Source organism: Osmerus mordax, chromosome 10 (assembly GCF_038355195.1).
Source record: "Osmerus mordax isolate fOsmMor3 chromosome 10, fOsmMor3.pri, whole genome shotgun sequence".
Classification (NCBI taxonomy): domain Eukaryota; kingdom Metazoa; phylum Chordata; class Actinopteri; order Osmeriformes; family Osmeridae; genus Osmerus; species Osmerus mordax.
In genome coordinates this window covers 10400581-10469717 of record NC_090059.1, presented here as the reverse complement: position 1 = coordinate 10469717, position 69137 = coordinate 10400581, and the positions used below count along the sequence as shown (strand labels likewise).

General features: G+C 52.1%; 4 protein-coding genes across 8 annotated transcripts in view; 2 read left to right on the top strand and 2 right to left on the bottom strand.

Annotated features, from left to right (window-relative positions):
- The window catches only part of tmem130 (transmembrane protein 130), a 5538-nt gene extending 2886 nt beyond the window's left edge, over nucleotides 1-2652 (top strand). Inside the window, exons 5-9 of one of the 3 annotated variants that reach the window (XM_067244520.1) lie at nucleotides 110-194; nucleotides 405-607; nucleotides 1566-1678; nucleotides 1951-2156; nucleotides 2280-2652. In XM_067244520.1, the coding sequence (XP_067100621.1) occupies nucleotides 110-194; nucleotides 405-607; nucleotides 1566-1678; nucleotides 1951-2145 (596 nt within the window). In that variant the 3' untranslated portion in view covers nucleotides 2146-2156; nucleotides 2280-2652. Of the gene's footprint in view, nucleotides 1-109; nucleotides 195-404; nucleotides 608-1565; nucleotides 1793-1950 lie in introns of all 3 variants that reach the window. The other 2 variants (XM_067244519.1, XM_067244521.1) reach the window with 2 other exon arrangements.
- A 565-nt stretch (nucleotides 2653-3217) lies between these two features.
- Nucleotides 3218-3613, bottom strand: LOC136950740 (keratin-associated protein 4-1-like). The gene has a single exon (XM_067245186.1). It carries the CDS (start codon nucleotides 3611-3613, stop codon nucleotides 3218-3220), a length of 396 nt encoding a protein of 131 aa, XP_067101287.1.
- A 1654-nt stretch (nucleotides 3614-5267) lies between these two features.
- Nucleotides 5268-9201, bottom strand: nptx2b (neuronal pentraxin IIb). Its single transcript, XM_067245339.1, has 5 exons — nucleotides 8761-9201; nucleotides 7591-7810; nucleotides 6810-7054; nucleotides 6004-6183; nucleotides 5268-5498 (listed from the first exon to the last, which is right to left on the bottom strand). The coding sequence occupies exons 1-5, from the start codon at nucleotides 9199-9201 to the stop codon at nucleotides 5268-5270; spliced, it is 1317 nt and encodes a 438-aa protein (XP_067101440.1).
- Nucleotides 9202-14720: 5519 nt separating this feature from the next.
- Nucleotides 14721-68470, top strand: trrap (transformation/transcription domain-associated protein). Of its 3 annotated transcripts, none has more exons than XM_067244291.1 (72): nucleotides 14721-14872; nucleotides 15222-15271; nucleotides 15421-15531; nucleotides 15658-15762; nucleotides 15983-16066; nucleotides 16172-16228; nucleotides 16338-16463; nucleotides 16706-16783; nucleotides 16966-17054; nucleotides 17562-17658; nucleotides 17843-17981; nucleotides 18090-18168; nucleotides 18710-18944; nucleotides 19153-19486; nucleotides 19580-19677; nucleotides 19845-20225; nucleotides 20368-20533; nucleotides 21152-21408; nucleotides 21546-21746; nucleotides 22773-22924; nucleotides 25689-25888; nucleotides 26133-26350; nucleotides 26981-27178; nucleotides 27359-27619; nucleotides 27878-28039; nucleotides 28221-28317; nucleotides 28483-28604; nucleotides 29258-29428; nucleotides 29579-29647; nucleotides 30650-30670; nucleotides 31300-31419; nucleotides 31686-31805; nucleotides 31897-32061; nucleotides 32255-32436; nucleotides 32559-32757; nucleotides 34874-35002; nucleotides 36313-36579; nucleotides 36789-36995; nucleotides 37718-37876; nucleotides 38025-38222; nucleotides 38580-38690; nucleotides 39134-39280; nucleotides 40685-40898; nucleotides 41023-41151; nucleotides 42143-42292; nucleotides 43488-43687; nucleotides 44030-44151; nucleotides 44999-45212; nucleotides 45411-45590; nucleotides 45822-45968; nucleotides 46096-46215; nucleotides 47020-47307; nucleotides 47445-47582; nucleotides 47731-47843; nucleotides 48170-48305; nucleotides 49903-50094; nucleotides 51702-51897; nucleotides 52458-52576; nucleotides 52807-52953; nucleotides 53064-53164; nucleotides 54924-54984; nucleotides 55116-55256; nucleotides 56290-56451; nucleotides 58334-58424; nucleotides 58518-58717; nucleotides 60788-61049; nucleotides 62833-63058; nucleotides 63351-63568; nucleotides 63880-64064; nucleotides 64319-64522; nucleotides 66641-66835; nucleotides 67287-68470. In XM_067244291.1, the coding sequence occupies exons 1-72, from the start codon at nucleotides 14752-14754 to the stop codon at nucleotides 67569-67571; spliced, it is 11619 nt and encodes a 3872-aa protein (XP_067100392.1). In that variant the 5' UTR covers nucleotides 14721-14751; the 3' UTR covers nucleotides 67572-68470. The 3 variants fall into 3 exon arrangements, with proteins under 3 accessions (XP_067100392.1, XP_067100391.1, XP_067100393.1); XM_067244290.1 differs by having other exon boundaries at nucleotides 19839-20225; XM_067244292.1 differs by lacking the exon at nucleotides 30650-30670 and having other exon boundaries at nucleotides 19839-20225.
- The last annotated feature ends 667 nt before the right edge of the window (nucleotides 68471-69137 follow it).

Here is a 69137-nt window from a genome sequence, read left to right as displayed (position 1 = left end):
ATCAAAAACGGATAACATTTTGTATGTTGAGGGTACCTGATTAAATGGCACCTTAAGCTTCTGATTGTGTATCCATGTTTAATAAAACATAATTAAACATTTTCTTTAGATGCCATCAAAAACATTAAACTGACAGGGCCTACTACCTACCAGGTCTCTCAAAATACCAGTCTGGCTGTTCATGTGGATGGAAGGTTAGTGTGTGTGTCACAGTATCCAATTCATGGTACATAACCATGGCATGTTAACTCCTTGTTGTGGACCACAGCAAACAGAATATTCTTTGTGTTCTAACCCTGTCTCCTTTATTCATGTGTGTGTGTGTCCTTTCTTCATATATGTGTGTGTGTGTGTGTCCTTTCTTCATATGTGTGTGTGTGTGTGTGTGTGTGTGGACTCCCCAGTCCCCCTATGTGGGTGTGCTGGCGGATCCTGCCCAACTGTGTGACGGACACAACGGTGGGGTGTCAGCTGACCATGCTGTATGAGAACACACTGAAGCTGAACCACACCTTCACTTCCACCGGCGTGCACTGCCTGGACATCAGCGCACGCAACGAAGTCAGCACGCTGCAGACCTCCTACAGCTTCTTCGTCAGGAGGGACCGTAAGCTGCTTCTGTCTCTGCATCATTAGGAAGAAATCATCTACCTTTGCCACAATATGTCACAGAAGACCCCTGGGGTGTTGACGAAGTCATTGCCATAGTTACAGTCTGTGATAGGATTTGATAAGAAAGTAGGTCTGGAAATATGATCATTAAGGACAGCCTAGAAACGGGACTGAACAGGTCCTGCTGATGAATTCTGAAGAAATAATCCCCCCTTGCCATGCTCGCCCACCTGCCGCCCTCCCCTCTTTTCTTTTTACAAGGTCTTAATGGTCCTTTACACTGAGATTTGTGTTCACGTTTTACAACAGTACTTTACTACGTCAGAATGCATTCAGAATCATACTGAGGAATCAGTTCAACCCCAGCTAGACCAGACTAGTTCAGCCCAGCCAGGGCAGCACATGTCCTCTATGGCAGATGCATTGGTCACCCTATATCTGCTGCTGGGAATTCAGTGGGGAGTCTGGAGAACTTGTGACCAGGTTGTAATCAAGAACAATAGGGTCTTTAACACCAAGAGTATCGGTGACATTTTTCGAAGAGGTACCCGAGGTACTGTTTGGGAGGGGGTGCGTGGGGGGGGGGGGGGGAGTAGTAAGGTCAGCAGTTAAGAGCTACCTTCTAAATAGATCCAGCGTGACATACACTCCCGATTTTAAAAACTGTGAATGTCATCATGGCCTCCCTTTCATCCTCAGCGTCAGGGAATCAACTGTATACTTGCAGCATGTTCTCATTAGAAACTGCAAGTGGCAGCTCGGATCTAAGATGGATTCTAGAGACCGCAGATAGAGTGCGGCTAGTTTGGTTTGTTAAACATTTTAGATCAACACTTGTATTATTGTTTTTGTTGATTTTATGTAAGCACTTTGAGCTGCAATTCTTGTATGAAAAGTGCTATATAAATAAAGTCCTACTTACTTACTTACTTACTCTCTGTGTTTCCTTACAGCCTTCAGTAACCTGTTCTTCATCCTGCCCTGCGCAGCCATCCTCGTGGCAACATTCTGCTTCATTGCAGTGGTTGCCTGTCGCCCTTGGCGTGGAAACAAGATGAAGACGAAGGTAGAGAGGACAGACACCAGGACTTACTTGCTGCATTCACTTGTGATCCCTAAGCTGACCTGCCTAGTACTGTTTGTAATATGATATTGCTGTCACCTATCCACGGCTTTTTATGTGAGAAAATGAGGAAGATATCTGTGTATTGTACTAGTTGTCATGTTTGGGAAGATGTTTCACAACATGACCACAAGGGGGCGAACAACACAAATACTGGAACGTGAAACACCAAAACCAATGCTATTAAACATCTCTGTGTGTGTGTGTTTCTACAGATGGCTGCGTACTCCAGCAGGGACACCTTCCCTCAGATGGAACTGCGGGAAGCCCCTGGGCCTTCCCCCCTCTATTCCTCCATCCAGCCCACATCTGCGGGGAAAGCTGAGAGGCAGCCCCTCATCATGCAGCACGGGACACGCCCCACTCTCTACCAGACCTCACCCCTCTCTCCCTCTGCTTTGTCCAAATGAGTGTTAGAAAGGTCACACAACTTCACACTTATCGGTTTCCGTCCCAGAGCTCCCATTATAACTATTTGAAATGTATATACTAAATATTATATTAAAACATATAAGCGTTTTCTTTGAACTATTCTATGTAACAGGTTTTTCCGCTGATGTGAACATCAGGAAGTGTAAACATCAAGAGTCCAAGGGTAATGTTCTGTATTGGGTCTCTACGGTGATGAATGATGACTGTCAGTCGCTTGGTGGGGAGGGATCTTAATGGTGGACACCTGGGGGCTGCGGCATAAACCAATCACAGACCTTGGGGAGAGAAGAACACTGATGTGTGTGCACTGTTTTGTGATTAATGAGAACGACCTTGAGGCCCACAGGCATGAGTTTCCTAGAGCCTGCAACGGCTTTGCATCAGCACAAACTGAACTCGCTCAACATTTTTTAATTTGTACATGTACAATTGAGTGGACTTGGATGTCAATAAATGAATAGGAGAACTTATTACTCCCAAACTGTGTTCAACATCCCTGTCGATTTGTGATTGCCATACCTTCTGTTTCAGATACTTCTGTGTCTTAATCATGGTTTATTGGTTGTGCACAGCTACGTATGTGAGAATGTACAGTACCTACAGTTCCAGTCTGTAGGGTTTGACATTCCACTCCACTGTGTAGTTGAGGAGACATATGTGAAACTATGAGCAGCACAATGTTTACAAGGACAGATAAATACCAAAAAGATGCTGACCATTACCCACATACTGAATCACAACAGACCATTCTGTTCAACAGCCACAAGGCCAAGCCACTGCTCTGTCCGTTTACCTGTATACAGGAAATCGAGAGTGTGTTGCTCGTGAATGTGCATTTATCATTTATCATGCTCTGCCACTTAATTATTGATTATGTCATTTCTGCAAGTATGTTTAGCACAGTTTTAGCACAGGACAAAGCAGGCAGGACTTGAAATCATATTGTCAGTAGCCTTGTCTCAGGCTTCTGAAAAGATGGTTCTGTTTGGATCCCACACAAGAACGTTCTGGAGTCAAAGGGGATTGGGCACCACACAATGCTCTTCTGGACTAAAAGGGACTGGGCATCACACTCAGCTGTTCAGGAGGCTGGACTTCAGACAGGTCTCTGGACTGCAGACAGGTCTCTGGAGTGCAGACAGGTCTCTGGACTGCAGACAGGTCTCTGGAGTGCAGACAGGTCTCTGGACTGCAGACAGGTCTCTGGACTGCAGACAGGTCTCTGGACTGCAGACATGTCTCTGGACTGCAGACAGGTCTCTGGACTGCAGACAGGTCTTTGGAGTGCAGACAGGTCTCTGGACTGCAGACAGGTCTCTGGAGTGCAGACAGGTCTCTGGACTGCAGACAGGTCTCTGGAGTGCAGACAGGTCTCTGGACTGCAGACAGGTCTCTGGACTGCAGACAGGTCTCTGGACTGCAGACAGGTCTCTGGACTGCAGACATGTCTCTGGACTGCAGACAGGTCTCTGGACTGCAGAAAAGTCTCTGGAGTGCAGACAGGTCTCTGGAGTGTATACAAATCTCTTGCGTGCAGACAGTTCTCTCTGCAGTCAAGAGGTATTTGTTAAGGGGGTGTTTGTATACTGGTGTGTAGGAGGGACTGGCTTGAACCCTGAGCTGCTCATCTCATTAGTGTGGCTAATGCACATGAGCAGAGGACACCTGCAGGAGTTCACCTCTTCCTGTCTAAGCTACAGCCTTCATCCTGCTGTCCTAAACACCTCTCCACACGCACTCACATTCACTTTTGACACCCAGCTCATCACAGCATTTCTGGTAGTTTGGTTTTAATTTCTTTAATATGATATATCATTGGCAGATCATTAAGGACTGATTCACAAAGCATCAAATCCTGCAAAGCACATCTGGTACCTTGTCTTCAGAAGGCCACATAAGAAGTTAGCACAGTATCCTGAGCACAACTTTACAACTGGACAAAATACAGAACATGGATGAAAAAAAACTTACAGTTAAATACTTACAGTTATATACTTCTAAACAATAACCATAAACGGCAACATAACAGTAATGACTGTACAAAGCAAAATATGTTGCAATCAATGTTGGGGGTTTAAATCCAGTACACATTCAATATTGACATAAAACCAAGCACATATTGACAAAGGAAAATTACATTTCCAATACACAAGGGTACTATTCACTTCCAACTAGAACAGACAGGCATTGTGGTGGATGTTGGGTATTGAAAACGGTATGGGTAAAAACACATATCTATGACAAAGCCTAATAATAACCAGAGCTGTCTTAACTCAATACTGTTGTAAATAGGTTGTAAACGTAATGATTGCATATGAACTGCATCAATGGGTATCTGGATAGAGGGATTAATTGAGTATTACTCTAATTCTTCTCAGCACTGGTTCCTGTCCTCTCACCTCAGACAGACTCTTAATCTGCCTCCAGCTCACACCCACACAACACGCAAACACAGGTCACATGGCAAAGCCAATGCTGTCTGTCTAGTCTGTATGGAAACTGATGTGTGTTTGTGTGTGTTGGTGTGTGTGTGTTTGTGTGTGTGTGCAATGTGTGAGTATCTCAATGCAGTGTAGTTCAACCATACTGTGTCTCTCTGCCTTCTCCTTATCAATATCAAATGTTTTACTCACGATGGTTACTGTCCAACCACAATTGAAAAGCAAATATTATAGAATGCAAATTTCTGAGTGATCCAACGAGGCTGATCCAACGAGGTGTCACTGCTATCCAAACACATCACATTAGGCAACATCAAAGTCTTTGTTTTTATGACATAAGCCAACATCAAAGCTACTGAAATAAAAGCCATTATTTAGAGTGAAAAGGTTGATGTGAAATCTACTATTGTCAGGTCTACCACCGTTAAGTCTAAAAATACTGCAGACACATCAACAGGATGGTGTTGGTGTGCCTCAAATACACCGACATAACATTTGAAAAGGTAATAAGAAAAAGTTGATTCACCTCTGGGTTTGCAACTTTATGACTTCTCCATTGATATTATTGTCAGGGGTGATGCGCTATATTGTCCTACAGTATTTGTAAGTACAATTTGATCCAGGTCAGTAACAGACAGAGCCCCGTTGAGCACGCCCCCCTAGGACTCAGGCAGCCGGTCCTGACACAACTCCAAGGGGATCTTGGAGGCTCCACGCCCAAACACCTCCACATTGGAGTCCAGCCAGGACACCACGTTCCCAGGGGTGTAGGAGGAGCAGTTGGCCATGTTCTGGATCTCCACAGACTTCAGGACACGGTCCCAGATGTTGACCTGGCTCAGCTCCCCTACGAAGGCCTGCGTGGCGTCGAACCGTCCACCAACTACATCCTGTTGAGGCCATAAACGACAGGCCTCGTTAAGACAACAATAACAATCATCATCCCCTTATTCTCGGTCCGCCTGGAAGCTGCCTGCTACAGGCCAGAACATTGCCCAGCTACGTGCTAGCTACCGGCCAGTTTAGCAGCAGGCAAGCTAAAGGCTAACTAGCTACAGAGAAAGCTACGTATTAGCTAGATACTTGCTAGTAACATACTAGCTATTTACCAGGCTAGACAATAGCGATAGACACAAGTTACAGGTGCTAGAGGGCTGGCAAGCTACTAGCCAAGCTGCCGGACAGTTACATTGCACTACCTCTATCTCAAATACAGAGGCAGAGAAATAGATGAGAAATAGATGTCCATGACAACACCCCTAATCATCTATAAATTGCTTCAAGATTTCAGACTATTTAGCACTCACATTGTAAACATCTATTTTTACTGTACAGTTTCCCTCACATACTGTATCATAGCAACATAAACTGTAAGCCATTAGCCAGTGTCCTCACCTGCTCCTGGCCTAAGATGATGGCCCCCCCAGGCTTGATGGGGTGCCAGGGGGCCAGGTTGTCTCCAGCACCAAGCTTCTGCCCGTCCTGGTAGGCCTCCCACAGGCCGTCCCTAGTGGTCCAGGTGATGCAGATGTGGTGCCACCTCCCGTCCCGCACAGACAGGGGCAGCTGGGCCACCTGGACAGGTCAGAACATGGCCATAAGAGAATGCTTTCTAACAGCATGATTACCATAATGGTTATTGTGACACTATAATAAATAGGAAGGCAACTCCATCTTTTCAACATAGTTACAATGACTGAATAAATACAATGAATGTTTTCTGAGACATGGTTGCAATGCAATACATGTTTGAACACCCCAGGTATGATTTAACTGTGGCTGCAATCAATAATGCTCAGGTTTTTTTAGGATTTAAATGGATGTAGGATTGTAACTGTAACCACTGTACTGCCACACAAAGAGAGACAGGAAGAAAGTGAACAGACTGTTATAGGTCAGGGTCTTCAGCAGTCTCTCAAATTAGAAAGCAGTAGAAAAAGCCCTTGAACTACAGGAGCTGCTTTGGCAGTATGGCTTCAAAGGAATTATCAGTTAAAAATGAAACAAAAAACATATTCTCCAGAAATTGTCTAAAACCCCATCACCATATAAATTGCATGGAGATTGAACTGGTCTGACTTCTAGTGAGGCTGTCCCACGGGTGTTGAAAACACAACTGTGTTGGAGTGCTTCTGTGACCCATGTGTTTGGAACCTTCACACCCTGCATCGTGATGAACCCAGGACCCCTCAAGCCCTCACCTTGTCATTGATGAGCAGCTCAATGGGGTTGTTGCCCCACTCAATGAGCACAATCTCATTCGCCTGTCCTGGTACCCCGTAGGAGAAGGGCGTTCCAATGCCAGGGCTGGCGCTGGACTTGAGCCACATGCAGAGCGTGAAGGCGTACATCTCAGGCATGCTCTTGGTGATGCGTCCGTACAGGTAGTTGGTACGCAGGGGCAGGGACAGCTTGAACTGCTCAGGGGACTTGAAATCCCCAGGTCCTTCAGGGAAACAAGAGAGAATATCAGTGGGTTTGTATACTCGCTTTTAAGCTGTACAGAAGATTATTTTTCTTGTGGGATAACCTTCTCTGTAAACTCCTAAACTGTATTGCTGTATTGTATAGAACCATATGGGTGCACTGGCTACAAATGAAACCCTTGTGTTCTTTCATTAATAACTCCAAGGACAGGAAATAGTCTCTCAGAATGTACATCCGTAGAACCCTCGGAGATGGAAGGCATTCTTTCTACCAAGGGTGATATGTAGGGTCTGGTGTTTGTCAGGCTTTGCGATAGATGTTCTGTAATGGTGAGGACCCACATTCTGAGGGAATGAATAGCTGTGAGTCAGGGGGCCTGAGAGGAGGGGGGTGAGCACGTAACAGGCTAATTACTGAATAGGTCATCCTTCCTGTGTATGTATGTGTGCGCGTGTGGACACCATCATCGTGTGTGGTTACGTGTCTGTGCACGTGTGAAGCGCGTGAATGTGGACAACATCCATTTGGTGTGTAGAGTATCGTGTGTGTGTGTACCTTTCTCCAGCTCATTGATCCTCTCCAGGAGAGAGTTTAGAGTGCTCTCTGTCCGCTGGCGGTGGGCTGTGGTCTCGTTGTAGAGCAGGTACTTCTCCTCCTCCAGACTGCTCACCTTCTGGAGCAGCTGCTTCTCCAGGTCGCCCAGGCGACGCTGCAGCAGGTCACGTAGCTCGCTGGGGAACGTTGCCCCAGAGGAGTTGGCTCTCATCTGCTGTTGCTGGGGGAGACATGCCAGAAACACAGACAATTACAGGGCCTGTTTAATAAAACAGGAAGCATCGGCGACTTCCCCTGAGGAAGGTTGTTGTCTCCAGTCAGAGTGAAGTTGCGGATGTTGACCAGAGAAAGTGATTAGTTTGGTTGACTCAACAGGTAGAAGGTTGTGGTAGATCTCACCAGTGTCCCCAGTGAAGCTGTGTCCAATCAAATGCATTAGTGTTGTTATTGATCCCTGATGAGCTGTTCCCATAGCCACAGTTACAATAAGATATAATAATTGATCATACGCTGTGTGATGTTCTTGGAAATCCTCTAGCACAAGGAAGGTCGTACACTTCACACATTCATTCATTTTCTAAACCTGTTCATCTATTACAATCATATCACCAACTGTTGTTGCTAAGATCATAGAATAGGAGAGTGGATGCACAATTCCTTAGCAGGAATTGTATTAGTTGGGTTTAAATTGAATTTGTCTCTTGGTAGATTTAACCAAGCTGGCTAGGACAAGATGTTGGTTTCTCATCATGTGCCACCCTGGAGCAGAGCTAAAGGTTACCAATCATGTACCTTTCATGAGTGTTAAGATTTTGTACATAAATACAAGGAAATTACCTTCAACATCTACCAGGACATTGGGGATTGGGGTGAATTGGGGTGAATTTGATCACCTATGCGTAACGGGAGTTTTAATGGTAATCGGTTTAGAACACAGACGCCTCCGCATGCTTCTAGAAATAGATAAGTACTCCAAATGGTGTATCTCAACTTGTTCACTGATTAAGACATGTTAAGGCGTTAGAAACAGTTTGGGGAGCATATATACAATACATTTTGATTTATTTGAAAAACATTTTAAAACAGGCTGCACTACACTTTATTTTTATGGTCAACGCATTCCATTTTTAACGCGTTCCGGTGCACCTTATGTCTATGCGAACAACATACCTCCAGGTTCTCCAGCCTATCCTTTAAACTCTGCATGGTTTTCCCCAAGGCGTCGATTGTGTCGTTGGGGTCTCTTGGGACGTCACCCATCGTATTTTGGTTGTCCTTACTCCAGGACCCCGTGTCGAACTTGCCTCCTGCCGAAGCCGATGATTCACAAAGAGAGAGCTTGGTGGTCAACTCATTGATGGTGCCAAGCTGGTTGACTATCGTCTCTTTCTGTTGTAGAATTGTCTCCCGAAGCTGCATGACAGTGTTCCTTAGCTCCTCTTCCTGGCCTGCCGTACTCACTTCGGGCAAAATAGTCAGTGGACAACTGGTGTCGGTGTTGATAGGTATGGCTCGGCACAGATACTGGGTTCCCGTGTCCTCTTGGCCGAGCGCAAAATGCTCACAGTTTAGTGCGTAAAAGCACAAAAAACTACACGCAAGAGAAAACATACCGGTACAAATCATGGTCGGAAGTTAAAGTGAAATTAAGTGCTTCCTATCTTACGAAAACGACTTTCAAATAAGTTGGGTAAGGTTTACAAAGAAAACAATGGACTACACGGAATCCCATTGTGATCGTTTCTGTGATCAATTTAAACGTGGACGTTTCATTAGTTTATTACTTCTGTTGCATTTAACCAGCGTCAAGGATACAACCCTCCGGTAAATCCACGTAATGTGTCGAGACTAACGGGACTATTCCTAGCGGTGGTAAACGTTACGCGCGGTGTGTTGCTGATAGGAGAGCGACTGTTGGTTAATACGATTAGGCTGCTGCCAAGCACTAGGTGTTACCCAGGGAGGCTTTCTTGGTTGGCTATAGTATGTTGACGTCACTAACTCGCAGGTCAGAAAGGACTGGATTGCATTTTGTTTTGACATTATCATTTATAACATGTTTAAAATAGAACCAGACATCACGTCTAAAATGTTCACGTCTCAGTAGACGGGGAAGAAATGACATTTGAAGTCATACAGGTTCAATTGGTAAGAAGACTAAGCATTGAGTATCTATCTATGAGGTGAGCCTCAGTTCTGATCCTTGTGCCTCTTATTAGCACACGCTGTGAGGGTTACAGGTCAATAGATTGGTGCTTTGTTACCATGACAGACTCAGTGGGATGGTTCTAGCTTTCCTGGACCGACATCTGGAGTCTAGAAAGGTGTGATTAAACTAATCAGATTAATAGAAAATACATGTTCTCATGGTAAAAAAAAAAGTGATATTAGAGATCAAAAATGCAAAAAATGTGTCTCACAGAATGGGATTGACTGGGTTCAGAGAATCATTTATGGCTCAAAATAACATTTTATTTACTGTTGACATGGGATTTACCTGGAGTTTATCCTGTACCTAACAAGGAAAAACTGTCCCATTATGGTTTAACTACAGGATAAATATATCAGGATACATTTAGATAAAACACTATATTGGAGTGGCGTCCATTATATATGGAGTCAGGTGGCTGAGCGGTTAGGGAATCTGGCTAGTAATCTGAAGGTTGCCAGTTCGATTCCCGGCCGTGCAAAATGACGTTGTGTCCTTGGGTAAGGCACTTCACCCTACTTGCCTCGGGGGAATTACCCTGTACTGACTGTAAGTCGCTCTGGATAAGAGCGTCCGCTAAATGTAAATATTGCCAAAAGTATTTGCTCGTCTGCATTCACACGCATATGAACGTGAGTGACATCCCATTCTAAACCATAGGATTTAATATGATGTCGGCCCACCCTTTGCAGCTATAACAGCTTCAACTATTCTAGGAAGGATTTCCACAAGGTTTAGGAGTGTGTTTATGGGGATTTTTGACCATTCTTCCAGAAGTGCATTTGTGAGGTCAGACAGATGTTGGACGAGAAGGCCTGGCTCGCAGTCTCCGCTCTATTTCATCAGAGGTGTTCTATCGGGTTGAGGTCAGGATTCTGTGCAGGTCAGTCAAGTTCTACCACACCAAACTCGCTCATCCATGTTTTTATGGCCCTTGCTTTGTGCACCTGAATTCAATGATTTGGATAGCTGAGTGAATACTTTTGGCAATATAGTGTATAAATTGTCTGCACTTCTATTACATCTCCCTGGATAATCTTAGTCACCTGGAAATAAACCAGATGTGATCTATGAGCTACATGTTCACAGCAGTGACGGATGTGAAGGTAAACAATTAGCAGCAACAACTGCCTGCTTGGTCATGCTGTGAAAGGCCAATCGCATTCTACCCAGTGGGGGTTTGGACAGGAAACTGTACCGCAGTAGGGTGACTTTGACGATGGCTTACCAGCCTGCCAGTATGTGGGAAACTAATTAGTGATCTGTGACACACTGGTAGTGTGCCTCAGATGAGAATAAATTATGTCTACCTGCAGTCGGCACAGACACAGCATGAATGGGATGATGGAGATGGGGATCCCGCTTGGCTGAGTACTGAAAGTATGCATCGTATCATACTGTACTGAAAAACGTAAGGACATGGCATGTTCCAGTCATGTAGACATTTTATATACAGTTACATGTCTTGTGTACACTCAGATAAGGTACTGTGAAGTCATTGGCTGCTTGGGAGCTGGGTATAATCCAATGAGAGGATAAACAATAATGATCTGGTAATCCCAACCGTTTCATAATCTACATCACTAATCTCTCCCTCTTTGCCTCATCCAGCCACCAAACCACTAAGGTGTAACAATTAATGAAGAGGACTTACCTAAAGAAAGAAAGAAACAGAGCAAGAGCAAGAGCGAGAGAGAGAGAGCGAAAGAGAGAGAGAGAGAGAGAGAGATAGAGAAAGAAAGAAAGAAAGAAAGAAAGAGAGAAAGAGAGGAAACAGAATATAGGTCATTGACGTGTGAGATCATAGACTCTTGTTACAGTGGACTCTCATCAACACCTTGGGTCCGCTGCTGCATGCAGACAGAGAAAGGTCTGGTATAGAGACTCAGAAGCCATGGACCAATTATCATGGCTCCAGTCAGTCCTTCAAGTCTCCTTCACACTCCGTCACTTCCTCTGACACCATCCTATGTTCCCCTGACGCATGATGGAAGGACCATATCTCAGACCTGTCAATCACCCTCGGATGAAACCCACTTCTTTGGATATTCGTCTTTGTTGGAAAATAACACCCATTCATAATCTCTGTGCTGTGAGTGTGGGGCAGGGGACAGGAGACTATGGGTTCATCTACAAAGACATAGTATTGCAATAACAAGCTGATGTTACCAGAATGTGACAAACTTTGGAGTATAGTGGGGGAGAAAAAGAAAGAGAGAGAGAGAGAAATGGATAACTATGGTGATAGTGACAGGAAGAACCTTTCTCAGAATGTGCTAGGACGCCATGACAAGGTTGCACTGTACTCACGCACAGAGTGCCACTAATGTAATGGACTGACGAGTGCTTTTGGAGAGAGGGGATCTGTTGAAGCTCCCACTCTAAGGATACAAACTCGCAGCCAAAAACAATTTTAATGAGGTGAGCCTAAAGCCACAATGAGCCTGAGTCAAATATCTTTTCAGGCACTATTATATGGAACCTTTCTGTTGACGTTACTAATGCAAGCGCTCTGTTAGGAGTTTCTCTCCCCCTTCATTATGCTGTGCTTTGACTGTCTATTCTGGACTAGTTGGTGAAGGGCTGAATGGACCACAAATAAAGGACCATTATGCTGGCCTGCCTGAATGCATCTCAGCCTGTCTGAATCCCTTGCGGAGAACAGAGACACGTGTTTGGAACAACGATACGTTTCCTTAAGCACAGCTGCTCACAAAAGCAACATGCCCTAATGTCTTGACCTCCTCCAAGTTTGTAGAGACAGAAACGAGATGCCCTGTTGAAGTTATAGTTGGAAAAATAATCAGCCGGGCCCAGTTGTTCCGAAGTAACCTGATCGGATCGGAAAATGGTTGTTCTAAAGAAAAAAAAGGATTATGAAATTGAATTTAGACAGCATTCAGAAGAGAGGATCTTCCTACTGAGTATCCTATGTTATCTGGTGTGAAGGGAAAAAGCACTGACACATCAAGATCTAGCCTACTATTACAGACAACATGGAGGAGAGGAACAGTCCAATCTCTGTCATAGTTGTACCTGAATGTGTATGCTTGTAGGCCTATGTGTGTGTGCTGTTTATTGCCTTTGTTTCACCATCTCAGTTTGATTGTAAAGCCATTGGTATGCTAATGAACCTTTTTACTGCATCACTGAAGCACTAACAGTGTTCTCCATCTGCCCATCAGCACACCAGGCTGCTCATGCCACATCTAGCCAGCATATTGGATTTATTGCATAATGTGTGTAAAAGTTGTATTTTGATCGATATTATGAGACTGCATTGGCAGTGTATTCCCATTCACGTTAGTTACTGAGTGCACTCACGCAAACAAAGTTTCCAAAAATGAAAGTGCCTGCGGCTCAGTTTGCTAGAGAGCATCTGGAATCTAAAGGATAGTGGATGGGAATCCGGATGCATGCTGAGATTTAGAATTCAGATAGGTGTTATTGCTTTTATGGTTTCTTTGTTTGCAGTTAAGCCTAACCCTCTAATATGTCAATTTTACAGTATTTTGCATTTTTAAGAAGGAATCAGCCATTACTGCTTGCAGCTATATTAGGTTTATATTATTTACAAAGGGTAACGATTTTAAAGGAGCTCACTGGAAGTGTTCATTGATGTTGGGCAATTTGCACTAGGCATTCAGTGGATGAACTAATTGCCATCTTGTGGTACAGTACCACACTGTACAAGGGAGGTTCTGCACATCATACCACCTGGTGGTGACTCAGAGTCAGTGCAGTCCACATCAGCAGGTGTCAGCCGTGTGCTGAGAAAACCTTGCCCGTGCATGGTGAAGTAACGGTTTGTGGTGGTTTTGTCGAACTTGCTTTTACTTCGAAAGCATTTTCATGTAACACGTTGGGTTTTATTTTCTGCGACGTGTCGGCTGTGCATTTACTCGCATAAACTGACCGACTTGTCTGACTAAAGAAAAAGACCATCGTTTTCGATGGTCTTACAACACCCACATATTTTCTGTATATCCTTCCACTATGTATAAGTTTAATACTGATTATCACATTTCTATAACTTAATATGTATTTGTAATTTGGACCTAATGGAAACTTAAACAGAATAAAGAATTACTATACATAGAGAACACACTGCTGCAGTAGTATTAACCCAACAGACTAGTGCAGGCGGCTTGATACGTCGTTTGATCTGAGAAGCAGACCAGCTCAAGCGGAAGCCACCAAGTGTAGTGTTTCCGGTCAATCGTTGGGAGTTGGTAAGTTGAAATGGGATGCGTTCCTTTTTATTCCTCAATTGCAATAATCTGTTTTTATGACTGTTTTTGTTTAGTATTGGCGGTAGGAAGTGTCTACGTGCACACACCCATCCAAAACTTGGATTTTGTTTCGTTTTTGTTCACATTTTAGACAAGTGAGATGCATGGGACTAGCGCGAGCGGTTTCTTTCTTCATGGAAGGCTAGCTAGCTAGCCTAGCTGAAATCTGCCAAACAATCTTATGTTTCATTTTATATTCTTTGGCATAATATGCAGAAATAATGCCCGTTTCACATTTACACTTAAACCAGCTGTGAAAAGGGAAAACATTATTGCATGCATCTTTACGGTACTGTGAGTTTTATATTGCGAGGCATGCTCTGCTATCTAAATTACTCTGTCTTGTGATGTCATCAGTGTGCGCCTCAAAAAACAGCCGAATGTAAAATCACTTCTGTTCCAGAATCAGTGTAGGTGGAATGCCAAATCTTCTAGTACCCACAATAAACTCGACTAAAGTTAATTCTTGAACTTTTAATCATCTTATTTTTATCTATTAATCACCAAATTCAACAATTCGAAACCCAGAAGAACACACACACTCATGTCACCTGTTATAAGTATTCAATGTTTCTCATCTGGTCTCTCCTTTCTCCAGCTCACATGAGTTCTCAGTGATCCTAGAGCAGACGTTTGTCTGCCCCCCAGCCCAAGCTCCACATGGCTCTCCCCGCCGGCACCATGGCCTTCGTGCCAGCCCCCAGCCCCACAGTGGTGGACCAGACCACCCTCATGAAGAAGTACTTGCAGTTTGTAGCTGCCCTCACGGACAACAACACCCGTGAGTAAAGTACATAAATTGAACATAAAGATGTGTTAAATAGTGGTACACCTGCACAGCGAAAAAATATTCAGTTCATATGAGGGACTGCTATAGATGGCTATTATCAGCAGGGGCGATGTGATGAGAGCGATTTACTTTAGTCCAGCAGCAGGTACGTGTGTGTGAGTGAGTGCAAGGCTGAGTGAGTGAGTGAGTGTCTGTTATGTACCTCTAACAATCTGGGCGCTGAAAGTCAAACTGATAAGATCTGAGTGCCCCTGCTGAGATTAGTTCGATGTTGTGTGTAATGAGGCTGCGGTCTGTATCCATATCTAATGTTTGTGCTCTTTCCCATAACTTCCTCCAGCTGATGAGACCAAGCTCAAAATGATGCAGGAGGTCAGCGAGAACTTTGAGGTGAGTTTGAATTGCATGTTTCAAATGTGAAAACACGCCGTATCAGCTTTAATCTGAAGATTGGTCATTTCCTTGCAGTCATTACCGTAAGGAGCTACGCATGTTCCAAGGTTGTGTAGTGATTGTTTGTGTGGGTTTGTGTCTTCTAGAATGTGACATCATCTCCTCAGTACTCCACCTTCCTAGAACACATCATTCCTCGCTTCTTGACATTTCTCCAGGATGGAGAGGTTCAGTTCCTGCAGGAGAAACCCACACAGGTACCTCAGCCCAGCTCTAACTCACACAAGCAATCCGCTCCAAACCTAACCCACACACCAGACGCTCAGATGAGCCCTTGATCCTAGCATTGCTGCTCTTGAGTGTCTGAACTGTTGTTGTTGCAGCAACTGAGGAAGTTGGTCCTGGAGATCATACACCGTATCCCCACCAACGAACACCTGCGGCCGCACACCAAGAACATCCTGTCTGTCATGTTCCGCTTCCTGGAGGTACGGGGCAGCTTGCCAAGCAGCAACCTCCAATCACACTCTGCACAGAAAACCCCACACCCCTCCTGTTATATATGCATGATGTATTCTAAATTGAACTGCTGCTGGCAAAGGCCTATCATGGTTTCAGAGATGCATCAGTACGACTGATGCAGGATTTGTAACAGGCCTGGACTGGAACTGTTGCGTTAATCGATTCTGTCTCCTCTCCGTGTCCCAGATCGAGAGCGAGGAGAACGTGCTGATCTGCCTGCGCATCATCATCGAGCTGCACAAGCAGTTCAGGCCCCAGATCTCCCAGGAGGTGAGAACTTGTGTGGCCTGCTCTCTCGTATGCTTCCATATTGTCCATCATCCTCCTTTAAATGTCCCCATGCAGAGTCGATGATTCGTTCCTCTTTTGCCCTAGATTCACCACTTCCTGGACTTTGTGAAGCAGATCTACAAAGAGCTGCCCAAAGTGGTGGTAAGGTGGCGTTCATGGTAGAGCTCAACTTGGTGGGAAGTCTACGGATGTGTTCTTCTGCACTTTAGTTTTTTCCCCCATTCGGTTTCCTTCTCGTCCCTCCGCCCAGGCACGTTACTTTGAGAACCCGCAGGTGATAGCGGAGAACACGGTTCCCTCCCCAGAGATGGTGGGCATGATCACCTCTGTCCTGGTCAAGACGGCCCCCGAGAGAGAGGACAGCGAGACACGCACGGTAGGACCCCACGTCTGCATACCAACCCATTGTAATGCTGTCTACAACCACTGAAGGGCACTGGTGTACTATTCCAGCACTGACACATGTTTCTTTGGATGGGGAGGGACAGTTAATTCAAGTATATGCTGCACAATATAATACGTAGATCTGTCTGGCCATGAAAGACATGGATAACATTTTGCTGTGTTATGCTGTTGTAAGTGACAGTTTATGAACACTGTAATGACTGTCTTCTCCAGCACACCATCATTCCCAGGGGTTCTCTGTCGCTCAAGGTGCTAGCGGAGCTTCCCATCATAGTGGTGCTCATGTACCAGGTGATACAAACACACTCACACGCGGCCTGCAACTGTTATGTACTCATTCATAAAACCCTTCCAATGAATGGACCTACTTTGTGACGTAGGGGTCACTGTGCTGCTAACTCAAGTTCTCAACTTTGATGAATTCAGACATGCTTGCAGGGTTTGAAATGTTTTTTTTTTTCTGTTATTGCCAGCTCTACAAGCTGAACATCCACAATGTGGTGTCAGAGTTTGTCCCTCTCATCATGAACACCATAATGCTGCAGGTGTCCCCACAAGCAAGGTTAGACCTGTGTGTGTGTGTGTTGGCCCCAGGGTGTGCTTGTTTTTATTTTAGATTCCCTTCCAGTCAGTTTCGTTTAAGTCTTAACAAACTTGGATTTTTACTTGTGAGAGCATGGATTTGCAGCAATGTTAGTCGATAATGTCTGTCAGACTTTTCTCTTTCCCAAACCAGTGTTAAATGCACTTTTGAAACTTTTAATTCCGACAGTGTACACACCTAACTAAAACTAGCCTTTAAACCTACAGCATACAAAACCAAATGTATTGTGGAGCTCAAGCAATTTAGCTCTGTGTTTTAGCAGTCTAGCTGAAATTGAGGACTAACAAAAAGAAACAACCAAATGTCTGTGTAGAATTACAATTCTGTCCCTGATTGTAGACACTAATGATCACTGCCAGGTTTCTATAATTACTTGATTATCACGAAAACATGAGAAATTGGCTGGAGACAATTTAGGGAAAAAAATACACTGTATTTTAATATTATCTGGGGTTTCTTCCACAGGCAACACAAGCTGTACAACAAGGAGCTCTATGCCGACTTCATCGCTGCTCAGATTAAGACCCTGTCCTTTCTGGCCTACATCATCCGCATTTACCAGGTACACACAGACGAGACAGAATATTCTGCTCTTCTATTCACTCTTAAGATGTGTAGTTCTTCATACGTGTTTCACTAGCAATGATGAATAATCCTAACTGGGTAGCTGCTGTGGTATGAACGTAAGATGCTATGTGCAACTACATTGGGGTGTGTGTGTGTGTGTGTGTGTGTGTGTCTTCCAGGACCTGGTAGGGAAGTATTCCCAGCAGATGGTGAAGGGCATGCTGCAGTTGCTGTCTAACTGCCCGTCCGAGACGGCTCACCTGCGCAAAGAACTCCTCATCGCCGCCAAACACATCCTCACCACTGACCTGCGCAGCCGTACGTGCACACGCACGCGCACACGCACGCACTCAGACGCCACGTCTTAAACTAGTGCTGACAATCTGGTCATTTTTGTTTTATGGATGAAATGTTTTTGGTTTACAGAGTTCATCCCGTGCATGGATAAACTTTTTGACGAGTCTATACTAATCGGCTCTGGCTACACTGCCCGGGAGACACTGAGGTGAGTGTGTGTGTGTGTGTTTTTGTGTGTGTGTGGTTGTTTGCGTCTGCAAGTGAAGGGCTAAGTGATTGTATCTGTATGTAGAATACTAATGCAGCCTTAAATCTCTAAAGTGTTCAGGGAGACTAGGGCACGGCGGAACTCTGACTGCCTGTCACCCAACCCCCTCCACCCCCTCACCCAGGAGCTTTGTGTGTGTCACCCTGTCGACTCTCTTCAACACATGCTGTCATATCTCATTAGCCCACCTGTGAAACGAGACAGGCCAATAGGACCTGGCAGCGTTATTAGTGTCAGTGTCAGTTAGTGGTCTCCCCCTTCAATTAGTTTTATTCCCTCTCTTCTGTGGGTCACAGCCCACTGAGCCTACATCAGCGACGTCACAGTCGTCTGAGTTGGGACGTTGTGGGTGTGTCGTTTGGAATGTTTCCATGCATGTGGCACTTACGCCAAGCCCATGAGAACTCCCATCTTCCCTTTACCCCTCCCCCTTATTCACCTGACCCCCCTGTCCCCCTGTCCTAACCTCTCCCCCCCACAGACCTCTGGCCTACAGCACCCTGGCTGACCTGGTGCACCATGTGCGTCAGAACCTGCCCCTGACGGACCTGTCCCTGGCCGTGCAGCTGTTTGCCAAGAACATCGACGACGAGTCGCTGCCCAGCAGCATCCAGACCATGTCCTGCAAGCTGCTGCTCAACCTGGTGGACTGCATCCGCTCCAAGAGCGAGCAGGAGAACGGCAACGGGCGGGACATCCTGATGAGGATGCTGGAGGTAGACAAGTAGGAGAGGAGGGAGGGAGAGAAGAGGGAGGGAGAGAAGAGGGAGGGAGGGAAGGAAGGAAGTAGGGAGGGAGATAAGAGGGAGGGAGAGAAGAGGGAGGGAGAGAAGAGGGAGGGATGGAGGGTTAAGGTCACATTTTGTGGCACGTTGTATGTGTCAGTGTGTCGGACCATATCCATGTCGTGCTTCGCTCCCCCAGGTGTTTGTCCTGAAGTTCCACACCATCGCCCGCTACCAGCTCGTCACCATCTTCAAGAAGTGCAAGCCCCAGTCAGAGATGGGCGTGGTGGACCCGGTGGCATTGCCTGGCGTCCCGGCCACGCCCACCCCGACCCCCGTCCCCGCCCTGCCCCCCCCGGTCCCCCCCACGCCCGTCACCCCTGCTCCTCCCCCCACCGCTGCCCTCGACCGGGCCGGGGAGAAGGAGGACAAGCAGACCTTCCTGGTGTCTGACTGCCGCAGCCTGGTCAAGACCCTGGTCTGTGGGGTGAAGACCATCACCTGGGGGATCACCTCCTGCAAGGCTCCTGGAGGTGAGAGCATCCAGTACTTGTGCAAAAAAATCTTAAATTACTTGGACGATAGGACCAAGCTGTAACTGGTGCCTGTGTGTTCCTGTGTTCCAGAGGCCCAGTTCATTCCCAACAAGCAGCTGCAACCTAAAGAGACTCAGATCTACATCAAGCTGGTGAAGTATGCCATGCAAGCCCTGGACATCTACCAGGTATGGTCAGACAGTTGCTAACAAGTTTAAAACTGAATATGATATTGTATAAAGGGGATGTATTTTATACAGGACAGACTAGCTGTCCAGGCTTTAACTGGTTACTGGGGGGGAGTAACAGGTTACCAGGGTATAACAGTGCCCGCCCCCCTCCTGGTCAGGTACAGGTTGCCAACAACCAGCAGACGTACATCAGAGTGGCCAACTGTCAGACTGTGAGGATGAAGGAGGAGAAGGAGGTGCTGGAGCACTTTGCTGGAGTCTTCACCATGATGAACCCCCTCACCTTCAAGGAGATCTTCCAGACCACTGTCCCCTACATGGTGGAGAGGATCTCCAAGAACTATGCTTTGCAGATTGTAGCCAACTCGTTCCTGGCCAACTTGTCGACGTCGGCCCTGTTTGCCACCATCCTGGTGGAGTATCTCCTGGAGAGGCTTCCGGAGATGGGCTCCAACGTGGAGCTCTCCAACCTCTACCTCAAACTCTTCAAGCTCGTCTTCGGCTCCGTCTCCCTGTTTGCGGCCGAAAACGAACAGATGCTCAAGGTGTGAGGGTGGAATCCATTCCTCTGGTGTTCAAGCGTCTTGTGTGGGATTCTTAACAATTTCTCCCGCTAAATGATCTTAAGCTGGTAGGTTTTCTGTTGTTGGCAAGTTTCGCTGACCTTGTGTCTTCTTCTCACCTCAGCCCCACCTCCACAAGATAGTCAACAGCTCGATGGAACTGGCTCAATCAGCCAAGGAGCCTTACAACTACTTCCTGCTTCTCCGGGCTCTCTTCCGTTCGATTGGTGGTGGCAGCCACGACCTGCTGTACCAGGAGTTCCTGCCCCTCCTGCCCAACCTGCTGCAAGGTAGGTTACAGCGCACGGCCATTTTTTAGATGCCTCAACCGTCTGTTAACTCATCCAATCTTCCCTGTTGTCTCATCACGCAACCTTCCACCGCGTTCTACCGCATCCCCTTCTCTCCCCCACCCTCCTTCTCTCTCCCACCCCCCTTTCCTCCTTCTCTCCCACCCCCCTTTCCTCCTTCTCTCCCACCCCCCTTTCCTCCTTCTCTCCCACCCCCCTTTCCTCCTTCTCTCCCACCCCCCTGCTCCCCTTCTCTCCCACCCCCCTGCTCCCCTTCTCTCCCACCCCCCTGCTCCCCTTCTCTCCCACCCCCCTTTCCTCCTTCTCTCCCACCCCCCTTTCCTCCTTCTCTCCCACCCCCCTGCTCCCCTTCTCTCCCACCCCCCTTTCCTCCTTCTCTCCCACCCCCCTGCTCCCCTTCTCTCCCACCCCCCTGCTCCCCTTCTCTCCCACCCCCCTTTCCTCCTTCTCTCCCACCCCCCTGCTCCCCTTCTCTCCCACCCCCCTGCTCCCCTTCTCTCCCACCCCCCTTTCCTCCTTCTCTCCCACCCCCCTTTCCTCCTTCTCTCCCACCCCCCTTTCCCCCTTCTCTCCCACCCCCCTGCTCCCCTTCCCCAGGCCTGAACATGCTCCAGAGCGGCCTTCACAAGCAGCACATGAAGGACCTGTTTGTGGAGCTGTGTCTGACGGTGCCCGTGCGCCTCAGCTCCCTGCTGCCCTACCTGCCCATGCTGATGGACCCGCTGGTGTCCGCCCTGAACGGCTCCCAGACCCTGGTCAGCCAGGGCCTCCGGACGCTGGAGCTGTGTGTGGATAACCTGCAGCCCGACTTCCTCTATGACCACATTCAGCCAGTCAGGGCCGAGCTCATGCAGGTGAGAGCAGCCCCGATGCCGCACACAAATAACTCGCACACAGGCTGTGGAAGCTGAGCAGGCTCAGATAGGTGACACCTGAATACTCATGACACACACCTGCTTACCCGTCCCTTCAAAACCCCTCCTCGCCCCAGGCCCTGTGGCGGACCCTGCGTAACCCGGCGGAGACCATCTCCCACGTGGCGTACCGCGTCCTGGGGAAGTTCGGGGGCAGTAACAGGAAGATGCTGAAGGAGTCCCAGCGGCTGCAGTACGTGGTGACAGAGGTGCAGGGCCCCAGCATCAAGGCGGAGTTCACAGACTGCAAGGCCTCCATCCAGCTACCCATGGAGAAGGTACAAGTCTGTGTGTGTGTGTGTGTTTGTGGTTCGCACAGAGAGATAGGGAGGGGTGATAAATGATGCGAAGAGGAGGCTGGTATTTTCTTCAGCTAATTAAATGAAACATCAGGTGATAATGTAGAATATCCTAAGCCCTCCCTCCATTCCCATCTCCCCCCCATTCCTCCTCTCCATCCATCCTTTATTATCACCGCTAGGCTCTCCACGATGGCAGTATTCTCCTGCTAATGGCTAATCCCTCTCTTTCCAGTAGCGTTAATACAGGCACCATATACACACAAACACACACAAACACACACACACCACTACCACCCCTTTAATTATGTTGGAGTTCCAAGATGGACTAGACTGACTCTCCTCTCAGACTCTTCTGTCTGTTTGCTGTTTCGGGCTCTTTTTTGGCTCTATGGCTGAATGAGACTTCATGGTGTTAAAATGTATTCCAAAGGATTATGCATTTTTTTTCTTCATTTTCTCTGTCCCTTTTGTATATTGCTTTCCAGGCTATCTCTGTACCCGCCCTCTGTTCCACGTTTCCCGGAACCCAGGGTTCTTTTCAAAGGGCAAAAGCAAATCCCCATTTTTCTTTTCATCCCCCTATAACAAATCCTTTTATTAGTGCCAAATGGCTCGTTGATCTGTTAGGTTTGTGTCGGCAGCGTGGTCTGTGGGGCTGACGGGTCTACGATTCAATTATGTAATCTCCTCGCTTCTCCTCTCCTCCTCATCCCTGTCTCACCCTTTCCTGTGCGCGCTCTCCTCCTCCCTCTCTCTCTCTTCTCTGAGTGGCATTAATGAGTTCATTTTCTGCCTCTTAAGCGCCTGGCCGCTTCGACGTGTCAGCTCATAATCTGGCAGTTATAATGGCCTCCTCTACTCCCTCCCCCCTTCCCTCCTGGGGTCGCATTTGCCACAAAACTGTTAACTTTCCCGCAGCAGAAGAACATGCCTATAGAACTGTATGGAATGTAGCCTTGCAGCTGTGTAGTGTTGACCCCCGTGCCCTGGTGTAATCCCCAGGCCATAGAGACGGCTCTGGACTGTCTGAAGAGCGCCAACACGGAGCCCTACTACAGACGGCAGGCCTGGGAGGTCATCAAGTGCTTCCTGGTGGCCATGACCAGCCTGGATGACAACAAGCACGCCCTCTACCAGCTCCTGGCCCACCCCAAGTAAGGCACACACACACACACAGTCCTTTACTTGACCCGACCAGACCGTAGACCTTTCCGTCTGCCCCCAACCCCACCCTTCACTCTCTCCCTCTCTCCACTCACTCTGTCTCCTCTCCCTCCGCCTGGCTGCCACATGCTGCTTCATCAGCTTTGTCTGGTGTGTCAGATCAGCTAATTACTCACACATGCAGGCCTGTCTGCAGGGGAGAGAGAGAGAGAGAGAGATAGATAGAGAGAGTGTGGGGGTGGGGGGTGAAGGCAGGGTGGCTTGCATTACCATCATTGATCCTCAGGCAGGGGCTAATTGACTTTATGCTGTCTGTTTACACTTCGCTTTGCCCCCCCGCTCCACACACACACACACACACACACAAACTCACACTCAAGCTCAGATAATGAAGTGTGTCAGTTATGATCGCAGAGGCTGTGCCTCCTGCCCGATCCTGTCAGACATCTTGATTCATGAAGACCTCTCTGGTTTCAGTGTTTTTCCACCCTCTCTGTCAGCTTCAACTCTTTTCCCTCCCCTTTCTCTCGCTCTCTCTCGCTCTCTCTCTTCTTTTATTGTCTTGTTCTCTGTCATTCTTCATCGTAATCTCTACTTTTTGTCTTTTGTTCTCTTTCACACCCGCTCTCTTGCGTTCTCCTTGTCTGGAGGGTCACACAGGGATAGGGCTTGTCTGGAGGGTCACACAGGGATAGGGCTTGTCTGGAGGGTCACACAGGGATAGGGCTTGTCTGGAGGGTCACACAGGGATAGGGCTTGTCTGGAGGGTCACACAGGGATAGGGCTTGTCTGGAGGGTCACACAGGGATAGGGCTTGTCTGGAGGGTCACACAGGGATAGGGCTTGTCTGGAGGGTCACACAGGGATAGGGCTTGTCTGGAGGGTCACACAGGGATAGGGCTTGTCTGGAGGGTCACACAGGGATAGGGCTTGTCTGGAGGGTCACACAGGGATAGGGCTTGTCTGGAGGGTCACACAGGGATAGGGCTTGTCTGGAGGGTCACACAGGGATAGGGCTTGTCTGGAGGGTCACACAGGGATAGGGCTTGTCTGGAGGGTCACACAGGGATAGGGCTTGTCTGGAGGGTCACACAGGGATAGGGCTTGTCTGGAGGGTCACACAGGGATAGGGCTTGTCTGGAGGGTCACACAGGGATAGGGCTTGTCTGGAGGGTCACACAGGGATAGGGCTTGTCTGGAGGGTCACACAGGGATAGGGCTTGGCAGGGAAGGTGAACGTTGCTTGATGTTGCCAAATGCCAGGAGAATAGAGTACCAAGAAAGTGTCCGCCTGCCTGGGTCGTCCAGACACGCACCCCTCCTCTGTGTGAACCCCACATCTACCCAACTCCATAGCACCCTTCTCTCCCACCCCTCCTCTGTGTGAACCCCACATCTACCCAACTCCATAGCACCCTTCTCTCCCACCCCTCCTCTGTGTGAACCCCACATCTACCCAACTCCATAGCACCCTTCTCTCCCACCCCTCCTCTGTGTGAACCCCACATCTACCCAACTCCATAGCACCCTTCTCTCCCACCCCTCCTCTGTGTGAACCCCACATCTACCCAACTCCATAGCACCCTTCTCTCCCACCCCTCCTCTGTGTGAACCCCACATCTACCCAACTCCATAGCACCCTTCTCTCCCACCCCTCCTCTGTGTGAACCCCACATCTACCCAACTCCATAGCACCCTTCTCTCCCACCCCTCCTCTGTGTGAACCCCACATCTACCCAACTCCATAGCACCCTTCTCTCCCACCCCTCCTCTGTGTGAACCCCACATCTACCCAACTCCATAGCACCCTTCTCTCCCACCCCTCCTCTGTGTGAACCCCACATCTACCCAACTCCATAGCACCCTTCTCTCCCACCCCTCCTCTGTGTGAACCCCACATCTACCCAACTCCATAGCACCCTTCTCTCCCACCCCTCCTCTGTGTGAACCCCACATCTACCCAACTCCATAGCACCCTTCTCTCCCACCCCTCCTCTGTGTGAACCCCACATCTACCCAACTCCATAGCACCCTTCTCTCCCACCCCTCCTCTGTGTGAACCCCACATCTACCCAACTCCATAGCACCCTTCTCTCCCACCCCTCCTCTGTGTGAACCCCACATCTACCCAACTCCATAGCACCCTTCTCTCCCACCTCTCCTCTGTGTGAACCCCACATCTACCCAACTCCATAGCACCCTTCTCTCCCACCTCTCCTCTCATCCACACAGCCTTCCTCTCTAGCCCTCATCACCCCCCCCCCCCTCCCCTCCCCCTCTTTCGTTCTATACCTAATTGCCCTCCTTTTCTCCACAACAACCCTGCCCCCTCCTCTCTTGCGATAATGGCATGGTGTGATCCATCAGGGCTGGGCCTGTCAGGTGGCATTCTAAAACCCAAGCTGAAGCATGGAGCTCTCCCACACCACACGCTGATCAGCCCTCTGTGAGCCTCCCGTGAGCCATGCATGGAGGAGGGGGAGATGGAGACAGACAGGCAGGGTGGCAGGCAGATACAAGGCAGTAGGCAGGCCACCACAAAGGCTAGGTGTCTCTCTCCACTCTACCCTTCCAAAGCGGCGCCACAGGAAACAAGATATTTCCAACTGTCAGTTACCACTTCAGACCCCAACCAAAGACAACACCAGGCTCATCTGTCCCAGGCATGATTAATGACTGTTTTAATGTCACAGAATGCTAATTTTCTCGTTTGTCTGCCTGTTCTTCTCTGTGTGTGTGTGTGTGGTGACGCAGTTTCACTGACAAGTGGATCCCCAGTGTGATCATCTCGCACCGCTACAAGGCCCAGGACACGCCGGCCAGGAGGACGTTTGAGCAGGCGCTGACTGGGGCCTTCATGTCGGCCGTCATCAAGGACCTGCGGCCCAGCGCGCTGCCCTTCGTGGCCAGCCTCATCCGCCACTACACCATGGTGGCCGTGGCCCAGCAGTGTGGTAAGGCACACCACACATCTGCTACTCTTTTCTTCAGCTCTCTTCTCTTTGGATCGCCAACCCCCTTTTCTTTTCTTTTTTTTGCACACTCCTGATATTGCCTTCAAGTTTGTCACATGCACACAAGTTCTTGGTAATTAAGTGATTTTTCCAGGCTTTCCCCAACAATGTGCAGTGAAATAAAATACACAAAATGTAGCATTTTCTCTTTCTCTGTCCCTCCCTCCTTCCGCTCCACCCCCAGGTCCGTTCCTGTTGCCGTGCTACCAGCTGGGCAGCCAACCAAGCACTGCCATGTTCCACAGCGAGGAAAACGGCTCCAAGGGCATGGACCCACTGGTCCTGATCGACGCCATCGCTATCTGCATGGCCTACGAGGAGAAGGAGCTGTGCAAGATCGGAGAGGTGGCCCTGGCGGTCATCTTCGACGTGGCCAGCATCATCCTGGGCTCCAAGGAGAGGGTGAGAGAGAGACTGGGGGAGAGAGAGACTGGGGGAGAGAGACAGGGTGGAGGGGAGAGAGACAGGGTGGAGGGGAGAGAGACTGGGTGGAGAGAGACTGGGGGAAGGGGGAGAGACTGGGTGGTGGGGGGAGAGAGACTGGGGGAGGGGGGGAGAGAGACTGGGTGGAGGGGGGAGAGACTGGGGGAGGGGGGAGAGAGACTGGGTGGAGGGGGGAGAGACTGGGTGGTGGGGGGAGAGAGACTGGGGGAGGGGGGAGAGAGACTGGGGGGAGGGGGGAGAGAGACTGGGTGGAGGGGGGAGATATTGGGGAAGGATATGAGGGATGGGTGCAGCCACTGTATTCAATAGGACATGGCATCGCTACAAGACTGCAGTGTTTATGCTACCAAGACACAATAAAATAAAGGTGAAATAAAGACACAGTTTACAGACTATCTATGCGCAAATTTTCCATATTGATCGATTACCTTCCTGGCCTTCTATAGCTCAGCAATTTAGGAAAGTTTCGAAAGGTTTGTAAGACCTTCAATGTCCTGTTGAAGTAAATGGAGGACATTCATTGAAGTTGGGGCATTGTCTGTGAAAGTTTTCTGATGACACTTTCTCATTGTCCCTCCCCCCCCCCAGGCCTGCCAGCTCCCTCTCTTCTCCTACATCGTGGAGCGCCTGTGCGCGTGCTGCTACGAGCAGGCGTGGTACGCCAAGCTGGGGGGCGTGGTCTCCATCAAGTTCCTCATGGAGCGCCTGCCGCTCATCTGGGTGCTGCAGAACCAGCTGACCTTCCTCAAGGCCCTCCTCTTCGTCATGATGGACCTCACAGGAGAGGTAGTGGACCTTCTCTCCACGGTCCTGCTCCTGGATCCGATGGTGGAGCAATAGATTCTAAAGAACAACCAACATTCTCATATTTGTTTTCTCGTTTGTCTTGTGTGTGTGTGCGTGCGCATTTCTCATACCATGGCATGTTCTCCACCCACCGAAACTGTCCCCCCCCCCCCCCTCCAGGTGTCCAACGGAGCGGTCGCCATGGCGAAAACCACGCTGGAGCAGCTGCTGGTGCGCTGCGCCACGCCCCTGAAGGAGGAGGAGCGCAGCGAGGAGCTGCTGGCCGCCCAGGACAAGTCCTTCCACATGGTGACCCACGACCTGGTGCGCGAGGTCACCTCCCCCAACTCCACCGTCCGCAAGCAGGCCATGCACTCCCTGCAGGTGCTGGCCCAGGTCACCGGGAAGAGCGTCACCATCATCATGGAGCCCCACAAGGAGGTGGGCGTGGGGGGACAGGACTGCGGGAGGGGGGTCGTCAGGGGCAATAGTGGGGGTCGTCAGGGGTTACCAGCTGGCTTGATCAGGGGCACTAGCAAGGATCTTCAGGGGGCCCTCATGGGACACCGTAGCGTAGAGTCTTGAACAGACTCTACTTCTCTGTACGTTCTGAAGGATGTCTGAGTTGTCAGGAGGTGGTGGTCTTCTGGAGCAGGCTGAGGGTCATGCCGTGTCCCTCACAGCCGCTGTCCTCCTCAGGTGTTACAAGACATGGTGCCCCCCAAGAAGCACCTGCTGCGCCACCAGCCGGCCAACGCCCAGATCGGCCTGATGGAGGGCAACACCTTCTGCACCACGCTGCAGCCTCGCCTCTTCACCATGGACCTCAGCGTCATGGAGCACAAGGTCTTCTACACGGAGGTGAGAGGGCAGGGAGATGGTGTGCTGTCGTATCTCTGTAGCATACTGAAGATGCTATAGGGAGATGGGAAAATATATCAAGCGTTTTGGAAGCAGCTTTAGGTGGTTGTCCATGTGGATGGTTGGTCTTGCTGCAGTGTGTAGAAGGTGTGTGCTGTTCTCTGACCATGCTTGTGCTCAGCTGCTGAACCTGTGTGAGGCGGAGGACGCTGCTCTGATGAAGCTGCCCTGCTACAAGAGCCTGCCCTCCCTGGTGCCCCTGCGCATCGCTGCCCTCAGTGAGTACATGGGACATGTAGTTCCCACCCCTATTCACTAGACTACAACCAAGCCCACTCATGGGACTGCAAATCATGGGACCTCCTCCAAACTCATTTGGAGCAGACACTGAAGTGTCCCGTGTGTTCGTGTGCGTGTGTGTGTGTGTGTGTGTGTGTGTGAAGATGCCCTGGCAGCCTGTAACTACCTTCCCCAGTCGAGGGAGAAGATCATTGCTGCTCTGTTCAAAGCCCTCAACTCCACCAACAGTGAACTGCAGGAGGCCGGGGAGGCATGCATGAGGAAGGTCTGTATACACACACACACACACACACACACCAACATACACGCCCTCCCTCTCGTCGTGTCTCCTTTAGGGCTTTGTCCTCTTCACATCCCTGTTTTATTTCCCTTTTCCTCTCATCCCTCAGTTCTTATAACAACTTTCTCCTATTTCGGTAGACTCCCCTCCATCCATTTTCTCCACAGTGACCTCTCCCTCTCCGCCGGGGCTTCATTCCTCCGTGTCCTTCTTCTCCTCCCATCTGCCCCTCTGCGCCGCTGTCTCCCGCTCCATTTCTCCACCTCTCCTCCCCCCCCTCATCTTTTCTTCTCGGCCGGGCTAACACTAATGAGCGTTGCCAGCCGGAGATCGATACAGGATGGAGTGTTTGTTCGCTGAGCTGAGAGGAAAATGAATGTGGCGGCCATGCATCATCCCTTCTTGTACGTGCGCGTGTCCTAATTGCAGAGGCCCCTCGGCCGAGCCCTTCAGGCTCGCCGCCCCGGAGCCCTGAAGACGTGCAGATGTAGAATCCTCCACCCCTGATGTCATCATTGTAGAATAAGTGGGGGACGCACACTTTCTGCACATTTGGTTGGTATGGAGGAACTAATGTGTGTGTCTGTGTCTGTGTGTGTGTGTGTGTGTGTGTGTGTGTGTGTGTGTGTGTGTCTCAGTTCCTGGAAGGGGCCACCATCGAGGTGGACCAGATCCACACCCACATGCGCCCCCTGCTGATGATGCTGGGCGACTACCGCAGCCTGACGCTCAACGTGGTCAACAGGCTCACCTCTGTCACGCGCCTCTTCCCCAACTCCTTCAACGACAAGTTCTGTGACCAGATGATGGTGAGGTTGACCGGGGGGACAGACGCACAGGGCTGTCTGTGGTCCTTATCTGATGTTGACCGCTGGCGCTGGGAAGGTGGCTCTGAAAGAAGCGACTCACTCAGTCTTTCTTTCTCTGTATCTCTCTGTGTGTCTCTCTCTCTTTCTCAGCAACACCTGAGGAAGTGGATGGAGGTTGTAGTGATAACCCACAAAGGAGGCCAGCGTAGCGATGGCAGTGTGAGTATACACACACACACACACACACACACGCAGAGAGAGCTCGGTCAATAGAACTGTCTGCTGGCACTAGGGTGTAAAGTGCTCTGTGCACATCTACACTATCACACTGTACCCACTGACACCTCAGGAGCCCTGAAGAGGGGGCAGAGTATCCCCTGTACACACACACCTTCCCCCAACACACACACAACACCTACCCACAACACAAAGTCTCCAGCCCCCCCCCCCACACAGCGTTGTGGCCTCTCCCAGATGAGAAGAGTGGCCATATTACAATCAATGATTAATTAGGCGCCTGGTTGTCGCGGCGCTGCCTCCCCTGTTATCTCCCGGACAGATAACCTTGGTAGACGGGAGGGAAAAGGTGAGGCCGCCTGCCTGCCCGGCCCGGCCCTCCTTCCCTCCCACTGAAATAGCCTCCATTCTTTTCCTCCCCCAACCTTTCTTCTCTGCTCAGACGCAGGGAGCTAATGAGATGTAAATTGGCCCCCTCTGTTCCTGCCCCCCCCCCCCCCCCCCCCCCCCCCCCCCCCCCGCCAGAGCACAGTGACAGCCGGGTCCCGGGACGACAATGAGAGCAGGGTCACCGGGTCATTGGCTGAGGGGGGAGGGAGGGGGAGGTAGAAGGGTGGATGGAAAGAAGGGATGGGGGTAGGGTCACGGGGGAGAAGAGATGGGGTTGGAGGAGGAGTGACTGACTTGGGGGGGGTGGGCGGAGATGGAGATGGAGGGAAGTTATAGGGCAGGCAGACGCCCGGCTCGGTTTTGATCCTGAGGAAACAGAGGCAGTTTTCCTTTCCCCAAACCCGAGCCCCCCCCCTCTCACTGAAGCAAATGTCAAACCCATGAGTCTTTATTTTTAACTGTGCCATTTGAAACGTCACAGTAACCTTCGCACCCACCTGTTCATCTCACACACACCTGACACACACACACACCTGACTCACACACGCGCTGCTTTGCTGACTCTGTCCCCGTTGTTTCCCGTTTCCGGCACAGCCTGCATTGGAGGGCGTGGAGGTGAGACTGGGCCTGGGGTGGCGCCCCCTAGCGGTGACGCTACATCACTGCTGTTGTGGTTGAACCGTAGTTGAACCGTTGTGGTGGTGGTGGTAGCAGTAGTGGTGGTTGGTGGTGGAGTCACCCTGTCATTCTTCTGTGTCTTGTGTGTTCCGTGTTTGTATTCCGTGTGTCGCTCCAGTGGCCTTAGAGCCACTCTAACCCAGTCTAACCCGGTGGTTCCTTCTCACCATAATCACACGCCTTCTGCCATCTAACTCCATCACATAGATGTGTGTAGATAATGTTACTATGTTAGTTTCCTACTGTACTGAGGAAGCAGGCTTCAACACTGTTTAGAAGCAGGATTGCTGGATGAGGGAGCAGTCAACTGTACGGTTCTGCTAGAAAAAAGTTCTTTCAGTGAAAGGACAACTGCCCTGTAACTAGATGATAGCCTAGATGTGACTCCCTTCATCCTGGCTCCCCTATACATCCCAGGAATAGCCCAGATGTGACCTCTGAATCCAGCAGGGACCTACTCCTGTCTCCTCATAGTGCCTGTCTGTTTATGTAGGTCCTGGTCCAGGAGGCTCAAGTGAGGTTAACATGCTCTTTTTATCTCTCGCTCTCGCTTTCACCCTGTCCAGGAGATGAAGATATGTTCAGCCATCATCAACCTGTTCCACCTGATCCCGGCCGCCCCTCAGACCCTGGTCAAACCCCTGCTGGAAGTGGTTATGAAGACTGAGAGGGCCATGCTCATAGAGGTACAGTCTGCTTGGTGTGTGTGTGTGTGTACACGTCTTTCTTTTGCCCGTGTGTATACACAGACGTGCATGTGCGTTAGGGACGGATGATTGAATGACGTTTTATGTTCAGTTATAATTTTGGCTTCCTATGTCAATGCCAAAGTCGATGGGTAGTCGTGTAACATAACGGTGATCTCAATGTTAGGATTTGGGCCTTCACCGAGCAGCCCCAGTGTGTGTCTGCGTGTCTTAACGGGGTCGATCCTCTCCCCCCTCCCCCCCAGGCCGGCAGTCCGTTCCGGGAGCCCCTGATCAAGTTCCTGACCCGCCACCCCTCCCAGACCGTGGAGCTGTTCATGATGGAGGCCACGCTCAACGATCCCCAGTGGAGCCGCATGTTCATGGTGACAACATCTCTAAGATGACATTTGGATTCGGATGTCGTTCTCCATGCACGCGCAGCAGAGTGATATCCCCCCCCCCTCCTCCCTGCAGAGCTTCCTGAAGCACAAGGACGCCAAGCCCCTGAGGGACGTGCTGGCCTCCAACCCCAGCCGCTTCGTCCCCCTGCTGGTGCCCACCAGTACTGCAGCCACCGTGCGGCCCGGCTCCCCCTCCACCTCCACCGCCAGGCTGGACCTGCAGTTCCAGGCCATCAAGGTGAACACACACACACACACACACACACACACACAGAGACCAGACACACACACTTAACGCCGCTGCTAGCTCACGGTGTCACTGTCTTGTCTCTGAGTCTGAGTGGAGCGCAAAATGAAAGTTGTTGACGAGCTCCGGCCCCAGCCGTGGCCTTCAGATGACCAGTGTCTGAGTAACCCGTGTCTGGTCTCAGATCATCAGTATCATCGTGAAGAACGAGGAGGGCTGGCTGGCCGGGCAGCACTCTCTGGTCAGCCAGCTGAGGAGGGTGTGGGTGAGCGAGGCCTTCCAAGAACGCCACCGCAAGGACAACATGGCCGCCACCAACTGGAAGGAGCCCAAGCTGCTGGCTTTCTGCCTGCTCAGCTACTGCAAGTAAGTGGAGGAGGACACACACACACTCTCTCTTTCCTTGTTTCTCTCTCTCCCTCCCTTTCGGCCCCTGTCTCTCTCGCTCTCCCTCCCTCCTGCGTTGCTGACCTCCTCCTCTCCTCCAGGCGTAACTACTCTGAGATCGAGCTGCTGTTCCAGCTCCTGAGGGCGTTCACCGGCCGCTTCCTCTGCAACATGACCTTCCTGAAGGACTACATGGAGGAGGAGATCCCCAAGAACTACAGCATCGCCCACAAACGAGCCCTCTTCTTCCGCTTTGTGGAGTTCAACGATCCGCACTTCAACGACGAGCTCAAGGCCAAGGTGAGGCGAGAGGATCAGGCTGTGTGTTTGTTTGTGTGTTTGTTTGTGTGTGTGTGTCCTATGTTGGCTGATTTGTCCTGCTTTTTAGTTGGAAGTGGCTTTGACTTTGTTTCAACCTTTTTCCTTCTGTTGGAGGTCTGTAAGAAAGTTTGTGTGTGTGTGTGTGAGAGACCAGGTGTTTGTGTTTAGTGTGTATGTGCTTAAAAAATATATTGTGTTGGGGCCTGTATGATGCATGCCGGCGCCCTACACACACACACACACACGTACACACACACACACGTACACACACACACATGGACAGCAACTCCACTGAGTATGTACGGGTCAACAGAAGAGGTTTGCTCTCACACACCCCAGTGGGCCGTCTGGCCAGAACCAAGTTTCAGATTCAGGAACACACACACACACTTGTTTATCGCTGGTGTCGCCTTTCCTCGGTCGAGGAGAGGGGCTGTTGGAAAGAGGCTGCTAGAAGATGAAAAGGTTGGGGAGTGTGAAGTCATATTTCACTCATGTCATCCTTTTGTCTGTGTTCTCTGCTGAAACACCGGAACGTTCCGGGTTCCTCTCAAATGCAGCTCGTGTGCTCCGGTGTATTCTGCTCACATAGTTATTCTCCCCTTAATTGTCTTCCTCTGGCGAGGAACAGATGCCAGGTGTGTGTGTGTGTGAGAGAGACATGCAGAGAGTGGGAGGTAGAGAGTGTGTTTTACCTCCACCGACATTTAAATAATTGACTTAAGCTTTCTCCTGGAATCATGGCACCGTTGGGAGGCGTGTGTAGCTAGCCTGGCATGCCGATGAAGAGAGGGAAGGGGGGAGAGAGGGAGAGATGGAGAGACACAGACACATATTGAAATGGAGGGAGGGACACTGGGTATTGTGCTGTTGGATCTGTCATGGCTGTCTGCCATAGCAGCTGTCCAGACCTCTTCCCTGGACTGAGGTCCACATGACCGAGGAGGAGGAAACACTCAACTGGCTGCTGTTGCATCCCTGTAAACAGTATAGATGATATCGTTTTTTATAGAGATAAGTCAAATCAATGTTTTCTGTTCAACTGCTTTCATAGATGTTGTTTGTGTTGCAAACTACTGAGCTCTCCTCATTCTCCTTTCATCTCTTTGTCGCCCGCCCCCCTCCTTTCCTGCCCCCTTCCACCTCCTTCTGCTTTCCTCCCACTATTTCCGCCCCTCCTCCCTTTCCTTCATCCCTCCTCCCTATGTCCCTCATGGCTGAGACAATAGTTGATAAAAAATGATCTAATAGAGCCATACTCCTCCACACCCGCCCCATCTTCCTCCCTCTAACGAGCTGTGTGTGTGTTACGCACTGTGTGTGCAGCATACGTCTGGCCTCTCCTGAGGAGTTGTGTGGAACAGCCTCACACTGCTTTAACGACACCCATACACACGCACGCACACACACACAGACAGACACTAGCTGCAGGGGGACACTCATCATCCAACGGCACTAGAGTAATGTGTGGCAACGTCTCCCTGATTGATATCACAAAGCTTTGGAAATAATGGGCTCAGACGACTGATTGAGCTTGTGTGTGTGTGTGTTTTACTGGTTAATGTTAAGGGCTGGAGTATGTGCGGCAGAATCGGTGTCTCTCTAACGAGGCCCAACATTTGAGAGTTCATTAAGAGATTTGAAGCAACTGCAGTCGTTTACTGAGAGCGAGGCTTTCTCTGCTCATACATCTGCCCACCTGTCAGCCGCCACGCGCCTCTTCCCCCTCCTGCAGAGGGGCGTTCACAGCGAGGGACGGGGCGAGGGGCGGGGCGAGGGACGGGCGAGGGATGGGCGAGGGGCAGGGCGAGGGGCAGGGCGAGGGACGGGCGAGGGGCAGGGCGAGGGGCAGGGCGAGGCACATTGCTCTTTGTTTCTTTTGACTGCCTTGTCACCTGCAGCTGCTTCTTCATTCGCTGAGAGAGGACAGGAGGAATGTTGATAGACCCTAGGTTTGCTGTTTCCTGGGCATATCTGTTAAAGTACCTGTGTCCAGGATGTCTGAGTGTGTGTGTGTTTATCTGTGAGTGTCTCTTGTGTCTGTGTGTGTGCCCTCGGCTGACCCCCTGTGTTGCTCCTGCTTCCTGTCCTCCAGGTGTTGCAGCACATCCTGAACCCAGCCTTCCTCTACAGCTTTGAGAAGGGGGAGGGGGAGCAGCTCCTGGGCCCCCCCAACCCTGAGGGAGACAACCCCGAGAGCATCACCAGCGTCTTCATCACCAAGGTAACCACCTACCCACACTTTCACACGTACAGACACACATACACACACACATGCACGCTCTCTGACAGGCTCACACACACAAACATCCATCTCTCCCCCCCCCCCCCTTATCATTCCACCAGGACTCTGTCCCTGGTCATCCCTTTATTCTCCTTCAACCTTTCCTCCATGCTCATTCTCTCTCTCACTCATCCTCCTGTCCCTCGTCCATCCTGCGGCTCTTCTGTCCTCTTGTCGTCACCTCCCTCGTCCCTCTCTCCTCCCATTATGGGTTCCATCCATCAGGCCAGACCATAATGTCTTGCTCTGGGTGAGGTAAATGTCAGCGTTGCCATAGTGAAAGGTCAGTGTTTGTTTGCGTAAGTGTAAATGAGACCACAGGCTAGGCGCACCCAGCAGTGTTGAATGTTCCGGTATGGTTTGAGCTCACACACACCGCCCACACACACACAACACAAAGAAGAAAAATAAAAATAACGGAACGTTTTTAGTCAGGATCATGTTCCACGGAATAGTGTCTAGGCAAATAGACCGTCCCCCCTCTCATCATAGTAGACCTGGGAAGACGACAAGGACACGCATCAACTGGTAACCCGCACATATCAGATCACAGGATCAAGCTGACCTCAGATTCCCCCCCCCTCCCCGACTGTCTGTGATGTGTAACCCCCCCCCCCCCCCCCCCCCCCCCCCGACCGTCTGATGTGTAACCCCCCCCCCATGACCGTCTGATGTGTAACCCCCCCCCCCATGACCGTCTGATGTGTAACCCCCCCCCGACCGTCTGATGTGTAACCCCCCCCCCCCCCCCCGACCGTCTGATGTGTAACCCGTCGTCCCCCCCATGACCGTCTGATGTGTAACCCGTCGTCCCCCCCATGACCGTCTGATGTGTAACCCGTCCCCCCCATGACCGTCTGATGTGTAACCCGTCCCCCCCCATGACCGTCTGATGTGTAACACCCCCCCCCCCCCCCATGACCGTCTGATGTGTAACCCCCCCCCCCCCATGACCGTCTGATGTGTAACACCCCCCCCCCCCCCATGACCGTCTGATGTGTAACCCCCCCCCCCCCCCATGACCGTCTGATGTGTAACCCCCCCCCCCCCCCATGACCATCTGATGTGTAACCCCCCCCCATGACCGTCTGATGTGTAACCCGTCCCCCCCCATGACCGTCTGATGTGTAACCCCCCCCCCCCCCCCCATGACCATCTGATGTGTAACCCCCCCCCCCCCCCATGACCGTCTGATGTGTAACCCCCCCCCCCATGACCGTCTGTGATGTGTAACCCCTCCCCCTCCCCAGGTGCTGGACCCGGAGAAGCAGGCTGACCTGCTGGACTCCCTGCGCATCTACCTGCTCCAGTTCTCCACCCTGCTGGTGGAGCACGCTCCACACCACATCCACGACAACAACAAGTCCCGCAACAGCAAGCTGCGGCGCCTCATGACCTTCGCCTGGCCCTGCTTGCTGCCCAAGGCCTGCGTGGACCCCGCCTGCAAGTACAGCGGGCACCTCCTCCTCGCGCACATCATCGCAAAGTTCGCCATCCACAAGAAGATCGTCCTGCAGGTGAGGAGGAGGAGGAGGAAGAGGGGTGGTGGGGTGGTGGAGAAGCTGAGGTGAAGTTCACACACGGGGTCGAGGAAGGAAGGATCTTCTGACGAGAGCTCTGTGTGTGTGTGTGTGTGTGTGTGTGTGTGTGTGTGTGTGTCTGTGTGTGTGTCTCTCTGTGTGTGTGTGTGTGTGTGTGTGTGTGCGCTCCCTCCCGTGGCCCCCAGGTCTTCCACAGCCTGCTGAAGGCCCACACCATGGAGGCGCGGGCCATCGTGCGGCAGGCCATGGCCATCCTGACGCCGGCCGTTCCCGCCCGCATGGAGGACGGCCACCAGATGCTGACCCACTGGACCCGCAAGATCATCGTGGAGGAGGGCCACACCGTGCCCCAGCTGGTGCACATACTGCACCTCATAGTGCAGCACTTCAGGGTGGGCACGCACACAACCTTCACAGGCACACACACACTTTCACAGGCACACACACACTTTCACAGGCACACACACACTTTCACAGGCACACGCATACGTTCTGAGTATATATTTAGAGGCAGCCGCATATCCGCTACGGAAACCTCCAAACCCATATGTGTACGCACGTCATTCATCACTGGTCCTCGGATAGGCGCACACACACACACACACACACACACGCCCACAGACACACAACCTGTCTCATCGTAATCATCCTGGCTGGCCTTGGTAAGTGACATTTAGTGAGAGTGGATTGGTGTGTATGAGCTCCCCTCCATCCATTCTCTGACACGCCGCTCTCTCTGCCTCCATGACTAATCCATACTAATCACATCAGCATAATCACACCAGGGACTCTCACTGGAAAATGATAGGCAGCTGTGTGTGTGTGTGATGGACAGGCCCTAGCCCCTCTGCTGGGCCCAGTCAGCCATCAGCAGTAATTACCCTCCATTTTGAAGATGTGAACGGCTTTCATATCATCTAGCCTATACTGACAGCCTTCAGATTGGAGTCTGATCTCTCTCTCTCTGTGTGTGACAATTTGTGTGGACCTAAACGTCAAGCATAAGAGTCAGACTGGGTACATCGTGAGGCTAACGGTCGCCGGTTCAGAATTGAGCGTCCTAGTAATGCTGCTGTTCTTCTGTAACCTGCCCCCCCCCCCCCCACACACACAGGTGTACTACCCAGTCAGGCACCACCTGGTGCAGCACATGATCAGCGCCATGCAGCGCCTGGGCTTCACGCCCAGCGTGACCATCGAGCAGAGGAAGCTGGCCGTGGACCTGGCCGAGGTCGTCATCAAGTGGGAGCTGCAGAGGATCAAGGACCAGCAGGTGAGAGAGTCGAGACGGGCCCGCACACACACACACACACACACACACGTGCACTCTACACTCCCATCACTACCCCCTCCCCTCACTGCTTCCCAGTAGAACTGTAAGGTATCATGACATGATGGGTAACTCTCTCCCCCCCCCTCAGCCTGAGTCGGAGGCTGACCCCGCCCCCTCTGGAGAGGGCTCCTGCCCTGCGACAGGAGCCGGGGTGAAGAGGGGCCTCTCCATGGACGCTGCCTCCTCCTCCTCTTCCTCCTCCTCGTCCGCCTCCTCCTCCTCCGCCGCCGCCACTCCCGGGCCGGACGCCAAGAGGTTCCGCACCGCCGCCGGCGCCGTGTCCACGGTAACAGCACCCAAACCACCGGTAAAGGAGGCAGAGCAGACCTGGGGCTGAACCCGCTGATACACCTCTCAATGGAGATTCTGTCCTTCTCCACCTCCCTCTGACCCCCCTCCCTTTCCCTGTTTCTATCTCTCTCTCTCTTGCCCTCTCTCTGGCTCTTTGTTGTTCTCCCGCTCGCTCTCCCCCCCCAATGGAGGTTTGTTATAGTAACTTGATATGGGTCTGTGAAGCCAGCATGTACAACATCTTCCATCTCTTTTCTCACACTTGTCATCCCTCTTTCTGGTTTGTATTGGTATATAAAATGTGTTTGTGCATGCTCTAAGATGGTACCAACGTTCGTGTGTGTGTGTCTAGGTGTTTGGCCGTAGTCAGTCCATGCCAGGCACGGAGACCCTGCTCACCAAGCCGGTAGAGAAACAACACACTGACACCGTGGTCAACTTCCTCATCAGGATCGCCTGCCAGGTAACACACACACACACACACACGACTCCCTCAGACCACCTGGTCTCAGTGGTCTAGATAGGACACCATTGACAGTCATGCGCACACACACGCACACACACACACAGAGATTTGAGCAGGGCAGGCGCCCTCTGGTTGTTACAAACACAGCTGTCCCCTGCACGCAGTGACAGAGCTGTCCTTGGTTGTGTTGGGGCTGTCACCTTGACTAGACTGTAGGGGTCACCAGACTGTACCTACACACTGGGACGTCTGCCACACACACACACACACACACACACACACACACACACACACACACACAGGACCGAGACCCCTGGACATGCATGGGATACCTAATACCACCGTGATGGGACCGGAGTTCTGGTGGTTACAATCAGGCTGATGAGGATGTTGCTGTGGAAATGGTGACCGTGATGATGATGAGGCCCCTCCCCCCCCAGGTGAATGACAGCACCAGCGTGGCCGGCTCCCCAGGAGAGCTGTTGTCACGGCGCTGCGTGAGCCTGATGAAGACTGCTCTCAGACCCGACATGTGGCCCAGGGCGGAGCTCAAACTGCAGTGGTTCGACAAGCTGCTCATGACCGTGGTAAGTCCCTCCTCTGCTCCGCTGTGCTCTGCTGTCCTGGTCCTGTATCTCCCTGGGCCTCGTCTCTCCAGGAGCACTGAACACACGCCAGGTGTGTTCCCCCTGGTGCGTGTGTGCTGTCCTGGGGGAGGCCCTCCTCTTCCAAGCTGTCCGCGGCTCCAATCCAGTCGTGTGTCTGTGTCGTCGCCGTGGCCCCCAGAGCTCCGCGTGGCGGTCGACTCGCCCTCTCTCAGCCCAGCATCCTGGCCATGGCGTCTGGCTGTGTTTTGGGCTCCAGCACTTTTGTCTCTTATCTGTAATACGGTGACTGGAGGCGGCGCGGCAGTTAATGACTAAATAATGACAGCAGGGAGATAACCGGAGTCCACCAGGACTGCACTGCCCTCCTCTCCCACCTGTTATCCTCCTGTTCAAATCCCCACTCTCTCTCTCTCTCTCTCTCTCATTTTCACCCACTCTCCATCCCATTCTCCAGAGGTTATCTCAGCTGAGCTTCGTGTCTTGTCTGTCTGACTGCAGCTTAAATGTTTTGCAACCCCCCCACCCTCTTCTCTCCTCTTCCCCCCACCCCGCCTCTTCTCCTCCCACTCTCCTCCTCCTCTCCTACGCCCTCTAATGTCGTCTGATCCACTACACCCCCCCCCCCCCCCCCCCGACCTATTGTCTTCCCAAATCTCTGAGCCCCGCTCCCCAGGGACAGAGCAGGACTGGCCAACAGCCTTATCCAGTCTAATGAACAAGTCTCTAAATTAGATTTGCTTTGTATGATCTCATTCTTCAGCCTTGTCACAGATTAAGGAGCTGGTACAGACACACACACACACACACACACACACAAAGGGGCATGGAGTAACAATGAATACACACACACACAACCCACCCTTCTCCCAGCCCCCCTGAGACCAGGCTCCATTTTGTTTCAGGAAACTCAGATCGATTGTCCCCAGGTTAGGTCAGAGCCTTATCACATGAGTCACCTTGTTTATTAGGCTGGATTAGCCCTGGGATCTGTCTAGATTAGCTCTAATCTTTATCAGATGAACCTCCCCCTGCTGCTCTGGGGGGGTCGATGACTGTTTAGACGACATTTAACAACAGCTTCTGGTCATTGTTCTGTAATTGCTGGTAATCTCTCGGGTTTTGTTGAAGCGTTGTGTATGCTGATTTGGTTTGTATTTTCTAATGTGACAAAGCTCTCTCTTTCTCCTTTCTTCCCATCTTCTGTTTTTCACCATTGCCACACCTCGATCATTTCCTAACCCTCCTTCCCCTCTGTCGTTGGCTCCCCTCCCTCCCTCCCTCCCTCCCTCCCTCCCTCCCTCCCTCCCTCCCTCCCTCCCTCCCTCCCTCCCTCCCTCCCTCCCTCCCTCCCTCCCTCCCTCCCTCCCTCCCTTCCCCCTCCAGGAGCAGCCAGCCCAGGCCAACTTCTCCAACATCTGCACAGGCCTGGAGATCCTGTGCTTCCTGCTGACGGTGCTCCAGTCCCCGGCCATCCTGGCCCACTTCAAGCCCCTGCAGAGGGGCATCGCCGCCTGCATGACCTGCAGCAACACCAAGGTCCTCCGGGCCGTCCACTCCCTGCTGTCCAGGCTCATGAGCATCTTCCCCACTGAGCCCAGTGAGTTTGGACGACACACACACACGTGGAGTCACTCACACACACATCTGGACTGACACACTCAGAGGCTTCCATTCTATGTCGGCGGCATTTCTGTCCTCTGAAGCGTTTCTCTCTCTCTCAGGTACTTCCACCGTGGCGTCTAAGTACGAGGAGCTGGAGTGCCTGTATGCTGCCGTGGGAAAGGTCATCTACGAGGGCCTCACCAACTACGAGAAGACCACCAGTAGTGCTAACCCTACCCAGCTGTTTGGTGAGACCCTTTTCCATCTCTCTCACTTTCCCCCCTCACGCTTAATAACTTTCACTAACACACATGGGGCTCCCTGAGTCCAGCCGGCAAGGCTGTGAGTGTCTCCAGCCTGGAGCACAGGGCTAGCATCTGGCCTCTCAGAGAGAGGCTGGGCGTCTAGGGACCAGATCTGTTACACACACACACACACACATACACGCAATCTCCCTTTTCGCCCCTTCTCCAAATATGCAGCCAGATGCCAGTCCCAGCAAAAAAATCCAAATATCCGCTTATTTTTAATACATGAAGCTAAAACTCTCCACTTACACGGCGATGGCAGTTTTTCCATGTTTCTGTCTAAGTAAGTGCAGCATCTCTGGGCCCACGGTGACAAATGGAGGGCCATCGAAGAGCTCACGCTATTGGATACGGGCTGCCCAGGACGTCAGCCCTAGTCAATAGGGCTGACTTCCTGTCCTGTGTCCTGGGGGGTAGAGTTCTGTAAGGTGTGTGTGTGTGTGTGTGTGTGTGTGTGTGTGTGTGTGTGTGTGTGTGTGTGTGTGTGTGTGTGTGTGTGTGTGTGTGTGTGTGTGTGTGTGTGTGTGTGTGTGTGTGTGTGTGTGTGTGTGTGTGTGTGTGTGTGTGGTAGGGTACAGTTCCTATCCAGGCTGTATTGATACATGTGTCTGGCCCTGGGTGACACCTCCCACATTTGTCTCCCCCCCTGTCTCTGGGGAGATGAACTGAGGAAGCCATTACTCATGCTTCTCTCTCTCCCCCTTCTCTCTCCTATCATCCCTCTCTCCTCCTCTCAGTATACCAGGAACTCTTGTTATTTAGAGACTCTCTCCTGTGTCCTTGCGGCTCAACTGCACCTCACAAACCAGATGGCCACACCCACAGATAGAAACTTGCTGTGTGTGTGTGCGTGTGTCCTCGACTAAAAGAGTGAGGATGACGACTAAAGTGATACTCAACCCCCCCACCCCCTCCCCTCTGTGTTTTGCAGGAACTCTGATGATCCTGAAATCTGCCTGCAGCTATAACTCCAGCTACATCGACCGGCTCATATCCGTGTTCATGCGTTCGCTCCAGAAGATGGTCCGGGAACATCTGAGCCCTCAGCAGGCCAACCCTGGAGCCACAGAGACCAGCACAGGTACACACACACACACACACACACACACACACCTGCGCTCCCCTCCTACAGATTCAGCCTCACCAGCTCTCCCAGTAGATACCTTACCAGTTCCCAGTAAGGCTGGGCTCAGGTAACCTGCTTTCTCTTTGTGTGTGTGTGTGCGCGCGCGTGCGTGTGTGTGTGTGAGAGAGAGAGAGACTGAGGTCACTGCATTGGTCTCCACATACTCCAGTTACCGGCCCTCCCAGTTCTGTCTGCCCACACTACACACACTGTCCTGTGTGAGTACCTGAACTTGCCTGGTGACATTTCGGCTGGAGGGGGAGGGTTTACACCCCCACCACACACTCAGTAGCTCAGATATCCCCCTATCTCAGCTCCGCTACAAAGCCCTCTACAGCCCTGTGAATGTCTTTGAGGGTCAGGCAGATCCACAAGCCAGATACCACGACTCACTAGGGGTTCCAAACACACACACACACGCGCGTGCGCGCTCACACACAAACACACACACATTATCTTTCTCACACACAAACACACACACATTATCTTTCTCACACACAAACACACACACACTATCTTTCTCACACACTCTCACTCAGGCCAGGTACACCAGTCCCAGGGGGAGTGTTTCTTAGTTCCGGTGTCCTCCCAGCATTGTCCCAGCCAGTGCCTCGGGCTGAAGCTCGCACACTGGCATCTTGTGTCTGCTTAGAAGAGAGACCGCAAACCAGGTCAGCCACTGTTGGAGCTTGAAAGCAGAGACTGTGCTGTCGGGCAGGACCGTGTGTTTCCTCTCGTCGTCTGGCCATGCTTCCAGTAAGATTAGCCGTCCCATGTGTGAAGGACCGGGAAAGACGGCTTTCAGTGCATGCCAGACCCTGGACCTTCTGTGCTTGTTCGTCCACACCCGACACACACACACACAAACCCACACACAAACAAACTCGCTCAAACACCCCAGTGTGAGGCGTTATGGGGTGTTTAGACTGATTCCTCATGACACCGTGTTCTCTGTGGAGGGGAAAACCCAAATCCATAGGGATTGAAAAAACCATGGCAGAGCGTCATCGTAACGAGAGTGCAGAATGAGGTCACATCCGGCAGGGTGTGTGTGTGTGTGTGTGGGGGGGGGGGTGGTTCCATGACGTCGCAATCGACTCCCAGTGATGTGGTTCCAAGCCCCTTGACCCCTGAGCTCTCCCGCCCTCAGTGACCAGCGAGCTGGTGATGCTGAGCCTGGACCTGGTGAAGACCCGCCTGTCCGTCATGAGCATGGAGATGAGGAAGAACTTCATCCAGGTCATCCTCACCTCGCTCATCGAGAAGTCGCCCGATGCCAAGATCCTGCGCGCCGTGGTCAAGATCGTGGAGGAGTGGGTGAAGAACAACTCCCCCATGGCAGCCAATCAGGTGAGAGGATGCAGGCGGATTCCTCCCCCGGCAGGAGGGGGGGAGAAGAGGGGAGGGGGAGGGGGGTGGAAGAGTTAGGGAGGAGAGGATGGGTTGATGGGAGCAGATGAGGGGAGGAGGGGTGGATGAGCAGGGGAGGGAGGCTGGCTGGAGGGGTGGAGGAAAGGAGCAAAGGTGCTTCCACTCTCTTCCTGATGCATTAAAGATAAATGGACTAAATCAATCTGCTTCCTCTCTCATCTTCACGTCCTCTGTGTCTCTATCTATCTCTCTCAATCTATCTCTCTCTATCTATCCATCTCTCTCTCTACCCCCCCCCCCCTCCCTCTCTTCCTCCACCAGATGCCTAACCTGAGAGAGAAGTCCATCCTGTTGGTGAAGATGATGACCTACATCGAGAAGCGTTTCCCTGACGACCTTGAGCTAAACGCCCAGTTCCTGGACCTCGTTAATTACGTCTACAGGTAATCGCCCTCATCAATCACCCGGCCAGCTGTGTGGACACACACACACACTATCCATCTATATGAGGGGAGAAGAGATAGGGAATGAGTGAGTGCAGACACACGCACACACACACACACACAGTTACAGAGCTAGAGAGAAATTGAATATTTAGTGAAAGAGTGAAGGAGGTGTAGACAGAAATAAAGTGTAAAAGGAATGGCTTTTTGGCTGGAGGCCTTGACAAGAGGAGACCTAAGCGTACCACTTACCAAACAGAAAGGGAGGGGGGGAGGAGGGGGAGGCAGGTGGGACCAGGAGAGGGCAGGGAGGTGAGGGCGAGAACAAGAAGAGAGTTTGCCCTTGGAATGGAGCCCAACTCTATAGTCCACTGCCAGACATGATGCTGTGCTCACTGAGACACACACACACACCCACAGGTTTGAGGTGGCCTCCTGCATTCTTACACAGCCACACCTCCCCCCCTTCTCTATTCTCTTGAAGAGGACCCGCGAGGCCCATTCCCAAGTAGTAGAATGATGTAGAAATGATGGCACTGGTTATGACTGCTGTTTAAGGTGAGGAGAAACGGTTTGATGTTTCCAGCTGCTCCCCTCCCTCAGAGAGACAGCTTTACAACATCTGTTTTCTTCCTCATCTCTCTCTGCCCCGGTGTGACCCTCCTAGCCACGTGTCTTCAACGCATCAATCTTTTTACATGTATATTATTATTATTATGTTCTTCGAAATATCTGTCGCTTTGACCATGCTTTCGTTTATTGTGAGAGCTGCGAGGTGAAGATTTCCACCGTCCTGATTTGCCCGTTCCCCCCCCCCCCCCCCCCCCCCCCCCGCCTGTCCAATCAGGGACGAGAGCCTGTCGGGCAGCGACATCACGTCCAAGCTGGAGCCCGCCTTCCTGTCTGGCCTGCGCTGTGCCCAGCCCCTCATCAGGGCCAAGTTCTTCGAGGTGTTCGACACGTCCATGAAGCGCCGCGTGTACGAGAGGCTGCTGTACATGTGCTGCTCCCAGAACTGGGAGGCCATGGGCAGCCACTTCTGGATCAAGCAGTGTATAGAGGTGAGGGGGGCGGGCGGGGCGGCCTGGGATGGGATCACGGAGGTGAGTGGGTGACTAATTGGTTGACACCCTGTCAATCATTCAGGACCTATCTAGGAATGGTGGGCGGAGCGGGTTGATTTGACGGAAGTTTATTTGAATTTGTTTATGATTGGATGGTTCCCTTTCCTTCATCTGATCTCTCTCTGTGTCCTCCAGCTCCTGCTGGCTGTGTGTGAGCGGAACAGCATCATCGGCACCAGCTGCCAGGGCTCCATGCTGCCGTCCATCACGCACGTCATCAACCTGGCCGACAGCCACGACCGCGCCGCCTTCGCCATGGCGACGCACATCAAGCAGGAGCCGCGCGAGCGCGAGAACAGCGAGACCAAGGAGGAGGTGAGGCGTGCGCGCACACACACACAGACACACACAGACACACGCACAGGCACACACACACAGACAGACACACACACACACTCACAGATGAAGGAGACATTTGAGGACGCACACTCAGGCCTACCCATTATCCCATCAGCAGCCTTCCACGGCATGCTGTTCACACTTCCGGACTCTTTCCACCGACCTTCAGCCCCTCCAGCACGTGTAATGACTGGAGTGTTTGTGCAGGATGTGGAGATAGACATCGAGCTGGCGCCGGGAGACCAGACGGCACTGCCCAAGACCAAGGAGCAGGCGGAGAGAGACGCAGGGAACCAGCTGCACATGCTCACCAACCGCCACGACAAGTTCCTGGACTCTCTCCGAGAGGTCAAGGTGAGCTCCTCCTCCCATCCTCCCAACCTGTCTCGATTGCAGGCTGCAGTCAGGATGACTTCCTATGAATATGTGCACCTCTGTAGTCATTGTGATTAAAGATGGTGTGTGTGTGTGTGTGTGTCAGACGGGGGCTCTTCTGAACGCCCTGGTGCAGCTGTGTCACATCTCCACCCCCCTGGCTGAGAGGACCTGGGTCCAGCTCTTCCCCCGCCTCTGGAAGATCCTGTCCGACCGACAGCAACACGTAAGCACACACACACACACACTCCCAGACTCCAGCTGACCCTGCCCGTGTCCTCTTGGCGTCATACAGTGGGTGCGACCTTGGCCATCTCCTTCCCTGCCAGAAACATGCGGTGGCGCTTAACGACGGCCAATTCATTAATGCCAAATAAAAAGGAAAAACTTAACGAGCTTAACGAGGCAGATGCCTGCCGTGTTTATGGGCTCGTTGAGGAGCCCTGATCTCAAGTGATTGAGCCGTTAAGGCCGAGAAAGACTGGAACGAAAAACAGACGTGTTGATAAGCGCGTTTTCACACCACGACAAGGACACGGCCATGAATAGGTTGGGCTTTCACACCCGGCGCTCATTGGGCGTACGCTCTCTTAGGTCACGGCACGAGGAAATCAATTCCAAAGAGAAAATAGAGGATAAAACGGTGTTTAAATAGCGGGATTATGTTCTTTCCCCCCCAGAGCTCACGTTGCCGTGGTGACGGATGGCTGCTTTGTAATTAAGATGTAGCTCGGTCAACAAATAGCGGTTGGATTGAAAGTGACATGTCATGAGTCAATGGGGGGGACATTGAGCAGACAGTATAATCACTGCATCCACTGACACATCACTTATTTCTGTGTAAGGAAGAGCATTAGGGGTCTGGATAAGATGCTGTATGGCATGCTGTGTCAACTGGGACTGTCCTTAAGAGCAGCCGTCTTACCCCTTGCCCTGTCTCCACCCCCCCTTTCCTCATCCCCCTCTCTGCCCCTCTCAACCCTCTCCCTGCCCCCCTTTCCCTCCCTGCCTGCCTCCCCCACCCCCCCAGGCCCTGTCGGGGGAGATGAGCCCCTTCCTGTGCAGTGGGAGCCACCAGTCTCAGAGGGACTGCCAGCCCAGCGCCCTCAACTGCTTCGTGGAGTCCATGTCCCAGTGCGTGCCCCCCATCCCCATCCGGCCGTGCGTGCTCAAGTACCTGGGCAAGACCCACAACCTGTGGCTGCGCTCCACCCTCATGCTGGAGCAGCAGGCCTTCGAGAAGGGCCTCAGCCTGCACAGCAAGCCCAAGCAGAGCACCGACTTCTACGAGCAGGAGAGCATCACGCCCCCCCAGCAGGTAGGTACACCGGGGGGGGGGGGTGCACAGCAGGGCGGTGTGTCCTTCCAGGCAGCCGGGTCTCTCTCTTAGTGGAGGGGGTGTACATGTGGTGGGAAGGCTGGTACGATTCTTCCTTTCCTCTCCCAACCTCCCAGGAGATCCTGGACTCCCTGGCGGAGCTGTACTCCCTCCTGCAGGAGGAGGACATGTGGGCGGGGCTCTGGCAGAAGCGCTGCAAGTTCCCGGAGACCGCCACCGCCATCGCGTACGAGCAGCACGGCTTCTTCGAGCAGGTTAGGCTCCCGCCCCGGCCCGGCGCTCCTCACATGACCCAGAACGGAGGGTTGGGGGTCAATACCTGGCAGAGGTTGTGTGTGTTATAGTCATGCTGTGTTATGCAGACTAGATAACACCGTGGTGTGTGTGTGTGTGTGTGTTCAGGCCCAGGAGAGCTATGAAAAGGCCATGGAGAAGGCCCGGAAGGAGCATGAGAGGAGCAACACCTCCCCGGCCATCTTCCCTGAGTACCAGCTCTGGGAGGACCACTGGATACGGTGAGGACAGGCCCTGGGTCTACAGGCCTGTCTGTCTGTCTGTCTGTATATCTGGATACAGTGAGGACAGGCCCTGGGTCTACAGGCCTGTCTGTCTGTATATCTGGATACAGTGAGGACAGGCCCTGGGTTTGTCTGTCTCTTTTTCATCGGAATGCCTGTGCTTTACTTTCTCCAAAACGCCACACTCTTTTTTTCAATCTTAAAGAATATTAATGATCTATGAGGCTAGCGGTGCTATGAACCTGTTCTCTAGGGGGAGCTGTGGGACTCCAGCCATGTTGCCCCCCCCCCCCCTGACCCATGTCTCTCTGCTGGGTCTGCAGGTGCTCCAAGGAGCTGAACCAGTGGGAACCCCTGACGGAGTACGGCCAGTCCAAAGGCCACAGCAACCCCTACCTGGTGCTGGAGTGTGCCTGGAGGGTCTCCAACTGGGCAGCCATGAAGGAGGCGCTGGTACAGGTGAGGGAAACACACACACACACACTCACCATACACACACACACACACACACACACACACACTCACCATACACACACACACACACCATACACACACACACACACACCATACACACACACACACTCACACACACACACTCACCATACACACACACACACACACACACACACACACTCACTCACCATACACACATGCACACACACACATGCACACACACACACACTCACCATACACAGAAGAACCAGCGGCCCAGTATCACTAGAAACATGTACGCAGAAACGCGCATCCAGAGAAACACACTTGGACACCCCGACTTGCAGCTAGTCTATAACAATTTGTCTCCCTATATATGCCTGGTTGAGTTAACTCCCCTTGTTTATTGAACTGTACAGTCCACTCCAGTGTGTCTGAACCCTCCTGTTGTCTGGGTGAGCTACGGCAGGCTGTGTCTAGGCCCAGGTCCCCCAACACCACTTCCAGAGAGCAGCTCGTTAAGATGAGAAAATGTACTCAGGGCCCGGTGGCAGCCAAATGTATTGGGCCGGTGTGGAGAAAGAAAAAGGGGAAAAAAGCAAGCTAAACAAAGTAGTGTTGGAGGATGGTGATGGTACCTGACACATAACTGATACGGCGGGCACTCATCTCAAGGAGACCTGCTGCACTGCCCTCAGCTCTCTGTCCTGAGGTGACAGCTAATTAAATTTGTCTGGGGCAACGGCGCTCTCCACTTCCTCCCCTTCTCCCCCTCCTCTCTCACTCGCTCTCACTCCTTTCTTTCGCTCTTTTGTTTGTTTTCCTTTCTCCGTTTTTTCTTCTTTTCAATCACTTGTCTTTGATTTCTGTTTATCCATTTCTCTCTCTTTCTCAGTTTTTCTCCCCCTCCCTCCCTGCGACTTGATTTCTTGCATCTAATATTCGTTTAATATATTCTCTACTGTGGAGAGAGTGACTAATTGCTCTGGGTTCTGGCGGCGAGTGATTGGTCCCTTTGTGTGGGAGGGCCAGGCTTCAGGGCCGGCCCACAGGAAGTCGCACGTCCCGGCTTTCAATTACGCCGCTGATAAGGGCAGCCCTGCTCCCAGACAGATATATCACCGGCCGCCTGTGATAAGTGCATGTTGACCGATTGCTGTAATTTTCCTCCTCCTACGCATTGTCACACGCGCACACACACACTCAGGAAAAACAGTCGTAAGACACACGCAGCACTTTGCAGGCACACACACTCTTAGTAATCACAAACACTCATGCATGAAGCCCCACACACTGGCTTGGGCCTGGTGTGGCTGGCAGGCTCCCTGGGGCTGTTGTTTATGTTGTGGTTGAAGCACTCAGGCTCGAATCAATATCTGGCATTGTGCTTTCTTCCCCTCCGCGTCAGGGCAGACAGGCTGATTAGTCATTAGCCTCCTCTGAAACCGTCCAGCGTACATAGTTTACCATGCTGCCGCATGATCACCTGACGGCAACGCCGACATCATGGAAACGAACGGGCTTCCTGTCGGGACGCACGGATCGATCCGAGTGCAATCTTCATCTCGGGAGATATTCCTGGAATCCCAGTGTGTGACTTGTGTGTGTGGTCTCTTCAACCCAGGTGGAGCTGAGCTGTCCTAAGGAGATGGCGTGGAAGGTGAACATGCACCGGGGCTACCTGGCCATCTGCCACCCGGAGGAGCAGCAGCTGAACTTCATCGAGAGGCTGGTGGAGATGGCCTCCAGCCTGGCCATCCGGGAGTGGAGGAGGCTGCCCCACATCGTCTCCCACGTACACACACCTCTGCTGCAGGTGAGACACACACGGCACCATGGGCTCTGTTGATGGAAACAGCATACACACACACACTCACACACACATCTGGGGCGCTCACTTTCTCTGCTGTTCCAGAGATCAGGAGGAAAGGCGGCAGTCTATTAGTGGCGGAGAGACCATTGTTGATAACGCTCAGCCTCTCATCCTCACCCCGCTAAACACGGAGGTATACAATGGAGAGAGATCAGAACAGGAGAGAAGGACTGAGCGAAAACGAGTGACAGAAATGGAGAGAGGGGGCTGAGAGAACGAAGGAGAGAATAGGGAGGAGAGAGAGAGAGAGATAGGCTGTAATTACTCTCCTGACATCAGATAAGGTTTGATGAAGCACCTGCAGAAGAATTACATTTCCATGACTGATGGGCCGTCCCACTGAAGGTTCTAGATGTGGCATCGGCCCATCTTAACAGATCACTGAGAAGAATATTGGATTGCCTCATTTATTTGGTTTCGCGCCGGCCGACTTGTGGAAGCTCTGCTAATTGAAGGTGTTGGGCTATCTTCTCACAGCAGGGATTGGAACCGAGCAGCTACTTTGCCATCTGTGTCTTCGAGTGTGAGTGTGTGCATGTGCGCGTGGTCCAATTCATTACATTTGCAGGGAGCAAAACAATCCAGCTCCCCAGAAGAGTGTTGTGAGGGGCTGTAAATATCCTCCAGTCAAGCCCCCCTCTCCTCCACACAGCCAAGCCTGGAACAGAGACGGTGTCAGCCAGACCGAATCAAGTCATTCCCCTCAATGACTAGGGGATTAATCAACAATACCTGGGTTCAGTATTGATATTGACTGACAGGTAGATATTATATGATTGATCATACACCCCACCTTGCGGAATTGAAACCAATCAATAGTGCCCCACTGCAGCCCACTGGAGCCTCTTATCACCTCATCATTCTCACACTTTCCCATCTTATCTGGCTTTCGTTTATTTTTTTCCGATCCGATGAGCAATTAGGCTTGCATCATTTCTACTCCCTGCCACCCCCCCCCCCCCCTCCCCATCCCAGTAAAGTAGCCGTCCCTACAGGTAAATAGGGTCTAAGTCACTTTGATCTGTCCATCTCTCTTCAGAGATGGCTTGTCCGGGGTTTTAGGGCCCTAAAGCCAGTAATGCAGCCCCTGCTAATGAGCCTGGAATAGACTGGTGCTCAGCAGTCATGCTGCTGCGGTCGTGTTAGAGGACCAGGCACTCCCTAAAATCTCCTGGCCTCTTCCATATCTGTTCATCTTTGACTTCTTCACTAAAAAACCCGCCCTCGCCCCTCCTCCCCGCCTCTCGCGTATTACTTTCCGTCTCTGTCTTTCTGCAGTGTCGTCTTTCTTCTCTGTAACCCGCTCCGCTCTCTCCCTCCCTCCCTGTCTCCCTTTATTCAGCCGAACCGCCTTTCTCCAACTTTCCTTTTCAACCATCCTACTCTCTTAGCCTGCAACCTCTCTAACACCCCCCCCCCCCTCTCTCTCTCTCTCTCTCTCTCTCTGTCTCTCTCTCTCTCTCTCTCTCTGTCTCTCTCTCTCTGTCTCTCTGTCTCTCTGTCTGTCTCTCTCTGTCTCTCTCTCTCTGTCTCTCTCTCCCCTCCCCCAGGCTGCCCAGCAGATCATTGAGCTCCAGGAGGCGGCCCAGATCAATGCAGGGCTGCAGCCGGCAAACCTGGGCCGCAACACCAGCCTCCACGACATGAAGACGGTGGTGAAGACCTGGAGGAACCGCCTGCCCATCGTGTCTGACGACCTGTCTCACTGGAGCTCCATCTTCATGTGGAGGCAGCACCACTATCAGGGTACGGCCACGCCCCAGCTCTGCACGGAAAACGGACACACACACACACCTGGCACACATTCTTAACATCCAGGTGTGTCCTTACATGTTACGCACACACACACACACACACTCAGTAGACAGTGGTCACAGGATGGCGCTTTGTTTGAAAGGCTCCAGTGAGCGGATCCCCTCAGGCTCTCTGTAGCACGCCGACTTCCTCCAAATGTCAGCTCTCCGAAGCACTCTTCTTCTCTGCAGGATTTAACCATCGCACACACACACACGCGCGCGGGCGTGCTTTTGCTCGCCTCTGGTCCTGCTGTGACTTTGAAAGCATTTAGAGAAGCAGCCACCAAAGAATATGTGTGTGATGATGCGTGGAGAGGCCGGGACTCAGCCGTGCTCATGGCCCCTCCCCTGACCTGGGTGCCTGACCTGGGCCCGCACACGCCACACAGCTGCCTTGCTTAACACCACACCACACTCTCTGGACGCGCTGTCCACTCATGTCTGGATGTCCTCCCCTCCCTCTCTCTCTGTCTCTCTCTCTTTGTTCTCCTACTCCTCCTCCCCCCCCAGCCATCGTGACGGCGTATGAGAACAACACGCAGCACGACCCCAACACCAACAACGCCATGCTGGGCGTCCACGCCTCCGCCTCTGCCATCATCCAGTACGGCAAGATCGGCCGCAAGCAGGTAACAAGGCCGTGTTCTGTCTGTGGTGGTTTGGGTTCCACTGTTGGGGTGAAATTCTCATGATGTGCCCCTTGGATTGATGATGCGGATATAACAATCTATAACCTTTGGCCCAAAGACCGGTTCTGTATTTGGAACAGATTTCGCACCGATTGCATGAATAAAAAAACTTTTAGTCAGATGAAATGTCTGTAAGGTGTTTAAACTGTGTGTGTGTGTGTGTGTGTCAGGGCCTGGTGAACGTAGCCCTGGACATCCTGAGTCGCATCCACACCATCCCCACCGTGCCCATCGTCGACTGCTTCCAGAAGATCCGGCAGCAGGTCAAGTGTTACCTGCAGCTGGCCGGAGTCATGGGCAAGAACGAGTGCATGCAGGTAGGAGGGAGATGTGTGTGTGTGTGTGTACGATATGCTAGAAGTTCACTTGAACAAGCGCTTATTCCAGATGTTTTTTGGTTTCTTCTTGTGTTCCGTGCCGGGACCAGGGTCTGGAGGTGATCGAGTCCACCAACCTTAAGTACTTCACCAAGGAGATGACTGCAGAGTTCTACGCCCTGAAGGGCATGTTCCTGGCCCAGATCAACAAGTATGTCCCCTCTTCCTCTCTCTGGACTTGGAGCCCAACACCTGTGGTGGGACTTTTTGGTACACGATGACATCATCAATCATTGTGTCATCAAAACGCGCCCATGACAGGTTCACACTGCAGGGTGTTCCTGTGAAGCATGATCCCCCTCTACACACACACACCTCCCAGCACCCCCCTCTCCTCATCATCTTTGACACAAGCCTGCCCCCGCAGAGGTGAAAGACAAATTAGGGGCATCTTATTAAATATATACGCAACCGAATAATTAACTCACTGGCAATTTGCAGGAATCTCTGGGATCAGCAGAACCGTGTCTGCTCCTCAGCAGGGTCTAATGGAATCATTAAGTTCCTCCTTCGACGGGGAAGGGGGGGTCTGGGGGGAGCATGCCATGGGGGGGTTGTGATTGAAAGTGTGTGTGTGTGTGTGTGTTTGTGAGGGTAAGTGTGGGGCTTGGCAGCGGGAGGAGGGAGGGGTGTTGGAACAGTTAAGCGAGCGAGAAACCTGACGCCCCTCGTCGGTTGTCTTGCTTCCCGCCGAGTCCCAAACGGGGCCCGTTAAGCGACTCCGACACAGGCAACGTGAAGACGACTAGGAGCCCGTAACCAATTACTGTAGGACCCCTGCCACCGGCTCCCCCAAGCAATCAAGACCCTGTTTCTCCATCACTCGCCCGTCTTTCTTTTCTTTTTTTCTTCGATAAGGCCTTATAATTGGGAGCCATTTTAAAAATACATTCACCCTTGTTTTGGAACCGTTCCCAAAATGGAAGCCATTACCCTGAGCCCTGTTGACATTTCTAACAGGAGGCAGGGGAGGGGGGGGGTCCGTCCTGTGGCGCAGCCTAACCTTAATTTATTAATCATTGCCTAAACGGAGGGGGAAGGGGTCTGTTCACACCATGTGCCCGGAGGGAACCAAAGCCGATTGAGAGCATTGAAACAGCTGATGATTCAGAATGCATCTCAATGTCAGCAAAAAAAAAAAAGAAGGATAACGTTCCAGTCAAACGGAGGCCCCCCTCCCCTCCTCCATCTGCCTCGCGTTCCCCGCTATTTAAATGATTCCAAGTTCCAGATTTTGGAACCTGGATAAAGAACCCCTGAAGGAGCCTCAAGTTTATCGTTGCAGTGTTGTGTTTAAGCCCCGGGCTCTTCGGAGTGGAGGTGTTTACAGATCCATAGAGCCATTACCCGGCCCTGCGACAGCCCTGATGGAAGGCTTGAGACGCTACATCTAAGCCCGAGTGTCACCCTGTATTAAACAGCGATCAGCCCACATTGATATCACACCCGCCGGCTTAGCGCCTCGTAAACGCCACAAAGTCCCCGTGACTGATAAGTCCCGCCATCTTAAATGCTTACGCTGTAATACTGGGTCGAGTCCAGGGAGAGGGGGCGGGGAGGGGGGTGAAATATGATGGCTATTCACGTGGAACGCATATTCAGATGGCGATCATCGTCCTAATCTATCTCGCACTTCTTTTCCCCCTCCCCCTCTTTCATTCCTCTCTCTGACTCGTTCTCTCTCTCCCATCTCTCTCTCTCTTCCCTCTCTCTCTCCTGTCACACACCCACCCGTTTATCCTTCCCTGCTTCTTCTCACCCTCTCTCTCCCCTCTTCCCTCCTCATCGCCTACGACCCTCTCATACCTCTTCACTCCCACCTTCTCCTCAACACATCCCCTTTCCCTTATCCTCCCCTGTTCCAAATGCCCCCCCCCCCCTCCTGTTTCCCTCCTTCCTCTCCTCTTCAGGTCTGAGGAGGCCAACAAGGCTTTCTCGGCAGCAGTGCAAATGCACGACGTGCTTGTTAAGGTGAGGTTTGTGTTTGTGTGTGTGTGTGTGTCCGGACTTAATAGATAGGTTGTTTTGTATGGGTAGTTCTAGTGTGTGCTGAAAGCCTGACCTGTGTGTGTGTGTGTGTGTGTGTGTGGTTCTGCTGCCAGGCCTGGGCCATGTGGGGGGACTACCTGGAGAACATCTTTGTCAAGGACCGCCAGCTGCACCTGGGCGTGTCGGCCATCACCTGCTACCTGCACGCCTGCCGGCACCAGAACGAGAGCAAGTCACGCAAGTACCTGGCCAAGGTGAGGCCCATAGCTGACAATCATCACCACTCACCTACCCCACAACACACACACACACACTGACCAGCCCCATCCCTGATCCGGGGCTAATTCACTCAGAGTAAAGGGAGTGGGATCACTCTGAAGTCCTCATCACCAGCCCTCCTGACAACCCAGTATTCAGCTGCCTCCGTTATAATGCCTTAGAATTAAGACTCACCACAGATCCTGACCACAGCCCAGCTATCAAGGCATTTGAAGGTCATGTCGACCTTGTTATTATGAACCTGGGCAAGGGTTCCCATCCAGCTTCAGCACTCGGACAAACCTGGAGTGTGAGATCATGTCGGCACCGAGATATTTCAACTTGACATTTGTGGAATGAGGTCCTCATTGGGTAGTTATAAGTCTGACCTTTGAACAAGCGCCGCTGGGATTCTAAACCCTGGAGACACCTGGACTCCTGAGAGGAAGAGAGGGAGGGAGGGAGATGGGTAAAACAAAGGAGAACTAGATAGGACTAGAGAGAGGGAGATGAAGGGGATGGACAACAGACATTTAGAGAATGAAAGAACATGACATAACTGATCTCAGTCATTATTCTACCTATGCGTCCGTTTTGTGCTAAACATGGGGTACTATCTGGGTTACCATGGCTATCTCCAGAGCTCACACTGTAGACTGCTACAACACCAACTCTTCCCATTGGCTATGTCACCCTCTCCTAATGAATTCCATTATGAGAGAGAAACAGAGTGTAGCATTTTGTGGAATTATATAGTGTGGGGCTGGGGCTGGCAGGTCTAGCTGACTGTGTTTAGTCTGATAGATGAGAGGAGATGGAGGGTGATTATCTGTAATTATACACAATCTGTGTGGCCTGGCCGTCTCACTCAGGGGGGGTTAATGTCTCCTTCAGAGGCCCCTCTAAAACCTCCCACGTGGGGGCGAGTGTGTGTGTGTGAGTGTAGCCTCTATGACGCTGCTATAGCCTGCTAAAAGCACACGCTCCTTAACTTCTGCCCCCCCCCCCCCCCCCCCCCTCCCCCCCCAGGTCCTGTGGCTCCTGAGCTTCGACGACAAGAACACGCTGGCCGACGCCGTGGACAAGTACTGCATCGGGGTGCCGCCCATCCAGTGGTTGGCATGGATACCACAGCTGCTGACCTGCCTGGTGGGGTCGGAGGGCAAGCCCCTGCTCAACCTCATCAGCCAGGTGTGTGTGTGTGTGTGTGTGTGTGTGTGTGTGTGTGTACGTGTTTTGCCGGTGTGTCTGTCTGTGTGGGCATCGGTGTGCGCTCCCGTCAGCCTAATCAAGATAGATTAACAGCACTCAAGGCCAAAGTGGCCACTCTCCAGAAACCCCCATTTACCAAATGAAGCATCCTGAATTCTCCCCTGTCGCTCGGAACGCAATTTATTGGCTTCCAACTCCCATCAACGAGACCCCCCCCCCTCCCCTCCCATCTTCTGTACATTATTTACCGAAGGGACGATTAAGAAGTTAATATCAGGCATAGTCACAGCGAGGGAGGAGAGGGCATAATTAAATGGAGGACTAATTTGCTTCCCTTAATGGAGTATTATTTCCGAGCAATTTGACGAGCGTGATCTTCAAAGAGTAGTCAGATACCGCAAACGGCTCCTCCTTCCAGCTGGGAAGTCGACAGAGAGACGGAGGGGGGAGACTGGAGGACAGAAAGAGACAGACATGCAAACAGGGCGAGATGGACGGACTGACATCAAATAGACAGCTGGCCAGAACGTGACTTGATCCACCGCACGTCACAACAGCCTGACGGGACCAAACTGGCTAGCCGTGCTACTGGCTGGAAATCGAATGGCTAGACGTGTGTGTAAGTGTAAGGGGATTTGATTCAGTGTTTGGGGACACACAGCTCTCTGCTCCGTGGTGTCCCCCTGTGCTGATTGAAGGGTGAAAGGTTGTCCTCCGTGTAAAAGATAGTAGAAGAGGAGAGAGCCGTCTAATGGACGGGAGCCTTTATCTCCAAGCCCCCGCGCTGAATAATTTAGAGTTTTCTCCGCGCGGCGGAATGTTTTAAAAACGGACGGTGAAATATTGATGAAGGTGAGCGAGGAGCGCCCAGGGGCGAGATGAGAGATGAATCACGCTCGCTTCCAGAGAATCTCACCCCCCCCCCCCCCCCTTCCTTCTCCACACCCCCTCCTTTCCTCTCTCCCTCTGCTCCCGGCCTTACCCCGGCGCCAAAATGTGACATCCCTCATCTCCCCATTAGCGCTGTGATCTCTCCTTCTCCCTCTCTCTTCCTCCGCTCATCCTCCTCTCCATCCTCCTCTTTCATCTTTAATGCTCAGCTTAACTGCCACTTAGTCCTCTCCTTCCCTCCTCTCTCCCCCGCCTTCTCATCTTGCTATCCTCAGACAGCCCATGTATGTCTCTCTCCCCCCTTATCTGTCTGTCTCTCTTTCTCCCCCCCCCCCCCCCCGTCTCTCATGCATCCACTCGGTGTCTCCCCCTTCCTTCACATCTTAACTTCTCTTAACTGCTAATGACAGCAGTGTCGTACCCTCCACCAGAAGGCCGACCAGGCACGACCAGGGGATCAAGTAGCAGGCTAATGGGGTACAGGGTGGCTCCTCAGCGGGGCCCCGAGAGGTCCTTGCGGTCCGGACCTCGATCAACGCGGGTCCCTCCCCATGCATCAGTGTCAGGTTAAGGGTACATCTCCGCTCCCTGTCTTCAGAGCCCTGTCTCCTCTCACCAGGGGGTCTCAAGCTCGTACCTCACTTCCTGTCCGGGCCCAAGGGTGCTAGTGTCAGCTGGCGGGCTTTAAGAGGGGGTTGTGATAACCACAGAAGTATGAGAACCTGAGAATGGGTAATGAGGTATGATGCTGTGAGGATGACACCTGGTTGTCATGTCAAGCTCGCTAATGGATCCAGCTCCCAAGCGGAGGGGTTAGCTACAGAGGTGGCAAGGGTGTCGCAGATTAGCGTTCTCTCCTTCTCTCTTTAGTTCTCTCTGTCTCTCTCCCGCCCCTTCTGTCTCTCTGGCTCCCCGAGGCAGGTGTTGGGGTGTAACGTGTGTGTGTGTGTGTGTGTCCTGACTCCTCCAGGTGGGCAGGGTGTACCCCCAGGCTGTCTACTTCCCCATCAGGACCCTCTACCTCACGCTCAAGATAGAGCAGAGGGAGCGCTACAAGAGCGGTGAGTTTGGAGCCTCAGTTTGGAGAAACGTCCTCGAAAGACACCAAAGAGCGAAGCTTCGAACATCAGGTTAACTCCCTCCCCCCCCTCCAGACTCGGGCCAGCAGCAGCCCAGCTCGGTGGGCTCCCAGAGCCACTCTGCGTCGGACCCGGGCCCCATCAGGGCCACGGCGCCCATGTGGCGCTGCAGCCGCATCATGCACATGCAGCGGGAGCTGCACCCCACCCTGCTGTCCTCCCTGGAGGGCATCGTGGACCAGATGGTCTGGTTCAGGGAGAACTGGCACGAAGAGGTGAGTGGGAGGGGCTCTGTTCCTATGCCACCTGGTGGGTTGGATTAGATTAGATAGAGCTGTATTTATTCCCTGAAGGGGAAATTCAGATGCCAGAGCAGGCCCAGTCAAATGAACATCAAAAGGATCTATATAAAGCATTACAAGTATCACAGTATTGCATACAGTACAACAGTGTTTAATAGTATATTTACTTTAGAATGTAAAATAACTAAAAGTCAGGTGAGAATTGCTGCAAGTGTTTCCACTACACTGGCTCAAGGACTTGTGTCCAGCTCCCAGACCACCTGGTCATCCAGCTCCCAGACCACCTGGTCATCCAGCTCCCAGACCACCTGGTCATCCAGCTCCCAGACCACCTGGTCATCCAGCTCCCAGACCACCTGGTCATCCAGCTCCCAGACCACCTGGTCATCCAGCTCCCAGACCACCTGGTCATCCAGCTCCCAGACCACCTGGTCATCCAGCTCCCAGACCACCTGGTCATCCAGCTCCCAGACCACCTGGTCATCCAGCTCCCAGACCACCTGGTCATCCAGCTCCCAGACCACCTGGTCATCCAGCTCCCAGACCACCTGGTCATCCAGCTCCCAGACCACCTGGTCATCCAGCTCCCAGACCACCTGGTCATCCAGCTCCCAGACCACCTGGTCATCCAGCTCCCAGACCACCTGGTCATCCAGCTCCCAGACCACCTGGTCATCCAGCTCCCAGACCACCTGGTCATCCAGCTCCCAGACCACCTGGTCATCCAGCTCCCAGACCACCTGGTCATCCAGCTCCCAGACCACCTGGTCATCCAGCTCCCAGACCACCTGGTCATCCAGCTCCCAGACCACCTGGTCATCCAGCTCCCAGACCACCTGGTCATCCAGCTCCCAGACCACCTGGTCATCCAGCTCCCAGACCACCTGGTCATCCAGCTCCCAGACCACCTGGTCATCCAGCTCCCAGACCACCTGGTCATCCAGCTCCCAGACCACCTGGTCATCCAGCTCCCAGACCACCTGGTCATCCAGCTCCCAGACCACCTGGTCATCCAGCTCCCAGACCACCTGGTCATCCAGCTCCCAGACCACCTGGTCATCCAGCTCCCAGACCACCTGGTCATCCAGCTCCCAGACCACCTGGTCATCCAGCTCCCAGACCACCTGGTCATCCAGCTCCCAGACCACCTGGTCATCCAGCTCCCAGACCACCTGGTCATCCAGCTCCCAGACCACCTGGTCATCCAGCTCCCAGACCACCTGGTCATCCAGCTCCCAGACCACCTGGTCATCCAGCCTCTGGGAAGCTGACAGCAACAAGCTTCTGAAGCCTTCTGTTCGTCTTCAGCGCCCACCGTGGCAGAATACGTCTGGTACTGAACAACAAGAAAACTGTGTAGTCTGTCTGTCATATGCCACCCCCCCTAAAACAGAGCGTGATCAGGCCTGCCATAGCCCAGACACTGGGACAGTGTGTGTCTGGAGGTGTCTGTTAGGGAAGGGGCATTTGGAATTGAATCCCTTTTCCCCCTGTTGTGTAAAAAAAAAAGAACGAAAAAATGTTATCTGATATGGGGGCGGTGTTGGGTTGAGGGGGACTGGGATTCAGGTAGCGCATGTGCACTGGGGCTTGTCTCAGAGTGTGTGGGGGGGGGCAGGTGATTGATAGGTGCAGTGAGCTTATAGGATGAATTGAGCGGTTCAGGTGTGTGTGTGTGTGTGTGTATTTGGAGCAGAGGGCTCGCAGCTGCAGCCTCTGCGCTCCGTTCCAGTGGGCAGGCAGGGACAGAGGCACGTTGTGTCACACACGCACACACACACACACACACCCTTCTGTTCTCCCTCTCCCCCCATATGGGAACAGATTCATCTGGCTTCACCTGCTGTGTGTTTGAGGTTGAGGTGGTGAGGTAGATGGTCCAGCCTCAGGGCCAGGAAGTGTGTGTGTGGTTTTGGGCTTCCCACAACCTGGTCACCCCTGCAGGGTGGTCACTGTTACAGATCCCCCCCCCCCCCCCAGGGAACTCTTATCTCCCCATGTGCCCTGTACCTACACACCTAACGAGCCCCCCCCCCCCCCCAGGTGCTCCGCCAGCTCCAGCAGGGCCTGGCCAAGTGCTACTCGGTGGCCTTCGAGAAGAGCGGCGCGGTGACCGACGCCAAGATCACGCCGCACACGCTGAACTTTGTGAAGAAGCTGGTGAGCACGTTCGGCGTGGGCCTGGAGAACGTGTCCAACGTGTCCACCATGTTCTCCAGCGCCGCCTCCGAGTCGCTGGCCCGCCGCGCCCAGGCCACCGCGCAGGACCCCGTCTTCCAGAAGATGAAGGGCCAGTTCACCACAGGTCAGTGTGTGTGTGTGTGTGTGTGTGTGTGTGGCACTAGGATATGCCTAGTATATCAACAGGTATGAGCTTTAAGGGCCTGACGGATGTATTGTCCTACTTTAAGGTTGAGGTATGGGTGTTTGTTGTGGGGAGAGTTTTATCTGTGTGTGTGAATGTGTAGCAGCAGGCAGAACAGTGGTGTTCCGGAACATAATTGGGGTTCTGAACCAGATGATTTGATTTAAAATGTGTGTGTGAAAGCGTGTTTGTGCTCTGAGCCAGTGTTGATTTCAGGATTGACACAGCTCTGCTAGTAATCCTCCACCACTGCAGCCCTCCATGCATTTCCCACATATACTTATTAGACAGGTGCCCATCCAGTATAAAACCGGCCCCAGAGACAGAATGACTGACAGTTTGTCTGCCTGGAAGCGTGTGTGTGTGTGTGTGTGTGCGCGTGTGTTCCTCCCACTCCCGTTGAACCACAGTTCGCTGGCCTCCGTGGTCAAAAACAGGCCCTGTCTGCTCCAGCTCCAGCCCACACAGCCCAAATAAACCCTGTGCCTGGCCCCCAGCCACGAGTTCTCTCATGACTGCCTGCTCTCTCTCTCTCTCCCTCTCTCCCTCTCTCTCTCTATCCCTCTCTCTCTCTCTCTCTCTGCCTCTCCATCTCTCCATCTCCATCCACCCACGCAGCCTGTCAGTCTCTTCCTCCTCTCAGTTCTCCTTCCTCCACCTCCTCTCTCCCACGCTTTCCTCCTTATATCCCTCATCCCTCTCTCTCCCCACCCCCTCATCCGTCTCTCCTTGGTATGTCCTGCCACCGGTTTAGTGAGGGGCCAGCAGAGCTAATGGTGCTTGGCTCTGGGATGGAGGGCAGAGCTGGAGAGAGAGAGAATGAATGGAACGGAAGAAAAGGGAGTGTGGGGAGAGGAGAAAGTGTGTGTGTGTGGCAGAGCGGGTGGCATTCCTGCGCTCCAGATGTTGCAGTGCCAGCTGCGTTGGCACGTCCCACTCACAGGGTGCCTGGCGACCGGCTCTCCCCAGCTGTGCCCACGGCAACGGGACGCTGGAGACAAACCAGGCCGATCTGTAGAGCGGAACAAACAGGGTTTACAGCCAGCCATCCATCTCTCGCTCTCTCCCTCCCACTTCCTCTCCCCCCTCCATCTCCCCCTCTCCTTGTCACTCCTCCTCTCCTCCTGTTCCCTTCTCTTTCACCCTTTTTCTTCATCAAGCTCTCCTTCTCCCTCACCCTATACTTTGCCTTTCTCTCTCACCCTCCTTTCTCCCTCTCTGTTCTCCTCCCGTCTCCCCCCTCACTGTTAGATGGTTTGTGTGCTGGAACATATGGGTTTGTGAGCACACACATTTGGCAGAAGAGAAAGTTCTCAAATCCAATTACAGTGCAGGCTATCTGCATGAGTTATAGTTCTGACTGAGCTCATTACTCTATAACACAGGGAGAGAGAGATGTCTGTTAATACCCTGGGAGGGTTCTCTCCCTTGGTACTCCCCCCCCCCCCCCCACACACACACACACACACACACCCCAACACTCCCACTTCAATGCTGTTTGTTAGCTGGGACTGGACTGTGTAGGACCGTGTGTGTGTGTTCGTGAATCCTTGGTAAACCATCAATAAAGGAAGTGGGGGGTCATGAAAGTTGATGACTGTACTCTAGACTAACGAGAATCATTCAGTTAATTGTTACCAAGTACGCTGTACATTTGATACACGAGTCCCCCCCTCCAACCAATCTTGTTTCTTTGTCCCCTCTCTCTCCCTCCTCCCTCCAGACTTTGACTTCAGTGTCCCAGGCTCCATGAAGCTCCACAACCTCATCTCCAAGCTGAAGAAGTGGATCAAGATCCTTGAGGCCAAGACCAAGCAGCTGCCCAAGTTCTTCCTGATCGAGGAGAAGTGTCGCTTCCTCAGCAACTTCTCAGCGCAGACCGCCGAGGTGGAGATCCCAGGAGAGTTCCTCATGCCCAAACCCACGCACTACTACATCAAGATCGCCAGGTGAGGACACACGCACACACACACACCTACACACACATCCTTCAAGTTGACTCAAAAACCTAACCCCAACACTAAATCAAACCCAATCCCTAAACCCTTAAAACCCCCTCGAAATAGCAGTGGAAGTTGTGGCGACCAAGACACTTCCCACAAGGATTGTAAAACAAGGCCACGCAAGCCCAGCCAATCAAGATCAATACGAAACATTCCTCCTCCTCACTTTTCTCCCTCGCGCGTGTGTGTGTCCATGTTTTCTCGTCTTTTCTTGCGTGTATGTGTACGTGTCCACCAGGTTCATGCCCCGGGTGGAGATCGTCCAGAAGCACAACACTGCGGCCCGCCGCCTGTACATCCGGGGCCACAACGGCAAGATCTACCCCTACCTGGTGATGAACGACGCCTGCCTGACCGAGTCCCGCAGGGAGGAGCGCGTCCTGCAGCTGCTGCGCCTGCTCAACCCCTGTCTGGAGAAGAGGAAAGAGACCACCAAGAGGCACCTGTTCTTCACCGGTACGTGGACACGCCGGCCGGCCTAGCCCGCACGCGCACTGTCTGTATGTCTTTGCATATGCCGATATCGTCTGATCCCTTCTCCCAGGGAAGCTCTAGAACGGCTGTTCTACATTTATCTTCCCCCCCCCCCCCCCCCATCACTCTCCTTTTTCTACTTTCTCTGCCTTTCTCTGCTTCCCTTATCTCCTCTCGCTCTCCATCTCACTCTCTGTCTCTCTCTCTGTCTGTCTAAAACCAGTATAAATTGAGTTCAGTTGTGAAGTGTCTGACCCTCCTCTCCCCCCCCCCCCCCCCCCCCCTCTCCCCAGTCCCCAGGGTGGTGGCTGTGTCCCCCCAGATGCGTCTGGTGGAGGACAACCCCTCCTCCCTCTCGCTGGTGGAGATCTACAAGCAGCGCTGCACCAAGAAGGGCATCGAGCACGACAACCCCATCTCCCGCTACTACGACCGCCTGGCCACCGTGCAGGCCAGGGGGACGCAGGCCAGCCACCAGGTACACACACCTCTACAGCCCCTGCACACACACACACATCACACACACACCCTTACACATGGCCCTTACACATAAACACTTCAGTACACACAGACATATCATCACACACGCACACACACCCATACATGTAGACATCACACACACTGTCATACACACAAACACAGGCAGGTAATCCACAACTCTATCTGCAGATGTTACAACAGACTAGCACACAGTTCAGTCACCACGCTCACACTCCCACCCCCCCCCCCCAGGTTCTGCGTGACATCCTGAAGGAGGTGCAGGGGAACATGGTCCCTCGCAGCATGCTGAGGGAGTGGGCGCTGCACACCTTCCCCAACGCCACCGACTACTGGACCTTCCGGAAGATGCTGACCATCCAGCTGGCCCTCATCGGCCTGGCGGAGTTCATGCTGCACCTCAACCGCCTCAACCCAGAGATGCTGCAGATCGCTCAGGTAGACACACACACACACACACTGCTTTAGTCCACTGCAGAAGAGGAAATACAGACATGCAGCTTGATAAACACGTCTCCCGTGTTGCATGACCACCAGTCAAGGACATCTGTGTGACAAACACTCATTAATCCTTTATCACTGTGGGAAATGCATTAGTAGCTTCACCGTCCCTACACATCGATCTGTGTGTGTGTGTGTGTGTGTGAACCTAGTGGACCTGTAGTCTTCTCTGTATCTCTTACTCCTACTGCTGCCACCTCGAAGAGCGGATTAGAATTGCCAGTCCTACCACACACACAGAAAGACATACAGATAGAGGGTTTGTTACCAGGATGGAGGTGGGTGGAAGGTGACTCCAGTGATGCTTTGGTGGAAGGATGCATGGATGGAGAAACAGGAAAGGGATGCATAGCTTGTCTGTGTCTGGCGGTTTGTGAGCCTTTCTCGGTTGTTTTACCTGGCTGTGTTGTAACGACGTGTCTATTTTGTCATAATTATCAGTAGTTGTTTTGTTATTGTTTTTGGGGACTAGGGGCAAACCTCAATGAGGCAGTATGATGAGGCTGGTGATTAGAGTAAGCACATGCTGCATGCAGCTCCCTTGAAGGAGATATGTTCTCGCCAGAGCCAGATGGATGGGACTCATTGTGTTGGACTGTGGACTTCACAGCCTGTTGTCGCTGGCTGCCTGCCTGCCTGGCTGGCTGGCTGGCTGGCAGTGTTGTCATCAGAGCTAGTGATGTCTGACCTCTCTGATCCTCATGTGGCTTTGCTGACAGGCGTTCTGCTGGCCAGCTCAGCTCTCACATTAGGACCACTCTCTTCCTGTTCCACTCCACAGATCCAATTAGACACAGCACGACTACGCGCACACACACACACACACACACACACAGTGAGAGCAAGTGCCGGGCAGCGCAAGCTAAATATACCCCCAGACAGACCCAAGTGTGAACTCTGCCGTGCTTGTGAAGGGAGTCTTGTGTTGTTATAACTGTCAACCACAACTCTCATTTAAGACATGGCATCTGTTTACCTTACTTTGACTTCACTGTGTCAAATGGACCCTTTTACAGAGAGCGCACACACACACACACAGAGACATTGACTCTAAAGATTGAAATCTCTGCTGTAATGCTGCTGACCAGGGTGAAGATGGACTTGGCTTTTCTAAATCCGTCTGACGTGAATCTTCTCCTCTACCCCCCCCTCAAATGTCTTCTTAGCTTTTACTGGAGCTAGCATTAGCATTCCAGTCACACCCTCAGTCCACCGTCTGTAAGCTTATCAGAGTCCCCCGGGGCAGCTAAGCCCCCCTCCTCCTCCTCTCATCTCCAGGTCCTTACAAAAAGGAGGATAGATGGAGGAGGAGGGGGGGCGAGAAGATGGATGTGGTGAGGATGAGGGGGGAGGGGGGGGGGCTTTAAGGGAAATGAAATGAATGAATGCGTGTTGATAAAGCTGTCAGAGCCACTCACCTTCTCATACGAAGCAGCTGGTCTCCTCTCTGCTCTCTACATACACAGGGGCCCGGGCAGGAACACTTCACTTACCAGGGAGTGTGTGTGTGTGTAGGGGGGGGGGGGGGAGCAGAAAGAGACAGGTGAATGGAGAGAGAGACAGAGAAAGGGGGGAGTATAGAGAGAGAGCAGTGGGGGATGGCTGCAACATTATAGATGTGCTCCTGGTGATAGTTTGGCTTTTTACAGCGTCTGGTGTCCCAGATCAATAAAAACAACCAATGTGTTGTTAAAGCCTTGTTTTCGTCTTTTACATCCCTCCCTCCCTCTCTCCATCCCCCTCTCTCGTGCTGTCTCTATCTATTTATCTCTCTCTGGACAGCAGCTATTTATAGGTCATAGAGGGCTGTAGGGACTGGAGGAAGCCTCAGAAAGACAGCCTTTATAGATGGCTCGTATGTTGGAAGATCAAACTCTGTTGTGCCTGAAATGACACACAAACGCGCGCGCGCGCACACACACACACACACACACACACACACACACACCCCAGCTCCTCCTATCTGGAGCTGGCGTCCCTATCGATCTATTCAGATGAGTGTCCTGATCCCCCGGGCCGTCTCCTGATCCCCTGGGCCGTCTCCTCTCCCTCCAGGACACGGGGAAGCTCAACGTCTCCTACTTCCGCTTCGACATCAACGACGCCTCGGGCGACCTGGACGCCAACCGGCCCGTGCCCTTCCGGCTGACGCCCAACATCTCCGAGTTCCTGACCCCCATCGGCGTGTCGGGCCCGCTCACCGCCTCCATGATCGCCGTGGCGCGCTGCTTCGCGCAGCCCAACTTCAAGGTGAGGGGGGGAGACGCTTGATCACACGCAGCGTGGAACAGGTGAGAGGATAACAGGAGCTGGCTGGGGTAATGAGTGTGAGAGTTGAGGCCTCTTCAGAAGTGATGGCGGTGCAACTCATCCCCATCCTGACAGGGACAAGTGGGATGAAACGAGGTTCTCATTTGATTTTCTCACGCTGATGTAAAAATACGTCTCCCTTCATCCCAGTTCTGGTTTGAAGTAGTTCTGGATGTTCCCATGGGTGAGAGACGGATATCTACAAATTGAACTTTGAAATCAGATGTTTCGTTTGTGTCCGAGCCAGATGGCTAGTAAGAGGTCAGACTCACCCCAGCCTCTCTCTACATCCTACCTCCTGGACGCCTAGGCTATTTCACAACCTTTGACCTTTGCGTCCCATTTAGAACCTTCCTGTCCCCCTGACCGTTCTCCCCCTCTCCTCCGATAGGTCGACGGCATCCTGAAGGCAGTCCTTCGAGATGAGATCATTGCCTGGCATAAGAAGACCCAGGAAGACACGTCCATGCCCCTGTCCCCCGCTGGCCAACCAGAGAACATGGACTCCCAGCAGCTTGTCTCATTGGTCCAGAAGGCTGTCACCGCCATCATGACCCGCCTCCACAACCTTGCCCAGTTCGAGGGCGGGGAGAGTAAGGTGAACACGCTGGTGGCTGCAGCCAACAGTCTGGACAACCTCTGTCGCATGGACCCGGCTTGGCACCCCTGGCTATAGGAGAGGACTTCAGGCCAACAGTACGGAAGAATCCTGGGAAAGGGATGATACTTCCTGTCTTGTTGTTGTCATGTCAACCATGTGGAGACTGTGCTGTCAGCTGTTTTGGTGGGCATAGCAGTCTGGATGGACACGCAGGAACACTCTTTACTGCGGAAGGAACAGTTGAGGTTGTTAAAATGGAAAACCGATTTTGTGTCCACTTCTACTGAAGATCCTGTTTATTCGTTGATTAGAAATATCCTTTGCATCATTATTTAAAACAAAACCATTGAACTAATGCTTAGATCCCTTTTTTACATATCCCTGAATATTGAAGAATAATGTCCTCCTGTGAATAACTGATAAAGCTGTATTGTTTGGTTTCCACTAGCTGTAGTATGACCTGTTTATTAGCTACTTTAAAATACATTTTAACTTGAGTTAGTTCAAGGGGCCAGAGGAGTCGGTGTAAGGGTATACCTGTACTGTCCTGTCTCTACTGTACAGTACTCTATACTGTACTGTGCTCTATACAGTCCAGTATTCCATCCTGTACTGTTCTCTACTGTACTGTGCTCTATACAGTCCAGTATTCCATCCTGTACAGTACTCTACTGTACTGTGCTCTATACAGTCCAGTATTCCATCCTGTACAGTACTCTACTGTACTGTGCTCTATACAGTCCAGTATTCCATCCTGTACTCAGCACGACTGCTGCAGTGTTGCAGCAGAGACAGTGAGGCTGCCTGCCTCTGTTACTAGTGTTCCTGGTGAAGCTGGCCTGCCTCAAGCCAGGTTTTGTATGCCGTCTCCCCCCTCTTTTGTAAAGGTACAGCTTTATACCAACTAAAGGATTGTTATTCTGCCATGTAAATATGCATTTTGTTTTATTAAAATGCTCTTTTTTTAAAAGATATTTCTTGTGACTCAGACCAAGTGACTGAAAACCATTTCAGCCCGTGCTGTACACTCACAGATTTCCCACCTTGCTTTTATCACCTTGAGGCAGTGTCCTCCAGGCCCGCCCCCATCCTCCTGCCGAGGAAGCCCAGGAGGGGAGCAGCGAGGTGGGGGTCACGCTGCCGCTCCGCCTGCTTCCCAGGAGGCGGATTAATCCACGTCAGAAGGAGATCTCGGTGTGGCCTGGCCTTCTGAGTTACTCACACTGTCAGCTGGACCTCTGCTCTCATAAACCACCTCTCTCTTTCACACACACGATTCTCTCTCCCACCCCCACAAACACACTTATCCCGCTCCTCACTGCCTCCAGCTATCTCGCTGCCTCCAAACTCTTTTGATGCTCTCTAGTTTCTTGTGCACCAGCACTCATCCAAACCCTCATCTGTTTGCCATGGGTGGAGCACAGAACCACGTTTTAACATGTTATTCCAACATGGAACCTTTGGATCCGGCCCGTGTGAAGGCGTGTTGCAGGAAGGCCTGCCGCGGTGAGAGGCACGCTTTCCCCGCCCCGTGTCGCCTCGCGTCCGAGCGCCGTGTCTGTGTGAGGGAGGAAGAGGAGGGGGGAAAGCCAAGTCTCACCATCGTCAAAGCTGCATTGTATCCTGCCTATGCCTCGCCTG

What these genes read in the sequence shown, in the direction of transcription:
- trrap (XM_067244290.1), top strand. Translation starts at nt 14,752, where the DNA reads ATGGCTCTCCCCGCCGGCACCATGGCCTTCGTGCCAGCCCCCAGCCCC. An exon ending in CACCACTGACCTGCGCAGCC is followed by an intron (nt 17,982 to 18,089) that starts GTACGTGCACAC and finishes TTTGGTTTACAG; the next exon opens with AGTTCATCCCGTGCATGGAT. An exon ending in TGCAGTTCCAGGCCATCAAG is followed by an intron (nt 32,062 to 32,254) that starts GTGAACACACAC and finishes GTCTGGTCTCAG; the next exon opens with ATCATCAGTATCATCGTGAA.
- nptx2b (XM_067245339.1), bottom strand. Translation starts at nt 9,201, where the DNA reads ATGTTTTCTCTTGCGTGTAGTTTTTTGTGCTTTTACGCACTAAACTGT. An exon ending in AGCTGCTCATCAATGACAAG is followed by an intron (nt 6,184 to 6,809) that starts GTGAGGGCTTGA and finishes TGACCTGTCCAG; the next exon opens with GTGGCCCAGCTGCCCCTGTC. An exon ending in TCATCTTAGGCCAGGAGCAG is followed by an intron (nt 5,499 to 6,003) that starts GTGAGGACACTG and finishes TGGCCTCAACAG; the next exon opens with GATGTAGTTGGTGGACGGTT.
- LOC136950740 (XM_067245186.1), bottom strand. Translation starts at nt 3,613, where the DNA reads ATGTCTGCAGTCCAGAGACCTGTCTGCAGTCCAGAGACCTGTCTGCAG.